General features: G+C 51.9%; 2 protein-coding genes across 2 annotated transcripts; one reads left to right on the top strand and one right to left on the bottom strand.

Annotated features, from left to right (window-relative positions):
- Positions 1-21484: 21484 nt before the first annotated feature.
- MRPL17 (mitochondrial ribosomal protein L17) lies at positions 21485-23804 on the top strand. The gene is made up of 3 exons (XM_056848212.1): positions 21485-21658; positions 23232-23300; positions 23523-23804. Exons 1-3 carry the CDS (start codon positions 21485-21487, stop codon positions 23802-23804), a joined length of 525 nt encoding a protein of 174 aa, XP_056704190.1.
- An 11856-nt stretch (positions 23805-35660) lies between these two features.
- ARHGEF39 (Rho guanine nucleotide exchange factor 39) lies at positions 35661-49602 on the bottom strand. Its single transcript, XM_056849113.1, has 8 exons — positions 49453-49602; positions 48689-48783; positions 47380-47500; positions 47065-47183; positions 37594-37664; positions 37288-37416; positions 36385-36614; positions 35661-35753 (listed from the first exon to the last, which is right to left on the bottom strand). The coding sequence occupies exons 1-8, from the start codon at positions 49600-49602 to the stop codon at positions 35661-35663; spliced, it is 1008 nt and encodes a 335-aa protein (XP_056705091.1).
- Between the last annotated feature and the right edge of the window lie 1496 nt (positions 49603-51098).

Raw genomic sequence — 51098 nt, 5'->3', positions numbered from 1 at the left:
TATCATTACAGCTTTTCGGGAAGAAGAAAGGCCTCCGAAACGCTTGGGTGGGGGGGAACGACCTAGTAACGCTTCCGGTATTTGTGACGGGGGAATTTGAGTGGCTGTAACGCTTCCGGGCCCCGAAATCGGCGGGGACTACAAAACGGGGGCAGCGGTTCTAGTAACACTTCCGGTCTTTGTGGGCAAGTTCCGGGCACCTAATGCGGTTGCGCACTACAGAGCAGGGGGCGGGGATTCCATCTGGCGCTTCCGCTCCACGAGACCGGAGGGGGGGCTGGTTTGGCTGTGACGCTTTTGGGGCACGGTGCCATGGAAACAGGCTGGCGACGCGGCCGTCGGGCGCGCCCGTGAACCCGCTGCGCAAGCGCCGCAGCCGTGCAGAGGGAGGGGCGCTGCTGCCACCCCGCGGCCAAACCCATGCACTGCAGCCCAGGGACCCCGCGGGCCACGCCCGGCCCGGCCGCGGAGGCTCCGCCAAGGGGCCCGGGGCTCCCGGGGGACGTCCCGGGCCTCCGACGCAGAGTGTGTGTGTTGGGGGGGGGAGAGACCGCACAACCCATTGCCATGGAAACTCGTTGTATGCGCAGAGGCACAGCCCTGGGCTGATCAGAGACCCGGGGCAGGGGATGCCGCCGCCTTGTGGCGCAATGGAGGAACTGCCCCCGCGCCGCCCCCACCTTATTTAACCCCTTTAATTTGCAGCCCCTCCCTCATTCCCAGCACGGAGGAGGAAGCAGCTGGTGTTGACAGGCCGACCTTCTCCACCATTTCAGGAGGACTCCAAGCGGCTCCCAGTCCCCTTTCCCCCTCCCCACAGCAGGCACCCCTGGGCACGGTCACTGGGGGTGTGGGGGGTGGTTGTGATTTCCCTGCATTGTGCAGGGGGGGGGTTTGGACTAGATGACCCTGGCGGTCCACCTTGCAACTCTGTGATTCTAGGTAGGTGGGGCTGAGAGAGCGGTAAGAGAGCTGCGACTAGCCCAAGGTCACCCAGCTGGCTTCGTGTGGAGGAGCGGGGAAACCGACCCGGTTCCCCAGATTAGCCTCCGTCACTCCAAACCACTCCAAACAGGCGCTCTTGCAGGTCTCAGCTCTGGGCTCTGAGCTGCTCTGCTAGGGCCGCTGTGTCCTGGGGAAAGAGCTCCTTTTCGCCTTGGCTTCTGCCAGTCTGAGCGCCCAGATCAGAGTCCACTGCTCCAAACCACCAGTCTTAACCACTGCACAGAAGAGGCCACTCCGCAGGTACTGCGCTGGGGAAGATCCCGCTCAAAGGCTTGTAGATCTGCAGGAAGGCATCCAGGGCCTGGCCCCACCTTCCCAATAGGCTCACCCACTTCCCTGAAATGAATGGTGAACATAAGAGGCAGGGGATACCCCTCCAGGGGTCCTGGCAGCCCCCGGTAACGCTCCTTGGGAAGACTGTGCTAGCCCCCCACCCCCCAAAGTTCTGTGCTGTGAATGACTCCTTGATCTGAATGCTGGCTCCAGGAAGGCTATGAGCTCTCCTGTGGCAAAAAGATGCTGATTCTCACCAAGATGGGAATAATTTTGTTTAACACTGACAGGGAAAAGGAGGGGCCTCTCATTGCCAAGAAATTCCAGCAGGAAGAGAGTGGCCAATCAATGCTTTAACAACTCGGAGTTGCCACATCGCCATAGGAGTGGGTAATCGGTAACCCTAACCCCCTAACCCTAACCCCCTAACCCCCTAACCCTAACCCCTACCCCAACTCCAACCCCTAACCCCTAACCCTAACCCCTAACCCCCTAACCCTAACCCCAACCCCAACCCTAACCCCCCTAACCCTAACCCCCTAACCCTAACCCCCTAACCCCCTAACCCTAACCCCTACCCCAACCCTAACCCCTAACCCCAACCCTAACCCAACCCTAATTCTAACCCCAACACCAACCCTAACCCAACCCTAACCCTAACCCCTAACCCTCCCCCTAACCCTAACCCTTAACCCCCCTAACCCCAACCCCACCCTAACCCTAACCCAACCATAACCCTAACCCTAACCCAACCCTAATTCTAACCCCAACCCCAACCTAACCCTAACCCTTAACCCTAACCCAAAACCTAACCCTAACCCAGACCCTGTCTCTGACCCTAACCCTAACCCAAACCCTAACCCAGACCCTGTCTCTGACCCTAACCCTAACCCTAGCCCTAACCCTAACCCAACCCTAACCCCTAACCCTAACCCACCCTAACCCTAACCCTAACCCCCCCTAACCCCCCTAACCCAACCCTAACCCTAACCCCCCCTAACCCTAACCCTAACCCCCCTAACCCCCCTAACCCTAACCCTACCCTAACCCTAACCCTAACCCAACCCTAATTCTAACCCTAACCCAACCCTAACCCCAACCCTAACCCCAACCCCAACCCTAACCCTAACCCCAAACCCTAACCCAGACCCTGTCTCTGACCCTAACCCAAACCCTAACCCAGACCCTGTCTCTGACCCTAACCCTAACCCTAGCCCTAGCCCTAACCCAACCCTAACCCTAACCCTAACCCCCTAACCCTAACTCTAACCCCCTAACTCTAACCCCCTAACTCTAACCCCCTAACCCTAACCCCCTAACCCTAACCCCAACCCTAACCCAACCCTAATTCTAACCCCAACCCTCCCCCTAACCCTCCCCCTAACCCTCCCCCTAACCCTAACCCCCTAACCCTAACCCCCTAAACCTAACCCCCTAACCCTAACCCCCTAACCCTAACCCCCCTAACCCCCCTAACCCCAACCCCAACCCCTAACCCTAACCCCAACCCTAACCCCTAACCCTAACCCAGACCCTGTCTCTGACCCTAACTCAAACCCTAACCCTAACCCAGACCCTGTCTCTGACCCTAACCCTAACCCCAGCCCTAGCCCTAACCCAACCCTAACCCCAACCCTAACCCCAACCCTAACCCCAACCCCAACCCTCCCCCTAACCCTCCCCCTAACCCTAACCCCAACCTAACCCTAACCCTAACCCTAACCCCAACCCTAATTCTAACCCTAACCCCAACCCCAACCCCACCCTAACCCTAACCCAAACCCTAACCCTAACCCAGACCCTGTCTCTGACCCTAACCCTAACCCTAACCCCAACCCAGACCCTGTCTCTGACCCTAACCCTAGCCCCAACCCTAACCCTAACCCAACCCTAACCCTAACCCTTAACCCTAACCCTAACCCCCCCTAACCCTAACCCCCCTAACCCTAACCCTAACCCCCCTAACCCAACCCTAACCCTAACCCTAACCCCTAACCCAACCCTAATTCTAACCCTAACCCCAACCCTCACCTAACCCTAACCCCTAACCCTAACCCAGACCCTGTCTCTGACCCTAACCCTAACCCTAACCCAGACCCTGTCTCTGACCCTAACCCTAGCCCTAACCCAACCCTAACCCCCTAACCCCCTAACCCTAACTCTAACCCCCTAACCCTAACCCCTAACCCCCTAACCCTAACCCTAACCCCCTAACCCTAACCCCCTAACCCTACCCCTAACCCCTAACCCCGACCCCAACCCCTAACACCATCCCCAACCCTAACCTTTGACCCTTGTCCCTTGACCCTTGACCCTGACCCCAACCCCTGACCCCAACCCCAACCCCTAACCCCAACCCCTAACCCTAACCCAACCCTAACCATAACCCTAACACTTACCCTAACCCTAACCCCTAACCCCATCCCCTAACACTACCCCTAAACCTAACTCTAACCCAACCCTAACCCAACATTAACCCTAACCCTTAACCCTAACCCTTAACCCTAACCCTAACTCCTACCCTAACCCCTACCCCTACCCCAACCCTAACCCAACCCAACCTAACCCCTAACCCCAACCCCTAACCCTAACCCCTAAACCTAACCCTGACCCTAACCCTAACCCCAACCCCTAACCCCAACCCTAACCCCTACCCCTACCCTAACCCCTAACCCTTACCCCCCTAACTGTAACCCTAACCCTAACCCTAGCCCTAAACCTAACCCCCCTAACCCCAACCCCAACCCTAACTCACCCTACCCCTACCCCTAACTTTAACCCTAACCCTAATCCTAACCCCAACCCTAACCCCCCTAACCTTAACCCTAACCCTAACCCCCCTAACCCCTAACCCTGACCCTGACCCTAACCCTAGCCCTAACCCCCTAACCCTAACCCTAACCCCTTACCCTAACCCCAACCCTAACCCACCCTACCCCTAGCCCTCACCCTAACTTTAACCCTAACCCTAATCCTAACCCCAACCCTAACCCCCCCTAACCTTACCCTAACCCTAATCCCCTAGCCCTAACCCCTAACCCTAACCCTAACCCTAACCCTGGCCCTAACCCTAACCCCCCTAACCCTAACCCCCATAACCCTAACCCCTAACCCCACCTAACCCTAACCCTAACCCCTACCCCTAACCCCTAACCCAACCCTAACCCTACCCCTAACCCCTACCCCTAACCCCAACTTCCAACCCCAACCCCTACCCCTAACTCAATCCCAAACCCTAACCCTAACCCTAACCCCAACCCCTACCCCTAAACCTGACCCAGACCCTAACCCTGGACAGCCGTGGCCACATGAACGGGACACTCTTTGCTACCCTTTCCACAAGAACATCACGTACAAATCCCCCTGGTCAATAATTAGGCTGATAAATTTGATTTTTTTATTCACAGTCTTTAGAAATGGGCGTATTGAAAACCAGACGAAACAACCAGTACCCATCCGAGACACCCTTCATTACTTTCTCAACTATATATTTGGTGTAAAGGTGTGGGAAGAGAACAATACAAAACCGGTACAGTGGAGAAATAGATGGGGATGGTTCTAGGAGGTGTATCCTCCTATTCCATGAGTTTCATCACTTATACATATTGACACATTTTGTTTTATTTTATTCTCTCACCAGGGGACTCAGGCTCCACGGAGAATAGAAATTCTACCCCATTCATTCAGAGAGTGGAAAAAGATAATCATATTTTCCTGTGAAATATTTGGAACCATAGTTTTAATTTTGGTATTGGGAATTGTCGCTTACTATCTGTCTCTCCGTCTTCTTTAGTAGAACACTGTAATAAAAGAATAGGAATCAATGAGTAATAAACAAGCAAAACAATAAACAAACTTTCAATTTGAAACCAAAGTTATTACTGTTACCAAACTTATCACTGTTATTACTGTTATCACTGTTGTTATTACGGTTTTAGATATTACGTATTATGTATAATGTGTCCTGTATGATGTATAATGTATTATGTAATCAGCACTATAGATTTAATGTTCAATGTTTAATGTTGATGTTGATGATGGTTCAGACCTTTGTAATACTTTGCTGTTCATAATTGAGTTATTATGTAGAAAGGTTAATCTAAAAATAAAAATTATATTTTCCTAAAAAAAATAATTATATTTTCCTAACCCCAACCCCAACCCCAACCCTTGTTGGTGTTTGGAAGAAGTATCAGACACCCCAGAGGCGAGTGAATACTGCAGAGTCAGCACGTATACAAAAGTGCTATTTTATTTCACAGTGTCAAAGTGCTTCGCAAAGCATCCACTTCTCTCAACCCACAACCAAATACATATATGTTACACTTATATACATTACTGGCATAGTCTCCCAGCCAATCAGCAGTTGGCTGCCTTGTCTCCAGGACCATCTAGCTCAGTCCAGTGCAAGCCAGTTTTTCTGCTCAGTCATTGAGCTGTCATGTGACATCACCAATCACCTGGCTGTCACTTAGATCTTTTCTATCTGCTTGCCATGTGCAGTCTTACATGTCAACAACCCTAACCCTAACCCTACCCCAACCCTAACCCAAACCTAACCCACACCCTAACCCCAACCCAAACCCTAACCCTACCCCAACCCTAACCCCAACCTTAACCCCTAACCCTGACCCCAACCCTAACCCGAACGCTAACCCCTATCCGTAACCCTAACCCAACCCTAACCCTAACCCAACCCTACCCTAACCCTGACCCCTACCCCAACCCTAACTTTAACCCTACCCCTACCACTAATCGTAACCCCTGACCCTAACGCTAACGCTAACCCTAACCCTAAATTAACCCTAACCCCAACCCAAACCCTAACCGTAACCCTAACCCAAACCTAACCCTAATCCTAACACAACCCTAACCTTAACCCTGACCCTAATCCTAAACCTAATCCTAACCCTAATCCTAACCCTAATCCTAACTCTAATCCTAACCCTAACCCTAATCCTAACCCAACCCTAACCCTATCCCTAACCCAACCCTAACCCTAACTCAAACCCTAACCCTAACCCTAACCCCCCTAACCCTAGCCCTAACCCCAACCCAACCCTAACCCTAACCCTTACCCCTAACCCCTAACCTTAACCCTAACCCCTAACCCTTAACCCCTAAACCTAACCCTAACCTATCCCAAGCATAAACCAACCCTAACCCAACCCTAACCCTAACACTAACCCTAACCCAAACCCAATCCAACCCCCACCCTAACCCTAACCCCAACCCAACCCTAACCCTTACCCTAACCCCTAACCTTAACCCCTAACCCAAGCCTAAACCAACCCAACCCTAACCCTAACGCTAACCCTAACCCAAACCTTAACCCTAACCTTAACCCTAACCCTTACCCTAACCCAACCCCAACCCCTAGCCCCTAGCCCCTAGCCCCTAACCCTAACCCAACCGAACCCAACCCTAACCCTAACCCAGCCCTAACCCAACCCTAACCCTAACCCAACCCTACCCCTAACCCCAACCCAACCCCAACTGAACCCCAACCCTAACCCTAACCCAACACAACACAACCAAACCCAACCCTAACCCAAACACTAACCCCTAACCCTAACCCAACACAACACAACCCAAAGCCAACCCTAACCCACCCTAACCCTAACCATAACCCTACCCCTAACCCCAATCCTAACCCCTAACCCTCTAGCCCTAACCCTAACCCAACCCTAACCCCCTAACCCTAACTCAAACCCTAACCCCAATCGCAACCCCAACCCTAACCCAACCCTAACCCCCCTAACCCTAACCCCCCTAACCCTAACCCCCCTAACCCTAATCCTAACCCTACCCCAACCCTAACCCAAACCCTAACTCAAACCCTAACCCTAACCCCAACCCCAACCTTAACCCCTAACCCCGACCCCAACCCTAACCCTAACGCTAACCCCTAACCCTAACCCTAACCCAACCCTAACTCTGACCCTGACCCCTACCCCAACCCTAACTTTAACCCTACCCCTACCCCTAACACTAACCGTAACCCCTAACCCTAACGCTAACGCTAACCCTAAAATAACCCTAACCCTAACCCCCTAACCCTAACCCCAACCCTAACCGTAACCCTAACCCAAACCTAACCCTAATCCTAACACAACCCTAACCCTAACCTTAACCCTGACCCTAATCCTAACCCTAAACCTAACCCTAATCATAACTCTAATCCTAACCCTAACCCCAACCCTAACCCTAACCCAACACTAACCCTAACCCTAACCTTAACCCAACCCTAAGCCAAACCTTAACCCTGACCCTAATCCTAAAACTAATCCTAACCCTAATCCTAACCCTAACCTTAACCTAATCCTTACCCTAACCCGAATCCTAACCCTAATCCTAACTCTAATCCTAACCCTAAACCTAATGCTAACCCTAACCCAACCCTAACCCTAACCCAACCCTAACCCTAACTCTACCCTACCCCAACCCTAACCCAAACCTAACCAACACCCTAAACCCACCCCCACCCCAACCCTAACCCTACCCTACCCCAACCCTAACCCCAACCCTAACCCTACCCCAACCCAAACCCTAACTCAAGCCCTAACCCAAACCCTAACCCCAACCTTAACCCCTAACCCTAACCCCAACCCTAACCCTAACGCTAACCCCTAACCCTAACCCAACCCTAACCCTAACCCAACCCTAACCCAACCCTAACCCAACCCTAACCCTGACCCCTACCCCAACCCTACCCCAACCCTAACTTTAACCCTACCCCTACCACTAACTGTAACCCCTAACCCTAATGCTAACCCTAACCCTAAAATAACCCTAACCCCCTAACCCCAACCCCAACCCTAACCGTAACCCAAACCTAACCCTAACACTAATCCTAACACAACCCTAACCCTAACCTTAACCTTGACCCTAATCCTAACCCTAAACCTAACCCTAACCCTAACCCTAACCCTAACCCTAACCCTAATCCTAATCCTAACCCTAATCCTAACCCTAATCCTAACTCTAATCCTAATCCTAACCCTAATCCTAACCCTAACCCAACCCTAACCCAACCCTAACCCTAACTCAAACCCTAACCCTAACCCTAACCCCCCAAACCCTAACCCTAACCCAAACCCCAACCCTAACCCCTAACCCCGACCCTTACCCTAAACCTAACCCCTAACCGTAACCGTAACCCTAACCGCAACCCCAACCCCAACCCCTAACCCAACCCAAAGCCAACCCTTACCCACCCTAACACTAACCCTACCCCTACCCCTCACCCGACCCCTAACCCCAACCCTAACCCCTAACCATAACCTTAACCCCTAACCCTAACAACTAACCCTAACCCTAACCCCTAACCCTAACCCTCTACCCCCGTAACCCTAACCCCCTAACCCTAACCCCCCAGCCCTAACCCCCTAACCCTAACCCTAACCCTACCCTAACCCAACACTAACCCTAACCTTAACCCAACCCTAACCCAAACCTTAACCCTGACCCTAATCCTAAAACTAATCCTAACCCTAACCTTAACCTAATCTTACCCTAACCCGAATCCTAACCCTAATCCTAACTCTAATCCTAACCCTAAACCTAATCCTAAACCTAATGCTAACCCTAACCCAACCCTAACCCTAACCCTACCCCAACCCTAACCCAAACCTAACCCACACCCTAACCCCACCCCAACCCTACCCTACCCCAACCCTAACCCTAACCCTAACCCTACCCCAACCCTAACCCTAACCCAAACCCTAACCCCAACCTTAACCCCTAACCCTGACCCCAACCCCAACCCTAACCCGAACGCTAACCCCTATCCGTAACCCTAACCCAACCCTAACCCAACCCTACCCCTGACCCCTACCCCAACCCTAACTTTAACCCTACCCCTACCACTAATCGTAACCCCTAACCCTAACGCTAACGCTAACCCTAACCCTAAATTAACCCTAACCCTAACCCCCTAACCCCAACCCCAACCCAAACCCTAACCGTAACCCTAACCCAAACCTAACCCTAATCCTAACACAACCCTAACCCTAACCTTAACCCTGACCCTAATCCTAACCCTAACCCTAATCCTAACCCTAATCCTAACTCTAATCCTAACCCTAACCCTATCCCTAAGCCAACCCTAACCCTAACTCAAACCCTAACCCTAACCCCCCTAACACTAACCCTCCTAACCCTAGCCCTAACCCCAACCCAACCCTAACCCTTACCCTAACCCTAACCCCTAACCTTAACCCTAACCCCTAACCCTAAACCCCTAAACCTAACCCTAACCTATCCCAAGCCTAAACCAACCCTAACCCAACCCCAACCATAACCCTAACACTAACCCTAACCCAAACCCAATCCAACCCCACCCTAACCCTAACCCTAACCCTAACCCCAACCCAACCCTAACCCTAACCCTAATCCCTAACCTTAACCCCTAACCCTAACCCAAGCCTAAACCAACCCTAACCCAACCCCAACCCTAACACTAACCCTAACCCAAACCTTAACCCTAACCTTAACCCTAACCCTTACCCTTACCCTAACCCAACCCCAACCCCTAGCCCCTAACCCTAACCCAACCGAACCCAACCCTAACCCTAACCCAGCCCTAACCCAACCCTAACCCTAACCCAACCCTACCCCTAACCCCAACCCAACCCCAACTGAACCCCAACCCTAACCCTAACCCAACACAACCAAACCCAACCCTAACCCAAACACTAACCCCTAACCCTAACCCAACACAACACAACCCAAAGCCAACCCTAACCCACCCTAACCCTAACCATAACCCTACCCCTAACCCCAACCCTAACCCCTAACCCTCTAGCCCTAACCCTAACCCAACCCTAACCCCCTAACCCCCTAACCCTAACTCAAACCCTAACCCCAACCGCAACCCCAACCCTAACCCAACCCTAACCCCCCTAACCCTAACCCTAACCCCCCTAACCCTAACCCCCCTAACCCTAACCCTAACCCTACCCCAACCCTAACCCAAACCCTAACTCAAACCCTAACCCAAACCCTAACCCCAACCCAAACCTTAACCCCTAACCCCAACCCTAACCCCTAACTCTAACCCTAACCCTAACCCAACCCTAACCCTGACCCCTACCCCAACCCTAACTTTAACCCTACCCCTACCCCTAACACTAACAGTAACCCCTAACCCTAACGCTAATGCTAACCCTAACCCTAAAATAACCCTAACCCTAACCCCCTAACCCCAACCCTAACCGTAACCCTAACCCAAACCTAACCCTAATCCTAACACAATCCTAACCCTAACCTTAACCCTGACCCTAATCCTAACCCTAAACCTAACCCTAATCATAACTCTAATCCTAATCCTAACCCTAACCCAACCCTAACCCTAACCTAACCCTAACTCAAATCCTAACCCTAACCCTAACCCCAACCCAACCCTAACCCTAACCCCTAACCTTAACCCTAACCCCTAACCCTAACCCCTAAACCTAACCCTAACCTATCCCAAGCCTAAACCAACCCTAACCCAAACCCAACCCTAACACTAACCCTAACCCAAACCCAACCCCCACCCTAACCCTAACCCCCCTAACCCTAACCCCAACCCTAACCCTTACCCTAACCCCTAAACTTAACCCTAACCCCTAACCCTTAACCCCTAAACCTAACCCTAACCTAACCCAAGCCTAAACCAACCCTAACCCAACCCCAACCCTAACCCTAACCCAAACCCAAACCTTAACCCTAACCCAAACCCAAACCTTAACCCTAACCCAAACCCAACCCCTAGCCCCTAACCCTAACCCAACCGAACCCTAACCCAACCTAACTCTAACCCTAACCCCAACCCCAACACAACCCCACCCCCAAATGAACCCCAACCCTATGTGAGAGTCCCCAACCTAGCTGGGCAAACTTCGCCAAATCAATTGCTCAGACTTGGATGCAGAAACAAAAGATTTATTGAAGGCTTCAGATAGAGAAGACAGTCTCATGGATTCAAAGTTGCGAGTGACTAGCTTATCGAGGTTACAGTATTTATCTACTACAGGGCACGAAGGTTCACACGCATGGGAGGCATGGGAGGTTACAAGGCAAATCGGTGCAGCACAAAACATCAAACAGACCCAGAGAGACAGTGAGGGCTATCTGCATTTCAAGGCCGGACTCGGCCCGAGGGAGTGAAGGCAGAAAGCACAGCAGGGGAGGAGAGGTGGCACCTGGGCAAGATGGACGAGGCGGGGGACTCAGGAAGACACATAGAGGTGCGAACTGCTTGTACGAGTTCAAAGGGGTAGAGATAGAAACAGATAAGAGCTAAAACCAGATGGCCCTCACATTCTGCCCCCCTTAAGGCCCCCCTCCCGCGAGTTCGGGAGGTCGAGGCTTCTCGGGGTAAGCGCAATGGAATTCGTGTACGAGTCGGGGGGCCGCCATATGGGGGGCCGCTACCCATTCATCATGTGCAGCGCCCAGATGTTTCCACCGTACAAAGTAAAACAGCTTTCCCTTTTTCCACTTGGAGTCCAAGACCTTGGACACCTCCATGTGGGTATCCCCTCCCACAACAGTGGGCACTCCGGGCTTGGAAGGGGGGTGAAACTGGGGAGCGGAGACGAACGGTTTGAGTAGACTAATGTGAAAAACGGGGTGTACTCCCCGAAGAGTTTTGGGCAGATCCAGCTCCGCAGTTACCACGTTTATCACCCGGGTGATGGGGAAGGGACCCACATAACGGTCATTGAGTTTTTTACAGGGTCGGAGGGAACGCAGGTTTTTCGTGGAAAGGTAAACCTGTTCTCCCACCCGGAGTTCCCATCCCTGCGACCGGTGTTTATCAGCCTGTTCCTTGTATTTCCGCTTGGCCCGTTCAAGGTTCTTCTGTAACCAGGGCCAAGTGGAACTGACCGCCTGTACCCATTCCTGGATCTCGGGCACTGCCTTGAGTTCGGGGGTGACGGGGGCGGCACCGAAAGGGCCGAAATCGGTCCCGTATACCACTCGAAAAGGACTAAACCCCGTGGAGGAGTGGGGGGCATTGTTGTATGCGTATTCGGCGAAAGGTAACAGGTCCACCCAGTCATCCTGATGGTAATTGACATAGCATCGGAGGTAGCACTCGACCACGGCATTCACCCGTTCGGTTTGACCGTCAGTTTGAGGGTGGTAGGCAGACGAGAGACCCTGTTCCCCCACCCCCATAAGTTTCAGGAAGGCCCGCCAGAATTTGGCAACGAACTGGGCCCCTCTGTCGGAGAGGACCTTCCTAGGGATCGAGTGAAGCCTGAGGATGTGGGTGACAAACATTTTGGCCAACCCCTGCGCTGACGGGAGTCCAGTGCAGGGGACAAAGTGGACCTGCTTGGAAAAGAGGTCCGTAACAACCCACAGTACAGTTTTGCCCCTGCTGGGGGGTAGATCGGTGATGAAATCCATGGCGATCACCTCCCATGGCCGGGTGGGGGTCTCCAGAGGCTTCAGAAGCCCTGGGGTTTTGCCCCCCCTGTTTTTGGCGGCGGCGCATATGGGACAACTGCGAACGTACAATTCCACATCCCCTCTCATGCCCGGCCACCAGAACTGCCGTCTTACCAAATGCAACGTCTTGACAAACCCAAAGTGACCGGCCAGCTTGGCTCCGTGGACCAGCCCCAAAACCTCCTTGCGAAGGGAGGCTGGGACATAGAGTTTCCCTCCCTGCACCCACCAGGACTCTTGCTGTTCCATACCGGATGGGAGCGTCTGCTGCTCCGCTTCCTGTAGGGATGCTTCCCGGAGGCGTTGTTGAAAAGCCTCCGGGATTCCCTTGAGCGAGGGACAACTGGGGTGGCGGGTTTGAGACCGGGTAGAGACCGCCAAACCAGGGATCTCTCCCCTTTGCTCGGGAGTGAATAGAGAGTCCACAGGACGGTCAAAATCGTTGCGGTACTGGGGCAGTCGGGATAGAGCGTCCGCTAGGGCGTTTTCCTTGCCGGGCACGTGTTTGAGGGTGAACCGAAATTTGGCAAAGAATTGAGCCCAACGTATTTGCTTGGCGTTGAGTTTTCTAGCCCCTTTGAGGGCCTCCAGATTCTTGTGATCGGTACACACCTCAAAAGGGAATTCTGCCCCCTCTAGAAAATGCCTCCACACGGTGAGGGCGTGCTTAACTGCCGCGGCTTCTTTCTCCCAGATGGCCCAGTTGATTTCGGACTGGGTAAACTTCTTGGAGAAATAGGCGCACGGCCTTAAAGCGCCACTTTCGTCCCGCTGCAGGAGGGCCCCTCCCATAGCCACATCGGAGGCGTCTACCTGGACCACAAACGGTTTGGTGCAGTCCGGGTGGGCCAGTACCGGCTCGGACGAGAAGAGCTGCTTCAAGTCCTCAAAAGCCTGTTGGCAGGGAGGGGACCACTGTAATCGAGCCGAAGGCAAAGCGGCATTGGCACCCTTTCCCTTAGTGCGCAGTAGGGAAGTGAGAGGAAGGGCCACTTGCGCAAAGTTGGGGATGAAATTGCGGTAGAAATTGCCAAACCCCAGGAACTGCTGCAATTGCTTGCGCGTAGTAGGGGGTTCCCAATCCCGCACTGCCTGAACCTTTCCGGGATCCATTTCCAACCCCTGGTGGGAGATTACATAGCCCAAAAAGGTGATGGAAGGCTGGTGGAATTCACATTTAGACACCTTGGCGTATAATTTGTGGTCTCGTAACCACTGAAGGACCTCCCGCACCAGCCGGACATGCTCTTCCATGGTTTCAGAATAAATGAGTATATCATCCAAAAAGACCACCCCCCCCCCGAAATAACAAATCATGTAACTTCATTGATTAACTGCATGAATACACTCGGAGCCCCAGAAAGTCCGAACGGCATTACTAAATACTCAAACATGCCAAAACAGCTCGAAAAAGCCGTTTTTGGTTCATCCCCCTCTTTTATGCGGATGCGGTGATAGGCTTCCACTAAATCCAGTTTGGTGAAAATCCGGCCCTCCTTCAATTGTGCTAGCAGGTCTGGAATGAGAGGGAGGGGGTAAGCGTTAGACTGCGTGACAGCGTTGAGTCTCCGAAAGTCAATACACAGTCTTAAGTCACCCGTTTTCTTTTTGACAAAAAAGGCGGGGGCGGAGTAAGGAGCTTTGGAGGGGCGAATGAAGCCCCTCGCCAAGTTGGTGTCCAAATAGTCCCGCAACACTGCCTTTTCATTGGGGCTCATGGGGTACACCTTTCCCTTGGACAACTTGCCGTCTCCAACAATTTCAATCGCAGTCGGTCTCCCGGTGCGGTGGCAGTTCATCACACTCCCGCACATCAAAAACATCCGAATATTGGGAGTATTCCGAGGGCAGCTTGGGGGTATTGGAAACGGGTCCTGGGGAACCCACTAGGGCGGCCGCCGGAGTGCCGGTCCTGCGGTCCCTGTCGTGCATGGCGCAGGGATCCTCTGGGAAGGTAAGGGTCCGCTTGACCCAATCAATGGAAGGGTTGTGGCCCCGCAGCCAGTTCATCCCCAGAACTACAGGGGCAACTATGGGGGCAATGGTAAAGTACAGTTGTTCCCAATGCTCCCCTACCGTCATGACTACCGCGGTGGTTCGGTGAGTGACGGGCCCCTTTTTAAAGTCACTCCCGTCCATCTGGGAAAAGCGGAGGGGACCCGGGAGGCGCTTGCGGCGGACTTGCAACCTCCGGGCCGCCTCCTCACTAATTAAGGTGCGGGCGCACCCCGAGTCTACTAGCGCGGGGAACTCTAAAACCGGACCCCCTTTGGGTAGGGAGAGGTGGACCCGGATATAAACATTATCCTCCTGGGCGCTTACCATCGGTGGAGCTCCTTGCACAACGGACGGCGCGGTCTGCTGAGGAGCCCCCCTTACAGCAGACCGACGGCGTTTTTTGCCGGCACATCCCACTCTTCCTCCTCGCTGGACGAGGGGGATGAGGCATTTGTAATCCGTGACTCGGCAGAGTCAGAGGTTGGACTGGTAATCCGGGGTCCCGATGGACCGGTCGAGTTGGTGGCCCCATCCAGGGCGTGCGCGTGTAGTGCCGAGGGAGTGCTCCGTCGTCCTGGAGCGTTGCTTCGGCGTCGCGGTTGACCCTCTGCGGGGGCCTTCTCAGGTTCATTCGGCACGGGACGAACGGAAGCCGGGCGTCCAGAGCGGGATGGGCATTGGGAGGCGAAGTGACCCTTTCCTCCACAGACCAGGCACACCCCTGCCTCGAAGCGCTTGCGGCGCTCCGCTGACGTGGGGCCGCCACCGCCTGGGGTGCGAGGGTCACGGATCCCACTTGATTTGTCTCCCTTCGGTTTAAAGTCGCGGCCGGAGCGTTGCTTGGACAAGTTCAGGAGCTGCTTCCTATTTTCGATATCGGCGGCGTGGCGCACCCAACCCTCAACGTCAGGGGGATTACCTTGCATAAAGGCCCAATGCTGCAGGTCCGGGTTTAGGCCCTCCCTAAACAGCTGTACCCGGGTAGCCTCACTCCAGTCCAGAATCCGACTCGATAAGGACTGGAACTCGCTCGCATACTGCGCCACTGACTTAGTCCCTTGACGCAGTTGCATCAGAGCGGCTTTGGCCCGCTCTCCCAGATTCGGGTCCTCGAACCGGTTGCGGAGTGCGACCATAAAGTCATCCAAACTCCGTAGCACAGGGGAGCGGAGCTCGTACTGTAACACCATCCACGCGGCCGCTTCGCCTTGCAGGAGGGAGGCCACGTACTGGACCTGGGACTCCTCAGAGGTAAAGGTCCGGCCCTGCTCCCGCATAAAAATGTCCACTTGGACCATGAAAAAGGTCAACTGGTCCCCCGACCCATCATACGTGATTTTCAAGTCCCGGCGGGCCGGGGTGCTGGGAGGAGGCGCGGGGGGAGTCGCCGGTGTCCCATCCGGAGGGTTACCGGACGGAGGCTGGACCTTCAGCGCATCCATGGCAGCGGCCATCTCCTGCATCACAATCTGCATGGCATCTATGCGTTCCGCCATGGCTTGGCGTTCTTCCTGCCACTCTCTCCGCTCCTCGTCCATCAGCGCGTCCCTACGCGCGGGGTCGTCCTCGAATCCCGTACCCGTCAAGGCCAAGCGGCGGTGCTTTGCCTCGGTCCGGGAGAGTGACCAACCTTTCGGGGAATCCAGCCAAGTGTTAAAGGTACTCTTGGGTCTTGTGCCCGGACCCGGTCCCGGGTGCGGCATGCCTGGTACCTTCCGCTTGGCTTCCTCATCTTTCGGGTCCGGCTTCTCCGGTACTCCGCTTCCGTCCGGGGAGGCCGGAGGAGTAGTCTTATCCTCGTCGCCTGGCATTGCTGTCCCGTGGGGTACAGGTGCAGAACGAAGAGGCAAGGACTCGCAACTTAATGTGAGAGTCCCCAACCTAGCTGGGCAAACTTCGCCAAATCAATTGCTCAGACTTGGATGCAGAAACAAAAGATTTATTGAAGGCTTCAGATAGAGAAGACAGTCTCATGGATTCAAAGTTGCGAGTGACTAGCTTATCGAGGTTACAGTATTTATCTACTACAGGGCACGAAGGTTCACACGCATGGGAGGCATGGGAGGTTACAAGGCAAATCGGTGCAGCACAAAACATCAAACAGACCCAGAGAGACAGTGAGGGCTATCTGCATTTCAAGGCCGGACTCGGCCCGAGGGAGTGAAGGCAGAAAGCACAGCAGGGGAGGAGAGGTGGCACCTGGGCAAGATGGACGAGGCGGGGGACTCAGGAAGACACATAGAGGTGCGAACTGCTTGTACGAGTTCAAAGGGGTAGAGATAGAAACAGATAAGAGCTAAAACCAGATGGCCCTCACACCCTAACCCTAACCCAACCCAACCAAACCCAACCCTAACCCAAACACTAACCCCTAACCCTAACCCAACACAACCCAACCCAAAGCCAACCCTAACCCACCCTAACCATAACCCTACCCCTAACCCCAACCCTAACCCCCTAGCCCTAACCCTAACCCAACCCTAACCCCCTAACCCAACCCTAATCCCAACCGCAACCCCAACCCTAACCCCCTAACCCTAACCCCTAACCCCCCTAACCCTAACCCTAACCCCCTAACCCTAACCCAACCCTAACCCCAACCCTAACCCCAACCCTAAACCCTAACCCTAACTTCAACCCCAACCCTAACCCTAACCCCTAAACCATCCCCAACCCTAACCCCTAACCCTAACCCCTAACCCTAACCCCCCAACCCTCACCCTAACCCCCCTAACCCAACCCCCCCAACCCTAACCCCAACCCCAACCCCTAACCCCAACCCTTAACCCTAACCCAACCCCTAACCCTAACCCAACCCCTAACCCAACCCGAACCCTAACCCAACCCAAACCCTAACCCAACCCCTAACACTAACCCTTAACCCTAACCCAACCCCACCCTAACCCTAACCTAACCCTAACCCAACCCTAACCCTAACCCTAACCCCAACCCTAACCCAACCCTAACCCGAATCCGAACCCTAACCCTCTGCCGATAGAGGAGGAGGAGGGCAAAGAGGGCGAGGACACTTTCCTGGCTACCCGGAGCCTGGGGGTGTCTTCGGTCATTTCGATGTCATCAAGTGGGGAGGGGGAGGAGAGCAGGGATGAAGAGGAGGAGGACGAAGTGGAGGGGGAGGCTAGAGGGGATGGAAGGGATCAGGCCATGGACCTTTCCGTCCGGGCGGGGGCTGGCCCTACAGATAGCCGGAGGAGAGGGAGTAAGGGGAGTAAGAGGAGGAGGCGGGTAATGGAACGGCAGGTGTGTGGCAGGGGGCGGGAGGAGTACAGGGCCCGCCTGCGGGCTATGAGCCTTGTCGCCCTACTGAAGGTCACCAAGTCCACCAATTGGGAGTTGGAGGGGGTGCAGTGGAGTCTTAGCGGCTTGGAGGGGACAGAAGACTGGCCCTCGGAGGAGAGGCGGCGCCAATTGTGCAGAAGGTTCGAGGTGTTGCAGTTGGAGTACCAGGACATTGTGGGCGAGCTGCGGCGCAGGCGGGCAGAAGAAGGGGTGTCGGGGTTGTCGGCATTGTCGGGGTGGTTGGAGGGTTCAGACAATGAAGACCCTTCTTCCCAACAGTCGCAGCAGCCGCAGTCGCAGCAGCTGCAGCAGCAGCAGGCATCTGAACCTGCTGGGCAGGAGGTGGAGGAGTTGGAGTGCACTAGGAGAGGGACTGGGCCTGGGACAGCCGAGCTGGGGCCTGGGCAAGAAGCCAACGTGGAGGTTGGCAAGCCTAAGGCTCCTGATGAACATGAAGACGGTGGAGGTCGTGGCGGTGGTTCTTGACCAACCCGTCAGCAGTACCAGTGGGACTGGTAGTACCAGTAGTGCCACACTTCCCAATGGGGCCATTTGATAGGGCAAGGGGTGGGAATATCGGGAATATCGGAAAAACCTGAGAAATCAGCAGTGGCTGAACATGGACTGACACAAACAGGACACAGGGTCTTATTCCAAGACACTGAAAGACTGGACAATTCTACCAACTATTTTGTCAGATTGCACAGAGAAGCCACTGAAATTCATAAACATCAGCACAACTTTAACAGAAAAGAGTTTAAGAATGAATAAGGCTTGGCTTCCTGTCCTGAAAACCTCCAGACTAACAAAGACTACAGTCCACAATAGCCATTTGGATTTCACACATTAACAGATCACTTCAGGATACAATGGTTCCAAATTAACATACCACACCCTCATTAGCACATTATCTTGATACTTACAGGACAATGATTAGCACATTACCTTTGATACTTTTTGCAGGACAATGATTCAGCTCAAACCCAACCCCTTTCTGACTATACATTACTCTTCCTACACACTTGACACTGAGAAACACTGTCCTTCAGTGTTACTCTTCTGAAGATGCCTGCCACAGCTGCTGGCGAAACGTCAGGAAAGAAAATACCAAGACCACGGTTACACAGCCTGGATAACCTACAGGAACCAATTCCTATGTGTGTTTGTGTGAATTGAGCTCAAGCTTTTTTTCAAGCATTCTGAGAAAGTTATTTCAAGTATTATTTACTTTAAAGCTCATGTAATCAAATTTGTTTGAGAAATGTTAGGAGACTTCATTTTCACATCTGGTCTTTCAGTAATCAAATGATTAATCTTTATTTTATTTTTATCATCTTGCCTAGAGTTGTATCTTTTTTTCCAGTAAAGACCATTAACTGGATTAAGGTTTCTGTCTGGTTTGCTGGTGCAAAGGTGAACACAGAACTCACTTAGAACTACTGTGCTACTGCAGATAAGTTGCCCCCCTTACCAGGTCTTATCTGTGTAGATCCTTTTGAAGCCTCTGCTGCTACCTGGCCAGTGAGAACAAACTCTCACAACATCAGTGGTTCAGACCTATGAATAAGAGGTGGGGTCATTGTCTTGTTGCAGAGGTTGTGGACGAGTCGCTGCAGTGGGGCAACCTCCACGTCCTCAGACGGGGGTGAGGGACACAGGGGATGGGAGAGAGGCCTGGGTGGTGGAGCGACCTGGGTCTGGCCCCGGATGCTGCGGCCCCTGTAGTCCCCATGGGGCTGGGGATTTAGATCCACTGATTCTACTGTGTGAATTTTTAATTTATTCACTGCCTTGGTGGTCCTTATGATGGCAGAAAGGTGGGATATAAATTTTGAAGAATGACAATAAATTATTTTATTTTTTTTAAATTAGCCACCTGTCTTCCTCATGGAGCTCAAGGCAGCTTACGCAATAAATAAAATACATAAAACTAAAATTTTAAATTACAATTTAGGACAACTTTAATCAAATGCAGCCTTAAACAGTGCACTCGGGTCATGTTTCTATGGTTCAGTCTATTGGCATTGGTGGGACCTGTGATTTGATGGTGGACTTTGGTAGATTCCATGCAAAAATTAAAGGCATCAATAAGGATACATGCCTTGGATTCATAGAATCATAGAGTTGGGACCACCAGGCTCATCTAGTCCAATCCCCTGCACAAGGCAGGAAATTCACAACCTCCCCCCCCCACACCCCCAGTGACCCCTACTCCATGCCCAGAAGATGGCCAAGGTGCCCTCCCTCTCATCACCTGCTTAAGGTCGTAGAATCAGCCTTGCTGACAGATGTCCATCTAGCCTCTGCTTTAAAACCTCCATGGAAGGAGAGCCCACCACCTCCCGAGGAAGCCTGCTCCACTAAGGAACCGCCCTGTTAGAAAATTCTTCCTAACGTCTAGACGGAAACTCTTTTAATTTCAATGCGTTGGTTTTGGCCCGACTTTCTGGGGCAACACCACGGAGCACAGGATCCAAGGCAATTCTGGTGCAGTCCATCGACATGTTGTGTGCATTTACAGTGAATGAATGTCTGTGGAGCCCACGTAACCATCATGAACTTCCACGAGCACCTGTTTTTCAGATCCACTCCCCCCCTTGTTCCTGCGAAGTGCAACGTAGCGCTGGGTGTGTTCCTGATACCATCAATGTCTTTTGTGGTTCAGTTTCTGACACGTAACTTGAGGATAGCTTTTGGTGGTTCCGCAGGGATGAAAAATAGAGGATCCGGTGTCTGCTCCCCTCCCCCTTTTAAGGAGCTTCTATCCGGCCTTGAGAGGCTTTGGTTTGCATTCTACTTCAATATAAACAAGGTTACTTTTTAAAGCGGCTTACTAGAGCCGAAACGTAAAGGACGGTTAAACGTGGGGTGCTGCAAACGAGGCGCCTGTTTCGGGCGGGGCGCGTTTCTCATCCACGGGCCACGGCGGAGGAATCAGGCTGGGCGGCGCCGAACAGCCCACGCGCCTTGGGACACGCCCCGCCCCGCCCCGCCCCGCCCGGCAGCAGCAGCTGGCCGCCCCTTCCGGATCCGGGAGCTGCTGCCGCCGCCGCGGAGCTGGCCCCAAGGGGACCTGCGGACCCCCCTCAGGCCCGCCGCGCCCCCACTGAAAAAGCACGGAGGGCCCCGGCACGCCCGGGCCCTTCCAGAGGGCGCAGCAGGAGGGCCCGCCCCACCCCACCCCACCCGCTCTCGCGGCCACCGGCCGCTCCCTTTCCGCTTCCGTCGCCCCTGCGGCAGCTCTTCCGGGGCGGGGCTTCTCCGCCGGCCCCCGCCGGCCGCCGAGCTGAGCTCGAAAGGGCGCGAGAGGAGGATTGGGCCGCGCCTCTGACGTCAAGCGCCCTCCCGCCAATCACGGGGGGGGAGGAGGACGGGGCGGGACCTGGCGCCGGATTTCCTGGCCGCCGCCGAGCGGGTCTCTTGCGCCGGCGGTGCCGTCCTGGTCGCTGCCGCCGCCGCCGCCATGCGGCTCTCCGTGGCGGCCTGGATCTCGCACGGGCGGGTGCAGCGGCGGATGGGCTACGGGCCCCGCTCGCGCCTCGACCTGCTGCGCAACCTGGTCACGGGCCTAGTGCGGCACGAGCGGATCGAGGCCCCCTACGCGCGTGTCGACGAGATGCGCTTCTACGCCGAGCGGGTGAGGGGAGGGGAGGGGAGGGGGGGGAGGGCGGACCACCCGCGGCTGCTTGAGCGCCTGTCGGTTCGTCTGGCCGACGCTGAAGCCTCATGAAGCCCCCCGGGGGGGGGAGGAGGGGAGGGGGCTTCCGCGAGCGGCGGGCCCTGGGCGGTGCTCTGGTTGCAGTCAAGCGGCTGGCTTGGGCTGGCAAGACACGGCTGCCCCAGCGAAACCCCACACACCCTTTATTTTCCTAACTTGGGGCAGTTTGCCCCACTTATCCGTTATATTTCCTCATGTCGCCCTGTTGGGACAAGTCTTCATTTTATGATAGCTAGAACCTCCGGGTTGTATCATGGTAAAAGGATGGGAACCATTCTGGGGTAGCCGCAATGCATGATCCTAATGCACCTGCCGTTTATTGTGGGGATGCTTTGGCGAGCCTGCCGCCTGGGAGCGTGCAGAAGGTGCCAGCTTCAGTCCCCGGCAGCGTCTCCTCCAGTTGCAAGGGCCAGGCAGAGGTGATGGGGACCTTTCTCTGCCTCAGACCCTGGAGAGCCGCAGCCAGCCTGAGTACGCAATACTGACCTTGGTGGTCCAAGAGGCTGATTCAGAATAGGGCAGCTTTATGTGTGCTGCTGTAAAAGATTATCCGTCAACAGGCAAAATCACTAAGCTGGCCATTTAATAAAAGGGGCTTTTGCAAGAGCTTAATCTGTTTTGTGAAGGGATCTGTGCCTCGGAATACAAGACAGCAACCAGCTGGGTGCATGCATGTTGTGTTTAACATCCACCGCAGTAGCGTTTTCAGCATGATTCATTGTTCCAAAGGGTTGCTACAGTGCATTGAATAATGTTAAGTTGAGCGGTAACACTGGAGTACCTCGCAAGATTGTCATAAAATCCTGACCCTGCTTTCCTATAGGCAATTGTAAGTTTGTCTCTGCAGCCAAGACAAAAATTTGGTATCAAAGCAACCAGGAAATCCAACTGTATCAGAGCGGAACATGTTCTTCTGCAACCGTTATACTCTTAAAGCATAGAGCCTCCCTTATGCCCAACTGTAGCAGAACTCCTGTGTCATGCCCTGCGAAAAGCACCAACCCCCGAAGACCGGGGGGGGGGGTATTCTCCTCTTACCAAGCAGACCCATCACCCTTGCTGTGTCTCCTAAGTGGCACTGCATGTGCTATGCCAGTTAACCGTCCCTCCGCCTCATGCCAGATCCCCTCCTCAGCAGAGGCACCTGGTCCCCATATTTAGTATTAATAAACACAAAGAATGTTGGTTCTTGTAGGTTATCCGGGCTGTGTAACCGTGGTCTTGGAATTTTCTTTCCTGACGTTTCGCCAGCAACTGTGGCAGGCATCTTCAGAATAGTAACACTGAAGGACACTGTCCTTCAGTGTTACTACTCTGAAGATGCCTGCCACAGTTGCTGGCGAAACGTCAGGAAAGAAAATTCCAAGACCACGGTTACACAGCCCGGATAACCTACAAGAACCAATAAACTCTGACCGTGAAAGCCTTCGACAATATTACAAAGAATGTTGCCTGTGACATCCCTTCCCTTTTTATGTTTTCTTCTGTGCAGCTAATTGACTATGCCAAATGTGGGGACAACGATCCCAAAGCCATGCGCATGGCCAACTTCTGGCTGACGGTGAGTCCATAGCACTTATCCCTCTTGTGCAGGGGCCAGAAGTGGCTCAGGCGGATCTCTTGAAGAGGAGAGACGCCAGGCAGAAAGCGAGGCTGATTGTGCTCCTTTAGCCTCTCTCTGAGGGTTCCTGTGGGTGGAAATGGAGAGGTTTGGTTGGTTAACCAGGTGCGGAGGAGGAGCTCGTGAGCAAATGGACAGCATCTTTTCTTTGGTTTTTTTCAGGAGAAAGATCTCATCCACAAACTTTTCAAAGTGCTGGCTCCACGCTTCCAGCCTTATTCAAGGAACTACACTAGAATGCTGCAAATTCCTAATCGTGACCACATAGATCGAGCCAAAATGGCAGTCATTGAATACAAGGGGAACCCTTTCCCACCGCTCCCCATTCCACATAGAGACAGTGAAAAGACCCTGGTGAACCAGCTCCTGAAAGGTTATAAGGACGATGTGCTCCAGACCAAAGGAGCCCACCTCCTAGAAGGACAAGCAGGCACAGCGGTGTAGAGATGCGCTCCCATCCTTTGTGAGGGAGACAGCTGTTTGCTGTGTGGCAAGGCTCCCCTTGCCTTTCATGCAGTCTGATGGCTGCCCTCTTGTACTTGGTACAATCACAGCCCACCTACTCCCCCATGAGGAATGTCTCCTGGTGACCTGGCCCTTTGTTTTGTGGGCAGCAGGGGCTGACTGTCACATTTCCATTTGACCAGCCTTTGATGTGGAAGGTTCTGTCAATAAACGTAGCCATGGGGCAGACACATTACTCTCTACTCTCCTTTTGACCTTGGACAGAGTGCTGCATAACCCCAGAAGACTCAGTAAGGAATTACTGTCTTTACCCAAAAGGGAGATGTTCATGAATATAAGATGGCTCTCGTAAAGAAAAAGCTTAATATAAAAACAGATGGTCATGAATTTAAGATAACCCTCCCCCCCAGAGGCCGGCCAGCCAATGGTGTCATCCTCCAACCAGCCTGTCTTCCCAGCCCCTTCCCTGGGGACACCATGGCAACCACAGCCTCTGCGCCTCTCTCCAAGCCACAGAACATCAGTCAGCGTGACATGGCACTTCCCCACTTCCCTCTGCATGTTCTGCCTGAGCCAGGAAGTGGGAAGAGAGTGCGCCCCACAGCTGGATCGCAGAAGCTGATTCCAGCCCCCTCCCCAGCTGATGGAGAGGCTGGCCTTTCTCTCCCTCTGTGATCTTTGGCCAAGCAAAAGTGCACCCAGCCATTCAAGCTTACAATCTGTTTCCAGCCCTCCCCCCCCCCCCCCCGGCAGGTGGAGAGGCCAGGCTCTTTCTCCCTCTGCACTTTGTGGCCGAGCCAGAAAGCATGAAGGAAAAGAGTCCACCAGCAGCACTTTCCAGCCAGCGCAACCAAATTGCACACCCTCTTGCCTCTTCCTGTAGGTGCAACAGAGAGGAAGGGTGGCTCTGGATCAGCTAAGTTGAGGGAGTGACAATGTCCCCCACGGCAGACCCCCACCAACCGTAAAAAGGGGATAGCTTGTCACTAGGGGTATGTGGGGGGAGGTAGTTGTGAATTTCCTGCATTGTGCAAGGGGCTGGACTTGATGGCCGTGGTGGTCCCTTACAACTCTGATTCTATGATTCTATATTTAACATTAGGAGTTTTGTTACACTAGGCATCACCTTTCAGTTACCAACAGTGAACTTCATTTACCATGTTGTTGCTCACTCAGACAGTTTAGAGAGATCCTCTTCACAATCTGCCTTGGTTTTCACCTTCCTGAATATCTTGGCCCCTATGCTGCTTGCCCCAAATTTTAGATTTATGAACAAATTAAATAGCACCAAACCTTGTGGGACTCCACTGCCCACTTCCCTCCGTTGTGAAATCTGTCAGGAAACCGTGCTGACTTGGCAGCTTCCCAAATCTTTTAAATGGGCATGCTTTAAGGGAAACACAGAAATTAACGGAGCCGCTTTTGTGCTAGAAGAGGCCAGGCACCCCACTGGCTGGATGGAAGGAGGGAGTGAGCATGGAGTGAGCTATACACTGCCAAGTCTAAGCCAGAGGTCAGCACTTTAAATCAGAAATCCAGGGATGCCAGGAAGCAACTGATTGCTTGAAATGGGGCCGTTTGTGTCCTTTGAGTTTTGCCTTTCAGTTATTAAGGAAGGGGAACAATATGGCTTCTGGGGTATTTGGCAGGCAGCTTCAAGATTACTTAAAAATACCTCCCACACCTCTCTTTTTACTTATGGTGGTTTAAAAAGCAAATTAATAATCCAACAAGTAAAACCCCAGACTACACAAAGTGTGGAAATACGAGCTGGGTGCACCACCATTTAAACTAGCAGCTGCAGTCCAGAATTCCAAGCCCACACTGTCTCCGGGCGTAATGGGTTACACTAGTTCACTGACCCTGAGCCGTGTCAGTCTGGCATGGGCCTACCCTGCAAGGGATCTCCTCCCTTGCTTGCTCATGAGAAGGCAATGAGAGCACCTTCTGCAGGGTTTTATCAATCACCCCCCACCCCCGAGTGTGGACGGGTACTCTTTTCCCACTCTGCCTGGTGTGCTAAGCCTTTCCAGGGAGAAGCCCTCTCCTCCTCTCTGGGGCTCTGTGGTTTGCCATCCTGTTCCCACTCTGGCTAGAGATGCTGCCTGCAGGCCCGGCCTGCCCGTGCAGCTTAATGGGAAACAGGAACATCCTGGGGACTAGGGTGGGACTCCTGACACACGCCTGGCTGACCACTTCCTCTCTTAGAAGGTGGAGGAAACAAGAGGACTGGCGAGTCTGGGTCTTCATCGTCATCAACAGGGAATACCGAGGTGAGAATAGTGGGTACCTTAGGGGAAAGTGACCATGTAATGCTGGAATTCTTGATCTTATGGGCAACTAAAGGTGAGTGTAGTGAACCTTGAACTTCAGGAAACCTGATTTTCACAAACATAAGAGAAATGCTATGTACGATCCTATGGCTAGATAATCTGTTAGAGAAAGGAGTCCAAGATGGGTGGGACTTCCTGAAAAAGAAGCTTCTAAAAGCACAAAGGGAGACTGCAGCCAAGAAATCAGAAGGAGACTGAGACTGGGAAGGGCAGCCATGAAGGAGCTAGAAAAGATCCTTAAGTGTCAGGATGTGTCACTGGCCACCAAGACTAGATTAGGTCATACCATCGTATTCCCTATTACTATGTATGGGTGTGAAAGCTGGACAGTGAAGAAAGCTGATAGGAAGAAAATAGATTCCTTTGAAATGTGGTGTTGGAGGAGAGTGTTACGGATTCCGTGGACTGCCAAAAAAACACACAAATCAGTGGGTTATAGATCAAATCAAGCCTGAACTGACCCTAGAAGCTAAAATGACTAAACTGAGGCTATCGTATTTTGGTCACATCATGAGACGACAAGAGTCACTGGAGAAGACAGTCATGCTAGGAAAAGTGGAGGGCAGCAGGAAAAGAGGAAGACCCAACAAGAGATGGATTGACTCAATAAAGGAAGCCACAGCCTTCAATTTGCAAGATCTGAGCAAGGCTGTCAAAGATAGGACATTTTGGAGGACTTTCATTCATAGGGTCACCATGAGTCGGAAGCGACTTGATGGCACTTAACACACACACAAAAGCACAGTTGCAACCAAGGTCAGTGGCAAACGGGGCATCTAAAGTCAACGAAGTAGCTGCATTAATTGCTGGGTGATCTGAAAAAGAAAAAGGATGTGTAGAAGGAAAGGAAGGAAGGACAGGCCACCAGGGTCCTGTACCAGGGAGCAGCCTGGATTGGTGGAGTGCCAGCAACGGTAAAGCTCAGATTGAGAAGAGACTGGATGAAGGCAGCGGGAAGCCTTATCATCACACTGGCAAATGACACGGAAGTGGGAGGGACAGATAGAAATAAAATTCAGAATGTTGAAAAGTAGAGAGCTGGAAACGAAGTCCTCAGAGGAGGAAGGGCTGGAGGAACTGGGCAGGCTGTGTGGGGGAGGGAGTCTGAGCTCTTCAAATCCCTGGAGGGCTGTCCCAGGGAAGAAGGCAAGGACTGCGGCTTCAGAGGGCAAGGCTAGAACCAGTGGGCATCTGATACGAGATTGCAGTTGAACATTATAAGAAGCTTCCTAGCAATAAGAGTGGCCTGACAATTGAACCAGTTACTGGGGGGGGGGGCAGCTCTTCCCCATTAGAACATAAGTGTGAGGGTCTCTGTCTATGTGTCTCTGCTTCCCATCACCTGCCTTGTTATCAGTGAACTCGTAAAAGCAGTTCACACCTTCTGGTCTCAGGCGCCAGGCCTGATTGCCCCTAGTATCTTCCCCCCCGCTGTTCTTCCTGTCAGTACTCCCTCAGGCCGATGCGGCCTTGGAAGTGTGATAGCTTCACCAGACTTCCTGGGACTCGTCTGATGTTTTGTATTATGCCAAGCTTGTAACTTCCCATAACAATAAGTGTGAACCCCAGTGCCCCAGTGCCCTGGAGTCAATATATTCTGTAAACCCGAATAGCCCCTCACTTGCAACTTTCTACCTGTGCCTGTCTCATCTCCTGATGTCTTCAATAAATCCTTTGTTTCTTTATCAACGTCTGAACATTTGATTTGGAGAAGTAAACTCAGAGAGAGGGGATCTCTCACATTAAGTTGCAAGTCTTTGCCTCTCGGACTGCTGCTGTACCTTTTGGGACAGAATGCAAGGCGACGAGGAAAACACCCCTACTACCCCTGACGCACCGAATGAACCGGTGGTGCCGGAGAAACCGGACCCCAAGGAGGAGGGTGCCAAGCCAAAGAAGCCTAGGGATCCCATCCCCGACCAAGGCCGGGACGGACGTCCCCGAGGACTTTTTAACAATTGGCTGGACTCCCCCAAGGGTTGGTCTCTCTCCCGAACCGCGGCGAAGGATCGCCGGTTGGCCTTCCCCAGCACGGGACTCGAAGGGGACCCGGCACGCAAGGAGGCCCTGATGGAGGAGGAACGCAAGCAGTGGCAGGAGGATCGCCAAGCTATGCAGGAGCAGATGGAGACCATGCAGCGTGGGATGGGTGAGATGGCAGCGGCCCTGGACGCGCTGAAAGTGCAACCGCCCGCCGGCAATCTCCCGGACGGAGCACCGGCAGCCCCTCCCGCGCCTCCTAGCCTCCCGTCCCGTCGGGACCTGAAAGTCACGTATGACGGTTCAGGGGACCAGTTGACCTTTTTCATGGTCCAAGTGGACATTTTTATGCGAGAACAAGGCCGAACCTTCACTTCCGAGGAGTCCCGGGTGCAGTACGTGGCTTCCTTACTGCAAGGGGAGGCGGCCGCCTGGATGGTGTTGCAGTATGAACTCCGCTCGCCGGTGCTGCGAACCCTGGACGAGTTTATGGTAGCACTCCGAAACCGCTTTGAGGACCCGACTCTGGGTGAGCGGGCTAAAGCCTCCCTGATGCAACTGCGCCAAGGGACCAAGTCGGTGGCGCAGTATGCAAGTGAGTTCCAGTCATTGGCCAGCCGAATCCTGGACTGGAGTGAGGCCACTTTGGTACAGTGTTTCAGGGAGGGCCTCAACCCGGACCTCCAACATTGGGCCTTTATGCAAGGGAACCCCCCGGATGTGGAAGGTTGGGTTCGCCACGCTGCCGACATCGAGAATCGCAAACAACTTTTGACCTTGTCCAAACAACGCATTGGACGAGACCCGAGACCCCGGAGCGACCGGGGCCGAGACTTCCGACTGGGGGGCAGCGGGGGTCCCTCGGCCGCTGAACGCCGCAAGCGTTTTGAGACCGGTGTCTGCCTGACCTGCGGAGGTAAGGGACACTTTGCGTCGCAATGCCCCTCTCGTTCGGGCCGTCCCAACCCCCCACGCCAAGCCCCGACCGAACCACAGAAGGCGGCCGCCGAGGACCAGCCCCGCCGCAGGAGCGGACCACCGGGCCGACGTTCCGGCGCGCCCTCCGCTCTCCATGCGCGCTCCCAGGACGGGGTCTCCACTTCTACTGGCCCAACGGGGTCCCGGATTACAAGTACTACTTTTGATTCGGACGGGTCCCCGACCGCCACCACTCCTTCCCCCTCTTCCAGTGAGGAGGAGGAGTGGGAACAGCCGGCAAAAAACGCCGTCGGTCTGCTGTAGAGGGGGCTCCGCAGCAGACCGCCCCTGTTGTTGTGCAAGGAGCTCCACCGATGGTAAGCGCCCAAGAGGACAATGTATATGTGCGTGTTCACCTTTCCCTACCAAAAGGGGGTCCCAGTTTAGAATTCCCCGCTTTGGTTGACTCGGGGTGTGCCCGCACCATGATTAGTGAGGACACTGCCAAGAAACTGGGAGTCCGGCGCAAGCGGCTTCCGGGACCCCTCCGCTTTTCCCAAATGGACGGGAGTGATTTTAAACGGGGCCCGGTGACCCACAGAACTGCAGCCGTGATTATGTCCGTGGGGGAACATTGGGAACGCTTGTATTTTACCATCGCCCCTATAGTAACCCCTGTGGTGTTAGGAATGAACTGGCTACGGGGACACAACCCGTCCATCGACTGGGTTGAACGGGTGCTCTCGTTTCCCGAAAACCCCTGTAGATTACATGACAAGGAACGGGTTGTCCGGTCTCCGGCCGCCGCTGTGGTAGGGTCCCCCCCCCCAGCCACCGTTCCTCCTCAACTGCCCACTGAATACTCGCAGTTTGCGGACGTCTTTGATGTTAGGGAATGTGACGAACTACCCCCCCACAGAGAGACGGACTGCGCCATCGAAATTGTGGGGGAAGGCAAACTGTCTAAAGGGAAGGTATACCCCATGAGCCCTAGTGAAAAGGCGGTGTTACGGGACTATCTGGATGCCAACTTGGCGAGGGGTTTCATACGCCCTTCCAAGGCTCCTTATTCGGCCCCAGCCTTCTTTGTGAAGAAAAAGACGGGAGATTTAAGACTGTGCATTGACTTTCGTAGGCTAAACGCCGTCACCCAGTCTAACGCTTACCCTCTCCCTCTTATTCCCGACCTTCTAGCACAATTAAAGGAGGGCCGAATCTTCACCAAACTGGACTTAGTGGAAGCATACCACCGCATTCGCATTAAAGAAGGAGACGAACCCAAAACAGCCTTTTCCAGCTGTTTTGGAATGTTTGAATACCTAGTCATGCCTTTCGGACTTTCGGGGGCTCCCAGTGTGTTTATGCAATTAATTAATGAGGTTTTACATGATTTGCTGTTTCGGGGGGTGGTGGTATTTCTCGATGACATCCTTATTTACTCTGAAACCATGGAAGAACATGTGCGCCTAGTGCGAGAAGTGCTCCAGCGGCTGCGGGAGCACAAACTATATGCTAAGGTGTCCAAATGTGAATTCCACCAACCTTCCATTACATTTCTTGGGTACGTGATTTCCCACCAAGGGTTAGAAATGGACCCCGCAAAGGTCCAGGCGGTGCGGGATTGGGAACCCCCCACTACCCGCCGCCAGCTTCAGCAGTTTTTGGGATTTGCTAACTTTTACCGCAACTTCATTCCCAACTTTGCCCAAGTTGCGCTTCCCCTCACTGCCCTGTTGCGTACCAAGGACAAGGGGGCTAGCGCCGCGCTTCCCTCAGCCCGTTTGCAATGGTCCCCCCAGTGCCAGCAAGCTTTTGAACGTTTAAAGCTGCTTTTTTCATCCGAACCCGTTTTGGCTCACCCGGATTGCACCAAGCCTTTTGTGGTGCAAGTGGATGCCTCGGATGTGGCCATGGGCGGGGCCCTATTGCAGAGGGATGAAGGGGGGCGGTTGAGACCATGCGCCTACTTCTCCAAGAAGTTTTCCCAGTCCGAAATCAACTGGGCTATTTGGGAGAAGGAGGCGGCGGCGGTCAAACATGCCCTCACCATATGGAGGCACTTTTTAGAAGGTGCCGAGCTGCCGTTTGAAGTGTGTACCGATCACAAGAATCTCGAGGCTCTCAAGGGCGCTAGAAAGCTCAACGCCAAACAAATTCGGTGGGCCCAATTCTTCGCAAAATTCCGGTTCACCCTCAAGCATGTCCCTGGCAAAGAGAATGCCCTAGCCGACGCTTTGTCACGACTTCCCCAGTATCGCAACGATTTCGATCGCCGAGTCGACTCCCTGTTCACTCCCGAGCAGCGAGGGGAGGTTCCTAGCTTAGCCGTCACTACCCGGTCCCAAGCCCAACAACCAGACACCCCCCCTACGCTCAAAGGTATCCCGGAAGCCTTCCAACAGCGGCTCCGGGACGCCTCCTTACAGGAGGAGGAGCACCATCTCCTCCCCACTGGCTTGGAACGAACCAACACCTGGTGGGTGCAAGGGGGAAAACTATATGTCCCATCCTCCCTTCGTAAAGAGGTATTGGGACTTGTACATGGTGCCAGGTTGGCGGGTCATTTTGGTTTCATAAAAACTCTTCACCTGGTACGGAGGCAGTTTTGGTGGCCCGGTATGAGATCCGATGTAGAGCTGTACGTGCGCAGCTGCCCCACTTGCGCCACAGCTAAAAGACGGATGGGAAAACCCCCAGGGCTTCTCAAACCGCTTGAGAACCCCTCCCGTCCCTGGGAAGTCATCGCCATGGATTTTATCACCGACCTACCTCCTAGTCGGGGAAAGACGGTTCTCTGGGTAATCACGGACCTCTTTTCCAAACAGGTCCATTTCGTTCCATGTGCAGGTCTTCCTTCAGCCCAGGGCTTGGCTAAACTGTTCGTCACACACGTCCTCAGGCTACACTCGATCCCGAGGAAGGTCCTCTCCGACCGGGGGGTCCAGTTTGTTGCCAAATTTTGGCGAGCCTTCCTAAAGCTAATGGGGGTGGAGGAACAGGGCCTTTCTTCCGCCTATCACCCCCAGACGGATGGTCAAACTGAACGAGTAAACGCGGTGGTAGAATGTTATTTGCGTTGCTATGTAAATTTCCACCAGGACGACTGGGTCGACCTGCTGCCATTTGCCGAATATGCGTACAACAATGCGCCTCATTCCTCTACCGGCTTTAGTCCCTTCCAAGTAATATACGGGACGGAATTCGGTCCTTTCGGTTCCGCTCCCGTCACGCCTGAGCTCCAGTCCACCCCTGATCTTCAGGAGTGGATTCAGGTAGTCAAATCTACCTGGCCATGGCTGCTCAAGAATCTTGAGAGGGCAAAAAGCAAGTACAAGGAACAGGCAGACAAACACCGATCTCCGGGATGGGAACTTAAGGTGGGAGAGCAAGTCTATCTATCCACTAAAAACCTCCGCTCTCTGCGTCCCTGCAAAAAATTGAGCGACCGTTATGTGGGACCTTTCCCCATTACCAGAGTAATCAACGAGGTTACCGTGGAACTGGAACTCCCAAAGACCCTCAAGGGGGTCCATCCAGTCTTTCATATAAGCCTCCTCTCCTTATGTGCCAGCTCCCCAGTTCCACCCCCCTCCCGCACACGAGATTCCTACCGTGGTAGGGGGGGATACCCATTTGGAAATATCCAAGGTTTTAGATTCCAAATGGAAGAAAGGGAAACTGTTTTACTTTGTTCGTTGGAAAAACCTTGGGTCCGCTCACGACGAGTGGGTGGCCGCACCCCACATGGCGGCCCCTCGCTTGATCCGAGAATTCCACCTCGCTTATCCCGATAAGCCTCGCCCTCTCGAGGACCCTGGAGGGGGGCCTTAAGGGGGGCAGAATGTGAGGGTCTCTGTCTATGTGTCTCTGCTTCCCATCACCTGCCTTGTTATCAGTGAACTCGTAAAAGCAGTTCACACCTTCTGGTCTCAGGCGCCAGGCCTGATTGCCCCTAGTATCTTCCCCCCCGCTGTTCTTCCTGTCAGTACTCCCTCAGGCCGATGCGGCCTTGGAAGTGTGATAGCTTCACCAGACTTCCTGGGACTCGTCTGATGTTTTGTATTATGCCAAGCTTGTAACTTCCCATAACAATAAGTGTGAACCCCAGTGCCCCAGTGCCCTGGAGTCAATATATTCTGTAAACCCGAATAGCCCCTCACTTGCAACTTTCTACCTGTGCCTGTCTCATCTCCTGATGTCTTCAATAAATCCTTTGTTTCTTTATCAACGTCTGAACATTTGATTTGGAGAAGTAAACTCAGAGAGAGGGGATCTCTCACAATAAGAAAGGCCCTGCTGGATAAGACCCGGGCCCATCAAGTCCAGCAGTCTGTTCACACAGTGGCCAACCAGGTGCCTCTAGGAAGCCCACAAGCAAGACAACTGCAGCAGCATTGTCCTGCCTGTGTTCCACAGCACCCAATATAATAGGCCTGCTCCTCTGATCCTGGAGAGAATAGGTATGCATCATGACTAGTATCCATTTTTCCTAGTAGCCATGGATAACCCTCTCCTCCATGAACATGTCCACTCCCCTCTTAAAGCCTTCCAAGTTGGCAGCCATCCCCACATCCTGGGGCAGGGAGTTCCACAATTTAACTATGCATTGTGTGTAGAAATACTTCCTTTTATCTGTTTTGAATCTCTCACGCTCCCGCTTCAGCAGATGACCCTATGTTCTAGTATTATGAGAGAGGGAGAAAAGCTCCCTGTCCACTCTCTTCATACCATGCATAATTTATAGACCTCTTATCATTTCTCCCCTTAAGTGCTTTCTTTCTATGCTAAACAGCCCTAAGGGTTTTAACCTCTCCTCATAGGGCAGTTGCTCTACCCCCCTGATCATTTTGGTTGCTCTTTTCTGCACCTTCTCAAGCTCTGCAATATCCTTTTTGAGGTGTGGTGACCAGAATTGTACACAGTATTCCAAGTGTGGTCTCACAATAGATTTGTACAAGGGCAGTATGATATTGGCAGTTTTATTCTCTATTCCTTGTCTAATTATGGCCAGCATGGAAATTGCCTTTTTCAAAGCAACCACACAATGACATCTTCATCAAGCTATCCACTACCACCCCAAGATCCCTTTTTTGGTCTGTCGCTGCCAGCACAGATCCCATCAGTGTAAATGTGAAGTTGTTTTTTGCCCCAATATGCATCACTTTACACTTGCTCACATTGAATCTCATTTGCCATTTTAATGCCCATTCCTCCAGTTTGAAGAGATCCCTTTGGAGCTCTTCACAGTCCGTTTTTGTTTTATCCACCCTAAATAATTTGGTGTCATCTGCAAACCTGGCCACCTCACTGTTCACCCCTAGCTCTAGGTCACTGATGAACAGGTTGAAAAGCACCGGTCCCAACACAGATCCCTGAGGGACCCCACTGCACACATTCCTCCATTGGGAGAACTGAGCATTGATTCCTGTTTCCTATTTTTCAGCCAGCTCTCAGTCCATAAGAGGACTTGTCCTCTTATCCCATGACTATGAAGTTTGCTTAGCAGTCTGGTGGGGGATTTTGTCAAAAGCCTTTTGGAAATCCAATTAGATAACTTCCACAGGCCTATTTCTGTCCTCACTGGAGGTTCTCTAGCAGAAGCTGGGCAGCCACCTGTTGGGAGTGCTTCTGTTTGAATTCCCCGCACTGAGCAAGAGGTGGTTGGGCTAGACAGCTTCTGAGGACCTTCCAGCTCTGTAATTCTCTGACTATACAACGATGTTCAAAAGCAGCTGGATTTTCAGTTTCTGAGCTCTGCATAATTTTTAAGGATTTATTGAGATTCCATCTAGAAAAACCTTGATTTAGCACAAAAACTTCCACAGGAACAAACCATCTGTATTTAAAAAAAACATTCTTCATTAGAACAAAATGCAGATAAAAGGCCACCTACTATACAAGAGCCAGGAATTAGTACAGCAGTTTGCATAAGAAGGTCAAACACGGCTTTCCTCCTCCTTCCCTCCGCCTCTATCACTGGAGGCTTCCATCATAGGCAGTTTGGAGCAGAGCACAGGGCACACGTCAGACTTCATCAGCCTTTTTTCTTTTCCAGCTTATCTAAGGCAGATGCTTGTTTCCTTGGTAACACTGATAGTCTTGTATGGGGAGACCTAGCAGCCATCTCTAGTATCCATCAGGTCAAGCCTCCTGTGGTACCTCCTGGCAGCCTAAAGATGGCCAGAACTGGCACAATTGTCAGCTCAAGCAGGTGTAGACCAGTAAGTGCCAGTTCCTGCCATTCTGTTGGTTTCCATATTGAGAGAACAAAAAGGAAACATAATCCTAGTACATGGGGTCAGGTTTGTGAAGAAGGGCAGTGTTAGCTCTTGCAGGTATTTAGGCATCAAACTTCAGCAGTTTCCACACAGCCCCTGAATAGCTGTGCCTGTTGGAATTTCTAGGCAGCTGTGCTTTTTTACTGGGGGGGCATGCACAGTTCATCCTTTCAACAAATTGTGGTGGGCTTGATTTGCAGCTGCCTGTAGGTAAAGAAGACGAGATCTGTGAATACACAAACGGGGCCACCTCCACAGCTCTGCCACTCATGGGAACCTCCCTTTGCCAGGCCAGGTAACATGCATGCCCAAGAGAGACGTTTGGCTTACCTGATGGCAGTCTCCAGGTTTTGATGCCACTCGTTAAAGTCCTGCTGATCACAGGACATCAGCAGCAGCTTCTTGTGTGGGAAGGACAGCTGAAAAAGGAGATGAAGTTGGACACCAGGAAGAGGCCAGAAAGGACTGCTACATGGCTTGCATCAGAACAAGGAGAGGAACCAGGCGGGGGCACAGAAACAACATGGGCAAACTGGTTCAAGCCACGCCCAAGGTGGCAAGGCTGGTGGTATGCATCAAGAGCCCAGACGTGAAGACAGGGCAGCGTTCTGCTCGACGGTTTCGCCTTCCCAAGCCAGATCTTTGCCTCGGGGGGCTGGCACCTGCAGCCTCCCACCTGGCCAGCCAGTTCACCCGTCGGTTCTTGTAGGTTATCCGGGTTGTGTGACCGTGGTCTTGGTATTTTCTTGCCTGCCACAGCTGTGGGCGAAACGTCAGGAAAGAAAATACCAAGACCACGGTCACACAACCCAGATAACCTACAAGAACCGATGATCTCTGACCGTGAAAGCCGACAATAGTTCACCCCTCCCTCCCCCCTTCCCTCGCTCTTCTGTGCTCCAAGTCTGCCTCCACAGATTCTCACCAGTCTGCCCCTTGTAGTCCCCAGTGGACAGTGCCAACGAGCAAGGCCATCGGTGCAGAAAGCAAAACGGCTCTGAAGAAGCAGCACAGAAATATTCCAGATCAAGAAATAAAAGGAAAGCTTACGCTAAGCAGCCCTCCTTGACTCTGGGTGTGGCCAAATACTTTCGTCAGCGTGCACTGGCTGAGCGGGTAGGCAGCCTGGCAAGCAAATCTGTGCGAATTCCAAGGATGCAGTGGGTGGCACGGCTTCGTCACCAGCAAGATATCCGAGAAGAGAAAGAACATCCTCCGCTGCACTTCCTCTCCCTTAGGGGGCACCACCATCAGCCACCCTTCCCGGAGGTACCAGCGGCCTGCAGAAGGAGAAGGAGGAAGAAGCAGAATAGACAGGACAACTGGTGGGAAGAAAAGGCTCCACAGGAGGAATCCCCCAATCTCAGACCTGCCGCATTCCAAATGGAGCACCTGCTCCGAACACCCACATGGACCTGTCACAGGGCAGCCATCGACCACTGCCAGCATCTCAGGAGAGAATCCTTACCATCTCAGCCATTGCCCAAACTACCTTGAATATCTGTATTGGTGGGATATAAATGTGTGTGTGCGTGTGTGTGTGAAACTAACAAGTAATCTGTACAAGCGACCACAGCACATCTCACCTGTATAGAAAGCTTCCCTGAAGATTTAAATCAACCTCATCCCTCTGAAGCACCTTGCGTTCCAGTACCATCCAGATTACCAACGTGCTTGGGAAAGGATTTCTACAGCCCCGTGTTGCACCTTCCAAACGTTACCCCAGAGACTTCAGGATCAGCGCGCCTAACAAAGCTTGGATGGCTGCTCTTTGACACCAGTGGAATACTGGTCCTTCCTTTGACCTCTGCTCCCCTGACTGTTCCCCAGGCACTGTGGAGTGGCAGCCAGAGCATTGTTTATTTAGGAAACGTGCATGCCACCTCTCCAGAGACCTGTGGCAGCTCACTAAGTCAGGTGGCATAATAAAATTGTAATTCAGAGGGGGCCTACCTGAAGCGAACACCTGCATCTTCTGTCCCTTGAGCAGTTTCTGAACCCGGCTCATCTGGCAGGAGTTCTCATGGAAGCGAGACACTTTTTGGACTTGATGAAACACCTCGGTGACAGACTTCAAAACCCCTGCAAAGAGAACAGCATCAAATGCAAGGGCAGTTCCTCCCAGCGATTGGGGTGATGTGATGCAGGAGCCCGATCTTAGTGAGATGAGCACACGTGAAGGGGCAGGAGTCCAGACCTTCGGCAGTGGAGGAACAAGCGGCAGTCTTGACCATGCATGATAGTAGTGCTGAATCCTACCTGTAAGCTGTTCAAACTCGGAGCTTTCCGGAAGGGTGTTTTCCACCAGATCTTCCAGGAAGCCCTTGTACCTGCCAAAGAAGCGAGAAGAGGGCGTGTGAAAGCAGTCACACAAATATGGAAGAGTGGCGAGAAGGCAACTGAAAATGGGTTGAAAACTCTGCTCAGCTCCTGGGTGATCTTGGGCCAGCGACTCAACACTCCAGCTAACCCACCTTGCAGAATTGTTATGAAGATAAAACTGGGGGAGGAACCCTATCCATACCCCTCAAAAACGTCTAGTGGAGGAAGGACAGGATACCAATGAGACAGAAAGATGACACAAACACCCAGCACCAATCAGAGAAGGCAGGATGGGAGAATACACAGGCGGAGACAGTTTGTGCTGCCTCCATCTTGCATAGCTAACAAGTCCTTCCAGAGGCCATTAAATCTGCTCTCTGTTCAAAAGAGGAAGATACGGTTTTTATACCCCGCATTTCTCTACCTTTAGAAGTCCCAAAGCAGTTTACAATCGCCTTCCCTTCCTCTGCTCAAAACAGGCACCTTGTGAGGTAGATGTGTAATGGACAAATGCAGAAAGAATACAGAATTTTCCCATTTGAAATCCATACAGACTTCATATATAAGGAGAAAACAGTTTTTTCAGAAGCCTGACTCTCAAAGGAAATGACTCAACTTAAATGTTTTTTGTCAAGGAACTGCAGATCCGTCCTTGACTGATTGCCCTCTTAGAAAGGCGCTTGTTTCTGAGGATATTCAGAGCGACCTTGAAGCCGGTAAGCCAGTCTGTTCTCCACTGAAACGCAGGCAGCATCAATGTGTTTCTGACTTTTGCTTTGCATTCTGATAGCATTTGCTGACTGAGAGCTATGATGTAATGAAATTACACAATGTGATGGTATATGAAAGTTAAGAAGATCTTTTAAAGGTAAGACAAGAGTCAAATAGACCGTATTCTTAACAAGAAGAGAATGATGGAAAAAGTTATATTTAAAGAAATATAAAGCCATAAACTGACTGTTTAGTACATGGCCCGGTCAGCAAATGACCTAACAGGTAATCCTTATAAGGTGAGAGCAACAACACTGCTGCTCGAAGTTCCAAAAGTGCTGATGCACTGGAACAATCTCAAGATCAGATCCTACCAAGTATTGTCAAGGGTAGGGAAGGATACTGATCTTGGAAGGTATAAAAGGAGGAGCTTCCTAGCCAGGAGAGAAAGTTCCTAACAGGTTGATAGCCGTTGGCCGGAATGGATCTCTCCATCCCTTACCTGGGATGTAAAAGCTTTGAACCTTAATTCTTGCGTGGATTGAGGCCTTCCATATGGATTAAAACTTTCTTGCCTAAAAATCTCTCTGTTTAGTCCTTGTGTGGACTGAATACTTGCAGATTTCTCCAACATTTACAAGTCTCCCTGTGAGACTGGAGAACTCCCTAAAAGGGGGATTCTTTTCAAGATAGCCAGCCCTTGCTAGGACTGGATGTCTGAACTGAATGCCAACAGACTTCTCCATCTTACAAATAAGATGGAGACTCTTAGAATCCATCAACCTTTGTGAGGAGTCTAAGAGTTTAGATCTTTCCATATTTAATATGGAAACACTGAGATCTCATTTATTCTAGCAGGGATTAATGTGTTTTCACTAAGATATATCTAGCCTTGTACAGGCCTCCCAGTCCTGACAGACATGGAGATTGTAAAACCTTATAGCTCCCTTCAGACAGGTCTCTTCAACCCTTCAACTCTTTGAATATTAGTAAAGTTGAGTATAAGATATTAGGGGCTTATACTCTGAGCATGTGTCAGAGATTTCTCTAGCTAACAGAGAGAATTTTGAACATTCTCTGAGCATGAGTCAGAGATCTCTTAGCTGACAGAGACCTCTGAACTCAGTTCTTACACAGAACTCTGACATTCACATAGCTTTAAGCTTTGCATAGCTTTCTAGTTCTGACACAGCTAAAGAAGGCATGCACATACACATTTTATATTTATATTTTATGATGTTCTAGGTACTTCAAATTAAGGTGCTTTTAACTAAATTAAATCTTATTCATTGCACTAACCATTTTTTACATGATTTCTGTAACTTATATTTCCTGAATGAAATATTACTGGTTTAAGGTTTGAACTCTCATATAGAGGAATAGAGATTGTTTAAGATTGCTTGCATACATGAACATGTTTAAGACTAATAATGTCTGAACTTTGTAACCATTTACATGCATATATGTGTGTGTGTGTGAAGTGCTGTCAAGTCACTTCCGACTCATGGCGACCCTATGAATGAAAGTCCTACAAAATGTCCTATCTTTGACAGCCTTGCTCAGATCTTGCAAACTGAAGGCTGTAGCTTCCACACCCATACATAGTAATAGGGAACACGATGGCATGAATTAATCTAGTCTTGGTGGCCAGTGACACATCCTGACACTTAAGGATCTTTTCTAGCTCCTTCATGGCTGCCCTTTCCAGTCTCAATCTCCTTCTGATTTCTTGGCTGCAGTCTCCCTTTTGGTTGATGGTGGAGCCAAGGAATAGAAAGTCTTGAACAATTTCAATTTCCTCATTGTCAACCTTAAAGTTGTGTAATTCTCCTGTAGTCATTACTTTTGTTTTCTTGATGTTCAGCTGTAGTCCTGCTTTGGCACTTTCTCTTTTAACTTTCAGCAGTAGTCGTTCCAAATCTTCACTATTTTCTGCCAATAATGTAGTGTCATCAGCATATCTCAAATTATTAATGTTCCTCCCTCCAGCTTTCCTAATTATATGTTCTGTGTATAGACTGAAGAGATAGGGAGATAAAATACATCCTTGTCTGACACCTTTGCCAATTGGAAACCATCCCGTTTCTCTATATTCTGTTCTAACTGTGGCCTCTTGTCCAGAGTACAGGTTGTGCATCAAAACGATCAGATGTTTCCTTTAAACACCCATTTCCTTTAAAACCAGTCATAGCTTTTCATGATCCACACTGTCAAAAGCTTTGCTGTAATCTATGAAACACATGCTAATTTTCTTCTGAAATTCTCTCATATGCTCCAGTAACCAGTGTATATTTGCAATATGATCTCTAGTACCTCTTCCTTTTCTGAAACCAGCTTGAACATCAGGCATTTCTTGTTCCATATATGGTAACAGCCTTTGCTGTAAGATTTTGAGCATCACTTTACTTGCATGAGAAATTAATGTGATGGTCCGATAGTTGCTGCAACCTTTCTTGGGAATTGGAATGTAAATGGATCGTTTCCAGTCTGTGGGCCATTGTTTTGTTTTCCATATCTGTTGGCATATTCTTGTCAAGATTTTGATGGACTCCGTTTCTGTGGCTTGGAATAGCTCTATTGATATCCCATCTGCTCCTGGTGATTTGTTTCTCCTGACTGCTCTCAATGCAGCTTTCACTTCACTTTCTAAAACTGTAGGTTCTTCTTCAAAAGATTCTTCTTGGAAAGAATCTTTTATCCTTTCATCTCTTCTGTATAGTTCTTCAGTGTATTGTTCCCACCTTTTCTGTATTTTGTCCTGTTCAGTTCATGTATTTCCATGCTGATCTTTCAGCATGCCTAACCTTGCTTTAAATTTCCCTTTGATTTCTTGGATCTTGTGGAACAGATCTCTTGTTCTTCCTTTTTTGTTGTTCTCTTCTATTTCTTTACACTAGTTATTATAATAGGTCTCTTTGTCTCTACATGCGAGTCGCTGGAACGTTGCACTTAGACTTTTGATTCTATTTCTGTCACCTACTTTTGCTTCTCGTCTATCTCTGGCAATTTTAAGAGTTTCCTCAGACATCCATCGAGGTTTTTCTTTTCTTTTGGCTACAGGAATAGTCTTTGCACATTCTTTCTTGATAATATCTCTAGTTTCCACCCATATTCAGGTTTACGTTCACTTGAACTCAGTAATGCAAATCTGTTCCTTACATGGTCTTTAAACTCTTCCAGAATATTGCTTAGATTGTATTTTGTCGATATGAATGTTTTGGTGTTTTTCTTTTTTTAACAAATTTTTTATTATTTTTCCAAAATTATTAATCACAGGGTTTAACAAAGATATAAACAGTAAGAAGCAGTAACAGATAGGTAGCTTTGTTAAATAAATGTTAAATAAATAAATAAATAAATAAATATATAAAATCAAAAACTGAACTTCCCCGGCATCTCCCTACGTCTTGCAATAAATTGGTAATCTTTGGTTCTTGTAGGTTATCCGGGCTGTGTAACCGTGGTCTTGGAATTTTCTTTCCTGACGTTTCGCCAGCAACTGTGGCAGGCATCTTCAGAGTAGTAACACTGAAGGACAGTGTCTCTCAGTGTCAAGGGTGTAGGAAAAGTAATATATAGTCAGAAAGGGGTTGGGTTTGAGCTGAGTACTGTCCTGCAAAAGTAATGTGCTAATCATTGTCCTGTAAGTATCAAGATAATGTGCTAATGAGGGTATGGTATGTTAATATGGAACCATTGTATCCTGAAGTGATCTGTTAATGTGTGTAATCCAAAGCTAACAGATCACACATTAACAGATCACTTCAGGATACAATGGTTCCATATTAACATACCATACCCTCATTAGCACATTATCTTGATACTTACAGGATAATGATTAGCACATTACTTTTGCAGGACAGTACTCAGCTCAAACCCAACCCCTTTCTGATTATATATTACTTTTCCTATACCCTTGACACTGAGAGACAATGTCCTTCAGTGTTACTACTCTGAAGATGCCTGCCACAGTTGCTGGTGAAACGTCAGGAAAGAAAATTCCAAGACCATGGTTACACAGCCCGGATAATGTACAAGAACCAATGAACTCTGACCGTGAAAGCCTTTGACAATATAATTGGTAATCTCTTTTGCATAAATTTCTAATCCTAGTACTATTGTTAATATTTATTAATCTCTTTATCATTATATTTTCCATTGCAGAACAAGAAAAAAAAGATTTTTATAATTAATAATATCATATAAAGGAGAGATAATAAAAAAGTAAAAAGAAAAGAAAAAGAAATAGTAAATCTCCTTACATATAAGTGGATTAGTATAGTAAAAAGCATTTAATTATTTCCATTAAAAATTGATTGTTTTATAAATCCTCCATTTCTCCCTAACACTCATTTAACATATATTGTTTTCTAGTAAGCTGATATCATATATAATTCTATTTCCATTATAGCCAATCCTTTTAACCAATTGCTTTGCAATCATAACCAGTAGAGAAACTAGACTCTTTTTAAATTAGTCCCTTTAACCTGAATTTCCAGCATTTCTTTCTTTTCAACAATAACAATAATTGACGAGGGGCATCCTTAAAGACTGTTGGTAAAAGCTCTTCTGCAGAAGGACCATAGTAAAGCCGTGTTGTGTTATCTTCCATCCCAAATTCCAAAAGGAAAATTCTGACAGTCCCGGTTTTCCTACTCCTCAATTCCTCCAAACAGCTGTTGAAAAGTTCATCAGGCAGATCCAGATAACAAAAGTCGAAATCAGTCACTTTGAAGAGTTCATCAGACAGATCCAGGTGGCAAAAGTCAGAGTCAGTCATTTTCAATTCCATTATTATCCAATGGGCTGTTGTAGATTGCGTTTTATAATTCCTCATTTCTTTTGCAGAATTCTTCTGTTCATCTTTCTTGAGAACTAGAGGGCCCTTTGGTGTCTCCTCTGATCCAGTTGTAATAAGTTGGGTTTTTAATTCTTTAACATCATTTAGGATAATGTCCATTTTTTGAATAAGGCATTGAAATGAAGTGCTCGTCAAAGCCAAAAGTTGTTCCACCTGCTTAATCAAATGTTCCATGCTTGCCCTTCTAGAAATCTATTAAAACTCAGTTAGTAAAATCCAGGCAGGTTCCAGTGTAATGAATAGCAAAGAGGTACTGCAGGAATCAAACAACGTAAACCTTCCCTCTTCTTTGTCGTCAGGAACTTGGGAGCTATTTACTAGTAACACATTGGTGCCACACTTCCGATTCCAAGTTCACTGGCTCTCTCGCGATGATAGGTCATTTCCAGGAAGGACGTGGCAGGAATGCATTGTTTAGTGAGAAAGACTGCCTTCGGGGTGGGGGGGATTTATATTCCTCCCTCCCCTTAATTCATAATGGCTCCTGATTGGTAACTGAAGTGACTTTCAAAAGTCTTAACTGTTAGGTCTTCCCACTGATCAAATTGATAAAGCTCCTGCCGAGTTATCTGATCTTTTCTTGTTTTTAAAGAGTCATTTAATCATTGAGTGGGGAGATACGGATTCACCAGATAAACTTAGCAATTTCCTGGGACTTCCAGATCCAGGTAAAACAAAAGAGTTCTTTCAAACTTACTCAGATTTCAGAAGAGCAGGTATTTTTACTTGTATAGTTGCCAGATGTTGATAGATAGGGGAGAGCGAAGCCAAAAAATTCCAAAGAGACGTCTTCGGCGATTTATTACTCCTTTGCTGGCGGTGACTGCTACTGAGTTTCCAAGTCGTAAAACCCAGAGATTATCAGGAGTCTAACCGCACTCCAAGGCTGCAGGAGATTTCCTGTCACCCGTTCCACTATTTAGGAATCGGGGGGGGGCGCATTTAAGCCCCTATTTACGACGTTCTTGGTTCCCCTCTGGGAGCCCCCAGGGAGACGACTGCTTCGCTCCGCTGCCCTAGTGGAAATCCTAATGTTTTGGTGTTTTTCTTAAGCTTTATCTTGATTTTCGATATTAACAATTCATGATCTGTACCGCAGTCGGCTCCTGGTCTTGTTTTGGCTGAGAGAATAGAGCTTCTCCATTTTCGGCTTCCAATTCTATAATCTATAATCTATCTAGAGCAACTGTCCTATGGGGAGCTTAGGGCTGTTTAGCTTGGAAAGAAGGCAGCTAAGGGGAGACATGATAGAGGTCTATAAAATTATGCATGGTTTGGAGAGAGTGGACAGGGAGAAGTTTTTCTCCCTCTCCCATACTAGAACACGGGGTCATCTGCTAAAGCTGGAGAGCGAGAGATTCAAAATGGATAAAAGGAAATATTTTTTCACACAACGCATAGTTAAATTGTAGAACTCCCTGCCCCAGGATGTGGTGATGGCTGCCAGCTTGGAGGGCTTTAAGAGGGGAGTGGACAAATTCATAGAGGAGAGGGGTATTCATGGTTATTAGTTAGAATGGATACTGGTCATGCTGCATACCTATTCTCTCTAGTATCTATAGCATGCCTATTATTTTGGGTGCGGTGGAACACAGGCAGGATGGTGCTGCTGCACTCGTCTTGTTTGTGGCTTCCTAGAGGCACCTGGTTGGCCACTGTGAACAGACAGCTGACTTGATGGGCCTTGGTCTGATCCAGCAGGGCCTTTCTTATGTTCTTATTTGATTTCTATACTGGCCGTATGGTGATGTCCATGTATACAATCGTCTATTTGGTTGCCTGAAACATGTGTTTGCAATGAACAGATTGTTGTCTTCACAGAATTCTATGAGGCATTCTCCTGCTTCATTCCGTGCTCCTAGCCCAAATCTGCCAAGAACATTTGATTCTGCTTTGTTTCCTACTTCTGCGTTCCAATCACCTATAATTATCAGCATATCTTGTTTAGGTGTGTGATCAATTTCTTCCTGAACACTGGCATAAAAACTTTCAATTTCTTCCTCATCAGCATCTGTAGTTGGGGCATAAACTTGAATGATGCTTATGTTGATAGGCTTTCCCTGAAGTCTGATTGATAGTATTCGGTCAGACTTTGCATTATAGCTCCTGACTGCCTTTGCTACATCTTGCCTCACTATTAAAGCAACTCTGTTGCTTCTCTTTTTGTCATTCCCTGAATAAAACTTTGTAATTTTCTGATTGAAAATGTCCTAATCCAGTCCACTGTAATTCACTTACTCCCAGGACTGAAATGTCCATACGTTCCATTTCTTGTTTAACAATTTCAAGCTTACCCTGATTCATGCTTCTCACAGTCCATGTTCCTATTATATGCGTCGAACAGCTTCGGACTTTCCTTTTGCATCTATTCATGTCAACCACTGAACGTCCTTTCGGCTTTAGTCCAAATGCATCATTAAGAACAGCGCTAATTGTACTTGTCCTCTGTTCTACCCCAGTAGCAGATTGAGTGCCATCCGGCCTGGGGGTCCCATCTTCCAGCACTATATCTTTTTTCATTTTGGATTGTCTCATCATAGGGTTTTCAAGGTAAAGGTTGGTCAGAAGTGGTTTACCAGTGCCTTCTTCTGCGCAGTACTAACCAGGGTTAGCCGTAGTGGCACTGCCGTTGTCTACAAAAGATCCTCCGCCAGTGTCACCTTCCACTACTGCTGCTGCCCAGTAGCTAACCTTCAGGGATTCCTCTGCCCCCATCCCCATTGGAACTGCCTGTTCTCTTCTGCGGATGTGGCCATTGATCCCTTAAGGGGGTGGATGCATCTTCGTCTGGTGTCTCAGCTGTGACCATTCTGTCTTGAATGACTCTGCTAGGAGTTTAGTCTCTTGATAGAGTCTAGACCCCTTACGGTATTGCTCTCAGCTTCCCTGACACACACAAACCCCTCACCACGTTAAGGTGTGCATCCAGAAGGTGTGCATCCTCTTACTAGCCTCAAAATCTTAAAGCGTCCATGCATATATATTATGTAAAATAAACTGTATGTACATTCACATCCTTTTCATAATTTATTGGAGCACTTCAAGAGAAAGTTTACTTCGGTAAGAAGCATTGAGTCCTGCTTAGTAGGTGTCTAAACTGAATAAGATAACATACTTCTTCTCAGGAAGGGGTCCATTCTAAGAGCACAGGCTCTGAAAAGCATTGACTCGCTTCAGGTGGGGCTGAGAGTTCTGAGAGAACTATGACTAGCCTAAGATCACCCAGCGGGCTTCATGTGGAGGAGCAGGGAATCGAACTCAGTTCTCCAGATTAGAGTCTCGCCCCTCTTAACCACTATACCAGTGATGGCGAACCTTTTAGAGACCGAGTGCCCCAACTGCAACCCAAAACCCACTTATTTATCGCAAAGTGCCAACATGGCAATTTAACCTCAATACTGAGGTTTCCTCCCAGCTTGGCAAGGGGGGGGGCCCCCGCGGGGAGTCCAGGGAAGGGGGGGCTTTGAACGGCTCCGTGCTCCCTTCAGAGCCCCTGCCGGCCCCGCATGTGCCCACAGAGAGGGCTCGACGTGCCGGACTTGGCACGCGTGCCATAGGTTCGCCAACACGGCACTATACCATGCTGGCTCCCAAAAGGATTAAAACTGAGGTGTCAATTTTAGCCAATTACTCTTTGGGTGCCTAAGAACTCCAGCACTGTCTTAAAAACTCCTGGCCTTTTATGGCTACCTGGTCTTGGGGCACCAGAGCAGACAGAGACCACCTTTTGAGCCCCACCGTGACCACCGGCCCAAGCCCTGGACTTTGCCAGAGGGCCAGCACAGGCCAGGTGCAGTCTGGGAGGGCTGGAGGCAAGAAGAGAAGCCGCCACTTACTGGGGGAGCCTCTGGAGAGGCAGAGGGAGCAGATCTTCCAACCGGCAGCCCTTGAACTCGGGACGAGTCTCTTGAAGCTTCTTGAAGCGGGCAAAGGATTTGTTCTTCCTCACTTGTTTCTGCATGGAGCCGAGTAAAGAAGAGATGCAGAGAGAAGGGACTGCTGGTAGGAGATTTCCTGCCACCATCCAAGATCGCAGTCAAAGGACACAGCGACACCCTTGATGGAGGCTTCTGGATGTAGACGGAGCGGGGGGGGGCACAAGAGGGGCGTGTGGATATGGAACATCATTCATACGGCCAGGCAAAACTTACCTGCAAAGTTTTCTTGGCCTGTGCAAAGTTTTCAGCATACTGGCTGTAGAGAACCAGCTGGTGACGGAAGCCCTCCAGGCCCAGAGCCAAGTGGCCTCTCTCCAGATGAAAAACCAGAGTCCTGGGGGCATGAACAGCTCCTTGAGCAGTGTGGATCTAGGCCAAACCTACTTAAGTGCCTATAAGAATTCCACTCGCTGCTCTACATCATGAGTTCTCCCCCAGCTTCCAGAAGGGATTGCCGCATCCAAGAGGCACACTGAAGTACCATGGGCAAAAATGTCCAGGCTGCGATCTGGGAGACCCAGCTTCGAATCTCCTCTATGCCGTGGAAGCTTGTTGGGGGACCTCGGGCCAATCACTCACTCAGCCTAGCCTACCTCATGGGGTTGTCGCTGTGAAGGTAAACTAGGGGGAGAACAATGTTGTAAGTTCTTTTTGGGCTCCCCACTGGAGATAAAAGTGGGCTATAGATATCTGATCTAAATAAATTAATAAAGGGGAAGACTGTCTTGGTTCCCAGCTGCCAGTTGCAGTAAGAACCCGAGACTTTTGGCCTCTGTTACCACCTGGGGTGGGTGGGAGGGGGTCAAGGACTGCCTTATGCCGGATCAGACCAGTAGTCTCTCAAGGTCAGCCATGTCTACTCAGGCAGTGGCTCTCCAAGGTCCTACCTGCCTCCTACCTGAGCCTTTAACGCCTGGTGCCAGGGACTGAACCGAGGACCTTCTGCATGCCAAGCAGATGCTCTGCCACTGAGTGACGGCTCCTCTTGCCTCTGTACCTTCAACCGGGCAAGAATCCCATCCAACAGGTGAAGATCAGCCCCTAAGGACCTCTGACCGACTCCTCACACCTCACACCTCAGGCTGGAACTGGCCGATGGATCTTCCCCACTAGCCGCCCCACCCCTGAAGTTGATTTCCTCCGTCAGGCTGAGAGCAGCTTGTTTTCTGTTGCATACAGGGCCAGCTACCGGCACTGAGCAATGCATTTTCAGCCTACAGGAACAGTTGCACCTAACTAGCAGGAGGAAATCATATGCAGTTCGCAGTAAAAATAATTTTTGTGAACATTTAGACTGGCCAGATTTTTTGTCTTTCCAAAAAACAGAGCATGGGTATACTCACTCCTCAAGAAGTAGCTGAGAACCTGGCAAGGGAAAGAGTCTTTCCCATCCCATCACAAAGCGTGTTCCCCCACCCCAGCCCATTGCTACAAGTTTGTCCAAGAAGCCCTGGGCTGGTGGTCCTCTCCCCAACCCCCTCTCCCCGCCCATTGGCAAAGACGGGCCGAGCGGGCCCCTCACCTGCTGGCGGAGCAGAGAGACTCCCAGGGCCCAAAGAGGGCCTCCAGTGCCGCTGGCTTCAGGGTCCCTTTGGCCTTCAGGATGGCCACGAAGAACTGCAGCAGGAGAGAGAGAGCGAGAGAAACCCACACAAGCCCCATGTCACCACCCGCACTGGCAAGCTCACGGGCCCCAAGCAGGCACCAGCACAAAGGCCTGGGTCTGCAGCAGCAGCACCAGAGGCACTCAAGCAGCAGTGGGGAAGCAGGGCGCTGGCTCAGGCGCCTCGCCACCATGGCAACCGGACACCTCCCACCCCAGGGCCAGCACCCCCCTTTCAAGAGGGGGGCCTGCTTATACAGAGAGGAGGGAGGCGACGATGGCCACCACTTCGTGCTGGGGGAAGAGGCGGGTATGTCCAGGCACCTCTCTCTCTCTCTCTCTCTCTCGAGCCCACTGACCCCCTCCTCATCTCAGCCACACTGTTCAGCAGGCCTCAGGCCAGGCGACTGTCAGGGAACCGGCACACCAGCTGTGCCTCCTCCGCCCGGCCCGGCCCGGCCCGGCCCCCCCCCCACGACGCCCCCTTGGGCCTGCTGGGCTCTCTCCTCCTGCTGAACCCCTGCCGAAGCAGGGGACGCGGAGGCCAGCCAGAGGGAGTGGTGGGAGGGAGGCCCGGGGGGGCCGCCGCGCCTCCGAGCTGCCCCCCACCGCAGGAGGCTCCCCCCCCAGGGGCGCTCAGCCAAATCGCCCCCGCCCGAGGGGCCCAATGGGGGGCTGCTCACGGTGGCCACGAGCTCCAGCCGCTCCAGGTAGCGCCGCTCCGCTGCCGCCGTCTGCCTCGCCGCGCGGCGCCGCTCCCTCTCCCCCCGGGCCCGCGGCTCCTCCGCCGGGGCGCCGCTGCCCCCGGGCCCCGCCGGCGCCAGAGCGGCCATCGCGCGCCTGCGGAAAGAGAAGGCCTCTGGGAAGACCCTCGGCGGGCTGTCCTGCAGCCCCCGACCCGCCCCGCCCCGCCCCGCCCCGCGGCTCCTCCAGCGGCGAAGGCTGCCTCGGAGCGCGACGAGACCCCCGCCGGGCCGCCGGGGCTGGTGCTCGCGGGCGGCCACTCCGGGGCGGGCGGGGAGCGGCTCCTGCGGGCGGCAGAGGGTCACCGGGCGGGCGGGGGGGGGCAACAAGGGGTTTCCGTCGCGGGGGGAAAGTGACGGGCTGCATATTCGGAAAGCGTTTTTCACGGGGCGGCTGGCTGGACGGGGGGATCGGCCGCCTCGGGAGGGGGGAGCGCCCCCCGCCCTGCCCGTCTGTAGGCAGCGGCTGGGCAAACGCTTGCCAGGGATGCTCGGGGCTGAGCCTGCCTGGGGCGGGGGGGGGGTCTAGGGGGGCTGCGGGGCCCCTTCCGGCTCGATGATACTCCTACGCTTCCGAGGGGGGGGGCTAGGCCAGCGAGGCTGCAGCAGCCAGGGTGGAGACCCCCCCCTTGGGGGCCTTGGGACAGACGCTGGCGGTTCGACAGCTTCACCACCAGGCCTGCGAGGGGGCCTCGGCAGGCTCCCCCCTGCTGAGACCTCACCGGGGGAGGGGGGGAGGGAGGCCGGGCGCCCTCCCCCTCCCCCGCAGCCCCAGCGCGGGTCGTGGGGTGGGCGAGCTCCGGGCCAGGCCGGGAAGCGCCGCGACCCTCGCGGCCAGGCCGGGCCAGGCCAGGCAGGGGGGGGGGGGGCTGGCCACGCGAGGAGGGAGGCCGGCAGGGCGCTGGGGGGCCCGGGGCACCGGCGCCGGCTCGGAGCGGCGGGCGGGGGTCGGCCCCTGCCTCCCCTCGCCTGCCTGCCTGCCCCCACCCCCCACGCCCTTGGGGCAAGCGGCCCGCTGGACCCCCCGCCCGCCCGCCCCAGCCCCCTGCCTGCAGGCACGCAGCCCCCGACGGCGGGGCAGAGGCGGCTGCGCCGCACGGAAGCGCTGGCCGGGGAGACCGACCGAGCGCCCACCTTCCTTCCTCGCTCGCTCTCCGCGGCTCCGGGAGCCTCCCCGCCTGCGCGCCCGGCGTTCAAACGGCCGGCTCGGCCCCTCCCTGCCCGGCTGGCTCCGCCCGGGGGCGGGCGCTGCTCGCCGCAGACCCTCCTGGCAGAGGCACAGCGCCGCCCCCCCTCCTCCTCCCCCCCTCCTCCTCCTCCCCCCCTCCCCCGGCAGCCGGGCGCGGGGAGGGGGCTTGGCGAGGGCCGGGACCCCGCCTCCCCCGGCCCGTCCCCGCGGGGGGCGGGAGAAGCGGGCGCTGCTGGTGGCCAGCCCGGCGCGGACCGCGGCTCCGGCGCGGCATGGGGGGCGGGCGGGGGCGGGGGGCACGGAAGCCCCGGCCCGGAGCCGCCTCGCCTGTCCCAGCCGCCGCCCCCTGCCGCCACGGCTTTGGCCCCCGGGGGAGACAGGGGGGTTCCGGGGCCAC

This window comes from Euleptes europaea, chromosome 4 (genome assembly GCF_029931775.1).
Source record: "Euleptes europaea isolate rEulEur1 chromosome 4, rEulEur1.hap1, whole genome shotgun sequence".
NCBI lineage: Eukaryota > Metazoa > Chordata > Lepidosauria > Squamata > Sphaerodactylidae > Euleptes > Euleptes europaea.
This window is presented reverse-complemented; position numbering and strand designations above follow the sequence as displayed.

Coding starts and splice junctions, on each gene's coding strand:
- MRPL17 (XM_056848212.1), top strand. CDS start 21,485: ATGCGGCTCTCCGTGGCGGCCTGGATCTCGCACGGGCGGGTGCAGCGG. Junction 21,659..23,231: donor TGCGCTTCTACGCCGAGCGG/GTGAGGGGAGGG, acceptor TCTTCTGTGCAG/CTAATTGACTATGCCAAATG. Junction 23,301..23,522: donor TGGCCAACTTCTGGCTGACG/GTGAGTCCATAG, acceptor GGTTTTTTTCAG/GAGAAAGATCTCATCCACAA.
- ARHGEF39 (XM_056849113.1), bottom strand. CDS start 49,602: ATGGCCGCTCTGGCGCCGGCGGGGCCCGGGGGCAGCGGCGCCCCGGCG. Junction 48,784..49,452: donor GGCTGGAGCTCGTGGCCACC/GTGAGCAGCCCC, acceptor CTCCTGCTGCAG/TTCTTCGTGGCCATCCTGAA. Junction 37,665..47,064: donor CCTCTCCAGAGGCTCCCCCA/GTAAGTGGCGGC, acceptor CTTCTTTGGCAG/GTACAAGGGCTTCCTGGAAG.